This window comes from Rhamphochromis sp. 'chilingali', assembly GCF_963969265.1.
Source record: "Rhamphochromis sp. 'chilingali' genome assembly, chromosome: 2".
Classification (NCBI taxonomy): domain Eukaryota; kingdom Metazoa; phylum Chordata; class Actinopteri; order Cichliformes; family Cichlidae; genus Rhamphochromis; species Rhamphochromis sp. 'chilingali'.
Genome location: NC_137930.1, coordinates 13658633 through 13730721, shown reverse-complemented (window position 1 = coordinate 13730721; position 72089 = coordinate 13658633). Strand labels below are relative to the sequence as shown.

At 38.3% G+C, this 72089-nt stretch overlaps 3 protein-coding genes across 5 annotated transcripts; 2 read left to right on the top strand and 1 right to left on the bottom strand.

The window, feature by feature from the left end:
• Window positions 1-16308: 16308 nt before the first annotated feature.
• Window positions 16309-36619, top strand: LOC308392729 (ceramide transfer protein-like). Of its 2 annotated transcripts, XM_080875930.1 has the most exons (18): window positions 16309-16946; window positions 18482-18616; window positions 24943-25059; window positions 25196-25261; window positions 28009-28116; window positions 28301-28439; window positions 29186-29269; window positions 29762-29919; window positions 30007-30099; window positions 30185-30271; window positions 30344-30436; window positions 31483-31578; window positions 31763-31895; window positions 32439-32509; window positions 32648-32776; window positions 32885-33014; window positions 34122-34258; window positions 34371-36619. In XM_080875930.1, exons 1-17 carry the CDS (start codon window positions 16836-16838, stop codon window positions 34247-34249), a joined length of 1878 nt encoding a protein of 625 aa, XP_080732056.1. In that variant the 5' UTR covers window positions 16309-16835; the 3' UTR covers window positions 34250-34258; window positions 34371-36619. The 2 variants fall into 2 exon arrangements, with proteins under 2 accessions (XP_080732056.1, XP_080732057.1); XM_080875931.1 differs by lacking the exon at window positions 25196-25261.
• Window positions 36620-38356: 1737 nt separating this feature from the next.
• LOC308386970 (3-hydroxy-3-methylglutaryl-coenzyme A reductase-like) lies at window positions 38357-46810 on the bottom strand. The gene is made up of 20 exons (XM_080866822.1): window positions 46678-46810; window positions 46083-46289; window positions 45565-45676; window positions 45138-45225; window positions 44320-44404; window positions 44099-44204; window positions 43866-43972; window positions 43620-43739; window positions 43373-43506; window positions 43008-43297; window positions 42774-42907; window positions 42471-42665; window positions 42060-42218; window positions 40831-40988; window positions 40649-40754; window positions 40398-40568; window positions 40138-40278; window positions 39829-39987; window positions 39589-39737; window positions 38357-38585 (listed from the first exon to the last, which is right to left on the bottom strand). Exons 2-20 carry the CDS (start codon window positions 46245-46247, stop codon window positions 38549-38551), a joined length of 2616 nt encoding a protein of 871 aa, XP_080722948.1. The 5' UTR covers window positions 46248-46289; window positions 46678-46810; the 3' UTR covers window positions 38357-38548.
• A 4339-nt stretch (window positions 46811-51149) lies between these two features.
• Window positions 51150-56496, top strand: LOC308391580 (beta-1,3-galactosyl-O-glycosyl-glycoprotein beta-1,6-N-acetylglucosaminyltransferase 4-like). Of its 2 annotated transcripts, XM_080874233.1 has the most exons (3): window positions 51154-51952; window positions 52066-52122; window positions 53863-56496. In XM_080874233.1, the coding sequence occupies exon 3, from the start codon at window positions 53864-53866 to the stop codon at window positions 55154-55156; it is 1293 nt and encodes a 430-aa protein (XP_080730359.1). In that variant the 5' UTR covers window positions 51154-51952; window positions 52066-52122; window position 53863; the 3' UTR covers window positions 55157-56496. The 2 variants fall into 2 exon arrangements, with proteins under 2 accessions (XP_080730358.1, XP_080730359.1); XM_080874232.1 differs by lacking the exon at window positions 52066-52122 and having other exon boundaries at window positions 51150-51952.
• Window positions 56497-72089: the final 15593 nt, after the last annotated feature.

The window sequence follows — 72089 nt, the reverse complement described above, 5'->3', positions numbered from 1 at the left end:
CCAGCGTCCAGGCGGAAATGAGAGTAGTTCGGGAAACGTGACTGCCAGGTGGGTCCTATGACAAAGAAAAACACGGTGAGGGAAAAGCAGTAGTTGAGGGTTCTCACAAGGGGTTCGCAGCCTAGCACTGACATGGGTTAGCAGAAGATCTGGCAGAGGTCTGTTGTGAATGCTGGTCTTATATGCAGGTGATTTGATTGGAACCAGGTGTGGAAGCTGATTGGAGTCTCTGCCTGAAGGTAGAACCCAGCGGAGTGGAAAAACCCCGTGCTCACCCGGACCATGACAAATGTTGGAATCACAACACTTTCCAGTTTTAATAACTTGATTTTAACATTCTGCATTATGTCTTCCTGTACTTAATATGCACTTGCATATATGTGAAGATATTTTTGTTTAGGAAAAAGGCATTGATCTAGAATTTTGAACAGCTCAAAGTTTGCTTCAGCACATTTTACACCAAGTGTTATTAAAGTTGGGTTAACTGAATAAAATTGTGTTTGATTTATTCAATTTACTTTATTTATTTATTTATTTATTTTTTTTTCTTGTTTCTTCTTGCGCAGCAATAACTTTAAGTAATGGTTTTCTGTGTGACTCTCATATGGTTGTTTGCTCTTTTTTAAAAGATTCCTTCAGTTCATTGAGGTTTGTGGACATTTTCTTTAATGCACACCTCTCTTATGGTTTCACTGCAACATATATAATGAGTTGAGGTCTGTTTAACGCAATTAACCCATCTCAAAATCCCTGAAATGTCTCTGTCAATGCATTTCGGGCAGTTTGTCCAAAGTTTGTCCATTCTGCACTCCAGATTGAGTTAAATGCGTTAAAACAAATTTTTATTGCATAAATCTAACATGTTAACATTGACAGCCCTACTTAAAGTAGAGAGGTTGTCTGTCTCCTGAGTCAAAACTGAAGTGCTGTGGTTTATTCTGATTCAAACCTTTAGAATTCAAATTCTTTGCAAACCTGGGCTGTTTCCTCCTGGGAAACAAGCCATACATGAAACAAGCCATACTTGTTTAGTCTTTTTCCATTTGCATTGTCATGACATTTAATATGTAACAGACTGACAGAGTCTGAGATATCGCTCTTGGGTTCTTTGCAGTCTCTCTCAGCATTGCATGGTCTACCATTGGGGTCAGTTTGCTGGGACATCCATTCCTGGAAAGACTGTGGCATTGTGTTAACACACACCTGAATTGTGCTGCTTTTATTGAGGCGCTGACATTTATTGACGGCTAATTAATGAAGAAAATCAGATGATCCGCACCTGGCTGCTACTTACCATCCTAATTCCTACAGAATCAGTATGGGTGTACTTGGTCTTTCACAGGACTAGATAGAGTTTTGCAAAAGCTTCATATTTTTTTTATTTTTTTTTATTTTTTATTTTTTTTTATTTATTTATTTATTCTTTGCCTGTCCCGTTTGGCTCTTTTGCCATCAGAATTGTTGTCTAAAGGCAAAGAAAGATGCCCAACGGATTTACTTTACCAAATTGACCATCCCAGCCTTGCCGTAATGGTCCATTTGATTCACCTTTTATTGTTTCTTTTATTTTCACTTACTGAATACGGGACAGACTTGACTGGGGGAAAGAAGGGGAGAAAGAAAGAGGGAAAGAGAAACAGCTGAGAAGAGGGACGGGGAGAAGGGCAAAAGACAAAAACCAACAGAACGGGCAGAGAAGAAAAAAATGCATATATCAATCACCTGGGACACCTGCTGAGAAAGAAAAAAGAAAACATGCAGAAGAGAACAAGAGCAACAGAACAAACAACATCACAATGATATATGGGAATATGACAGCAAATACCAAATATTAAACATCATTGTGCAGCACATAAGATCAACAGAACACAGTGTGCTTTGAGGTAGAAGCCAAAAAGGGTGTAGTTTGTGGGTGTGATCACCCGTGTGTACACCTGTGAGCATGGACGCGCTTGTTTTTTGTTTTTTAAAAGGTTCCTTCTTGTAATAATCTGCTAGAGGGTGTGGGGGGGGCCACAGCCCCGTCCTCCAGGGCATGAAGCAGGTATGGAGGAGATCAAAACTCCAGACATCCAGAGGCCCCCAGAACACAAGAGACCAAGGAAGACCAACAGACCACTGTCCCAGAAAGAGCTGAGGAGAGTCCCAGATGAGGGCTCACTCAGCAGCTGCGGAGCAGAAGCCAGGGGGGGTTGCAGTGATGCGCCCGTGAGCTCCGCCGGCAGCCAGCCGCGCCTGAGTGACCGAGCCCCAGGCCGAGAGGCCGGGGGCACCCGACTCAATTTACTTTAAATAGAGTAAGTAATTTAATCCTATAGTTTCAGTAGAGCTCGTTTAGGGTTAGTCAATTTATCAGATGTACTTAAAATTTGTTGTTCAAATTAAATGTGTCATACATTTTAGATTTCACTAACCCAGTTGTGTGGAACCGGTTGACATAACTGGGTGGAGTAAATGCAACATCTTATTTTATAGAGTAAGTAGGGCTTGTTTTGGTTGAGTAGATTTTATTTAGTGTTGTCAATTTAAGTCAACATGTTAGTTAGATCAACATTATGATATTTAGTTAATACAACACCATTCTTGTGATTTGCATTTAATTAGCCAAAGCTTGACAGATGTACTTAAAATTTGCTGTTCAAATTAAGTGTATCATACATTTTATATTTCACTAACCCAGTTATGTGGAACCGGTTGACATAACTGGGTGGAGTAAATGCAACATTTTATTTCTTAGAGTGAAGATGGTCGCCTGCAGGTTCAAGCTCATTGCATCTCCAACCCACATCCACTGCCACTGTACTTAAGGGAAGTTAAAGACTTTCTTCTGCACCTACATTTGGATCACCTCGATCCATGATAGTCATTCAGGCAGTAATGCCTGGATTCGAAACAAGCCATCCATAAAATATTACAACATTCCAGCTCATGTGTTGGAATACAAAGCAAATGTGTTGTTTAAATCAGAGACTGCACTTGTGAACAATAAATATTTTATTTTGATTATATAAGTAAGTACAAAACAAACTTGTGGTAGGCCTAAACTTATTTTCAGAATAATTACATCTGAGACTTTGTTTCATTGTAAGATAACAGTGATGGCAATATAACTGTTTGTTGTTCAGCAGAACAGTGTCCAGTATGTTGGCTGTTATACTTTGTTCTGTTTGAAAATAAAAGTTGGGCTCATTTTAACATCCTTACAAAAAGTGTTGTTAATTGTTTTTAATCATATTCAGGTTACCACAAATAGTTTTTTCATTTAGTTGAACTTGAAATGTTTGTCAGTAAGTAAACAATTAGTATTGTACAGTCAGAAATATCAAGTTATTCTTAATACTGCAGACTTGCACTGTATAAGTTGTCCTAACAGTCATCTTAAGTAAGCTTTACTTAGTTTTTTTTGAGGCAACTAGTTTCCTTAATTTTTTTGAGTTCTGGGAACTAACAAGGCTGTACAGTGTACTCAAAATGAGTAAGTTGCCCTAACTTGGTCATCTTACGTAAACTTGATCCAATTTTCTTGAGTTCTGGGAACAAATGAGCTTGTACAGAGTACTCAAAATAAATAAGTTGTCCTAATTTAGTCATTTTTAGCTAAGCTTTACTCAATTTTTTTGAGGCAACGAGTTTCCTCAATTTTTTCGAGTTCTGGGAACTAATTAGATTGTTAAATTTAAAGAAAAGAATAAGGACAAACATTTTATTGTTTTTGATTTAATAATAGTGGATGTGGAGGTTAATATAACTTTATAAAACACAGAAAAAGTGGTTGATACAAAACTAAAAACAAAAACTGAAATGTTCTCTGCATTTAAAAATGGATTACAAAATAGACTAGTCTTGTGTTGTGGACGCACAGCACAAGCAGCATCACATTAAAGCTGACTTTTTATGCTCAATAGACTTTTAAAAGGCAATAAATTAGATTAAAAATAAAAAGCTAACTTTAAAAAAGTGTGACAAAATTAATCCACAATGGATCTTTAAACAACATACCACATTTAGGTTTTATTCTGAACCTTTTTCGTTATGTTACTATAATACAGCATAATTATTTGTGTATTTATATATTTAAGCTCTACAAAATATTAAGTATCTTAAACTTAGTGGCACAGAGTACAAAGTAAAAATTTTGCATCTAAAATATAGTGAAGTATAATCAAAATCCATGTTAATAGGCTTTATATGAAGCAATCAGTTTCAGATAGACATAAACACAGGCAGGATTCACACCAGCTATAGAAAGCTGGCACGTTTAAGCCAATATTAGCTATCTATGTCACAAAAATAAAACAGTCTATGGATAAGACAGGAAGTTGTAACGAAGTTACTAGGCTAAAATATCACCGTCTGCATTCAAATTTTCAATGCCATGATGTGCAATAAAAATAACATGAAGAAAATATCTTTATTATACCTTTTCTTTTCCAGGGAAATAACAGTTTAGGTTATTTTACATTATATTCCAAACTTGGTCCAGTCATGCACTGCTTTGCTAAGAATAATCACATACGATCTCATAAATATGAGATGGATGTCCATGTGGCCAGGGTCACTGGGTAAAGTTAGAAAGTTCTCACAAAGGCAATGAGTCATGGGTGTCCTCAAAAGCTGAAGGGTGTATTCATGCTAGAAATGGAATAGATACGTGATCTATGTGCACAAGTAGCAGCTGGGCTATTCAGACCAGAAGTGAAATTTCTACATGGTCTAGTAGTCAGTTCACAATAACCCAAGGAGTCTGTATTTCCAGTGGCCTTCCGCAGCTGAGGCAACATCCTCCCATACCAGTTTTCTCTCATTTGTCTTTGCAGTTTCCAAGAACCAGTTTCCAATCTTCTATTTAGCCATTTTACAGTTGACAGAAAAAATACACAAAGAATAAATTGGATGTATTATTTTGAAAACGACTCTGGTTAAAATGACAGGTATTTTGAATTGTTTTATGTCACAAAGAGCAGTATACATGGAAATGTTGACTGTTGACTCATTTAGTAACAATGTCAACCTTTCAAAGAGATGCACAAATATTGCTGTGGGAGGTTTGCAAAAAAAGAAAAAAAAACTGGGACATATGGTTGGAGAGCGCTTGTGCAAAAACATGAAGTAGATGGGAGAAAGATAAATGAGACAAATGTTGCAAGGGGGTTTTGTTGCATGTCATCATCTTTCCAAGTAGAGCTGCACTATGCTGAGGATCCCTCTTTATTAAAAAAAAAAAAAAAAGAATGAGGCCGGTGAACTGTGAAGGGACTCTGGAGATTCCTGCAAGACGGCTTTCCCTCCCACTCCTGCATGCCTCACACATCAATAAACCATTGTATGACTCACAGCTGGGAAGTCCTCGGGTGTTGAATCTGGCTGTGACTGTATATCTTTACTTCAGCACTTTCTTCAGCTGAAAGGTTAAATGCATGAACACATAGACTCCCTTAACAAACTGCTATTAGTTGTAAAAGCTAAGAATGTAGCCCTATTAGTTTCCATCTGGGTTGGGGAATACCATTAGGACTCCTCTTGCTGTATTTAGTGTGTAGATAATGTTCTCCAGAACCCACTGCAGCCATTACTGTCCCAGTATAATCATCCACGCCTTTAGCTTCATAATCACACAAATGAGCACACTATCAGGTGATTGGATGGTGTGTGTGTGTGGTGGGGGGGGGGGGGGGGGGGGGGGGGGGATTACAACCAAGAGGTCTTTTAAATGTAGGAAAGTCTAAAAAGTTTAAGTTACCAGCCATACAATTTCAGCAGTGCTCCAAATCATTATCCACCTAACCATTTCATATCTGACCTCACACAAAAGAAATCAACATTTTATCCATTTAGTCCTGGATTCAAGTCCGATTTTTGAAGAGAGAGTCTATTTAAATAGCAAACAAATGCTGCCCACAATATTTCATGACTAATGCTTCGACTGCCAACTGTTTAGAGAGGGTAATAGAAAAAAATCTATGCTACAGAAGCAGCAAGAAGGCAGAGGCCTTTTTGTGTGGAGCTTGCATGTTCTCTCTGTGTCTGTGTCCAAACCTTTGCCTGTTAGGTTAACTGGTCATTTTAAATTGGACATCTCTTTTTTTTTTTTTTAGCTCTGTGACTATAGACTGTTGACCTGTCCAGCATGTACCAGTTCCAGTTATTGCAGAGTCTACTATCACCCTGCAACTACTGGCATAGGCTGCTAGTAAGTAATCAGAAAATAAGTGGGGAAAATAGCTGGTTTGGATGAACTAAGAGTGACGTGGGAGGGAGCTATATGTAATGGAGACCGTATGAAACAGGTGTGTGGATGAGTAGTGTTGGTTAGAAGTCAGTGTCTTGCTCTATATAACTACAAAGTGAGCACTATTTGAAATTGCTGGTTCTATTAGCATTCCAGCAACTTTATCAGCATCCAAATGAGCTTGACAGAGCATTTTAACATCTTTTTTTCCCCCTGAGTCATCTCTTTTAATATATGAAAACTTTCTATAGTGATGTGAGTGATCTCCTCCAGGATGACAATACCTCCTTCAGCAGGACTTCTTTGAATTATTTGATGAGCACAAAAATGTTGTGAATCATACAATCTTGTGAAAAAGGTTTTACATGTGCAAAGTTGCATGTGATCAAATCATAAGACTTCAGGAATAATGTCTTTTGGATATATGAGACCAATGTATGAGATAGATGAGACCACAACCGCTTTGGGTGGTGATTTGAGCTTGTTTTACACACCGGACATCTTGCAGTCAGAATGAACAACAAAGTCCTCTGTATGCTAAAGTATTCTAAATTCTTCCACAAAAATGTGAGAGATGGATAAAGTTCTAAAATTATTGCTTGAAGTTACTTAAGATGGTCCTATTAGCTATTGAATCACTGGATGAACATAACCCTGAGAAAAACATTTTTTTGCACATCACTATGTGCCAAGGCGTTCACAGTCACTAAATCTAAAAACTGAATGAAGAACTACTAGGGTCTGGGAATCTGATTTTCCTTTGATTTGTCACCCAATTTAAGTGTTTTAAAATGGAGGAGATGAAGCGTTTTTACCAGGCTGGGTTCAAACATTCCTTGGATACTCACTGTATGATTGTTACTATTACTCTTCATCTATGGTGCAAACAATAACTGTATTTACAGATTCATGTCTATGCTGTTAACAATCTTGCACAGTGTTGTGAAGCTGTCGACTGGTTCCCTTTGGGCTATTTGCCTCAGTCTTTTATGTTATTTAAACCTGAAACTATCTCTCTTCTGCACTGAATAACAGCCTGCAGATCACAGTATTTTTAGACTACTTGGTAAACACAGCACAGAGTAAGAAACTATTAAATAATACTCAGATACTCCATATAAAATTGCAGTGTTGAGATAATATGGTTCTTTATTGCTCTTCTTTTTTCCCCTTTTTCTGACTGAACTAAAGATCTCTAAAGGCAGACTTCATATTCAGCAGCTCCACCTCAGATGCCTCTTTCTCATAAGCTATCAACAGCCTTTTGAAGGTTAAGAAGCATCTTCAGTATAGACTCATGTAAACGATTTAGCAGATATTCAGACTGAATATGGGTGGGGTGGAATTTTCAGGCAACTTTCTTTTTGTCAGTTAGTCAGCACAGATCTGTAAAATCAACAGCTCAGTCATAATATGAATATTATTATATTAACACTTCATATATGTATTAATATATATTAATACTAATAATACTCCCATCCTCTGTCACTGCGACAACAAGTGCTACAAACACTGTTTTTCTAAGACCTAGCCTTCTATTTGAATACAAAATGAGAGAAGGACACCTAGCTCATGTTTGCAACAGCAATCCATCTTATGTAAGAGGTACTCCTGCTGTGGTGCATTAAACCAGACTCATAAATAATTTCAAGCTCACTCATGCTTTACCTTTTTGAATTATTTAAAGATTCATCTGCTTTTTACTGTTTAACATGTAAGCCAATAAACTAATTATTTACAGGCACGGTCAATCCTGGATTAAAAATGAATGCCTTTCTTTTATTTAAATGTGGTTTGTTTTGAAACATTTGCTATTTAATAAATAGGCATTAAAGTCATCTTGTGGCTACAGCTGGCTATTGTCTCTAAGTGGGTTTGACTCTGCTTGACTCAGAGCCATTGAAATCTGTACTGTCTGTCATTTCAATAGGCATGTACAAGGCCCATTTACAAAGGCTGGAGATAGTAAAACTGAGGGGCCAGCAGTTTTTTGTGGTTGTTTGGACATGCAAATTGTTATGATCGGTACTCTGTATGGAAACATAGCTAGCATTAGCAAATAAAGTCCAGCAAGCAAGTAAGGATCAGATTGGCTGTGGTGTTTATGCTCATTTGGTACTAAGGGGCTGTCGCAGCAGGAACCAAGATCCATCAAATCAGGCAACTTTTTTTTTTAATTCTCCAATTTTGGTGAGCCCATTTGAGCCAGGCTCCTTTTGTTAGTTACGAGGAGTGGCACTGATGTGTTCTTCATCTGCTGTAGCCCATCTGCTTCAAAGTGAAAAGTGTTTTCTTCAGATATGCTCTTCTGCATACCTTGGTTGTAATAAATGGTCATTAAGTGTGCCTATGCCAAAAGGCACACTTATTACTATTGCTCGGATTTATTATTATTTGAGTTACCGTTGCTTTCCTATTAGTACATTCTCCTCTGACCTCTGGCCTCAACAAGGCACTGTCTCCCAGCTCACTCACTGCTCACTGGATAATTTCTTTCTGTCTTTTTGTAATACCAGTAGATCTACAGAAATAATTTGGTTGACCAAATATAAGTTTAACCAGCTGTTTTCCTAATACAAAACCTTTTTTCATCCCCCTTTTTAATTAAGCCTACACACAATTTTATAGAATATGATGCTCTACTGTAGACCCCATAGTCTCTGTGGGGGGTTTGTTTGTTTGTTTTGTTTTGTTCAGGGTTTTTTTGTTTGTTTGTTTGTTTTTTTTTGAAGCTATAAAGATTGTCTACATACCAGTTGTCAGAAAATTTCTTTGCTTTTATAACTGCTATAACTGTTAAACCTCTGCAGCACTCCATCTCAAGCATGCCATCTGACACTGGATAAAGCTGACATATATGGATTGTGAAAAATGTATAGCATATATGTCTGTATACAACTCTCCGTGAGCTGAAGATTCTTTTAATTGGGTACAATTAAAAAAATATTTAAAATAGTTCAAATCAGACAGCTGTCAAAGTTACATCCCTTTTATTGTGAGTATCATGTGTTTTGCCTGATAATAATGGTGCTGCTGGTAATTTGAGAAAGGATACCTTGGCTTTGAAATAAATATTAACTGACAATTTTAAGCCATTGCAAGTCTGTTATGCTTAAGTATGAAGTGTATCGTTTACAAATGGTTAGGCTATAACGTTTTTTTCTGTACAAATTTAGTACAGACCATTTTAGTGATTAGACTGCCTGGTCAGAAAGTTTTCAGTGAGAATTCTCCATTCTCACTGTCATAAAAAATGAAGGATGTTCTGAAAGGCCAGACATTTAATATAAATAAAATTTTACTTATCATCTCCAAAGGATATGATCACTCTTCTTGAGTGATCAATCTGCATCTTTTGCTATCCACAGTTTAGAACAGTTAAGACTTGAAGATAAATGGTGATCCTAGTCTTTATTAAGGGTGGCTGTAGCTCAGGAGGTAGAACAGATCACCTACTAATTGGAAGATTGATGGGTTGATCCAGGCTGCATGACAGATGTCAGTGGGCAAAACACTAACCCAACGTTGTTCTCCGTGCATCCATCAGAGTGTGAATACTTGAAAGAAAGCGCAATATAGGAACCCGTCCACTTACTATTATGTGTTGGATATTGAAGTTTTCATCAATGATTGTTATTTTTGTTTCTCTGCAGCACCGACAGAAACTATGGCCTGTTTTTCCAGACCTCCTGCACTCCCCCAGTTTGGCACTCTTATGGGCTTGTCTGTTTGATGTGCGCAGTATTTCTCTGCCGTGTAAGTGGGGAGCCATTTTCACTCATGCGGATGACAATTATAATTCGACTAGAAAGAGAAACTGCTGAGTTGGCAAAGCCTGCCTGCCTTGGGAAGGTCAAAGCATTCCTGTGTCACTGACAAATGAGCTATATTTCAGGCCACTGCTTGCTACCGTTCTGCTCTGTTGTCCTTAAAATAGGAATGGCATGAGGAGGGGACACACCCACATGTGCTGGCATAGTGTAAAAAATGTACTCTGTTTATGTTCCTCGTTCTCGGTATTCAGTGCTTTACTCAGACATGCTGCATCCGTAATAGACAACATGCAGATTGATACCTAAAAATATTTCTCTTTATGTTAAGTCATATCAAATCAAATAACCAATGAAATTTGATTAAACAAGTTTATCAAATGAAAATGTTTTTCTTTTGGACAACATTTGATTATTGATGGGTTTAGATTTTATTATTGTCATTTGTATTAGGAAACATTTAACCATATATGCTTAGAGGTGTATAATCAATTGTGTAGTGATAGGATGTGTGATCTTTAGCAGGCTACAAAGGCTTGGTGTGTATTCCACACTGGAATGCACACCTACATCCTAGGAGCATGAGAGAGGTCGTACCTTGTTTTATTGTTTTATGGTAGGATTAACGTAGCTACGTCTGTTCTAGTCTAAGTGCTTTTTGTTTAGATGAACTGCTGGACTTCTTCACCATGTTATCTAGGGTGAACCATCTAGGGTGAGGGGGAGGCTACCTTCTTCCTGACCAAGGATGTTTGCTTTTGTGCTTTCATGTTATATGACCCTTTGATCAGCAGTACCACACACACACACACACACACACACAGAGTATTCTTTGTTCACATGTATACGTATGCAAGATGCTATATGTTAATGACCCTATGCATATTCATGTAACCACAATAAAAGGAGTGCTATGGGGAACCTGGCTGAGAGTCTGACAGAGGTCAAGTGGTGGGACGACACTTAGCTCCAGGCAGGTCTCCCTCATGCATGAGTAAACCAGAGAACTTTGGTGCCTTGTCTCTTGCTTTTTGCTGCGTAGCAAATTGTCCTTAACGTTCCAGCGAATAGGTTCAAGCTACAAACCTATCATTTATCTTTGATAAAAGTCACACAATTGACATTAACAACCCCAAAAGGAATGTTACCGGTACATAGATGTTTTGTCATTTATTCAAGAAAATGATCAATATATGTATTATTCTTCTATGGGAGACGCAAGTACTCCCTTGACATCAATTCAGTTCAATTTTATTTATTTATACAGTACCAAATCACAACAGTCACCTCAAGGCGCTTTATATTTTAAGGTAGACCCTACAATAATACATACAGAGAAAAACCCAACAAACTGAACTATGTCACTTTCAGCATTATAGATGGTCTGTAACCACATGTTTCATTGTATCTTGATACTGTTTTTCTTACTGGTTTGAGTAAAATGCTTTATATTTATAAATGTTAGCATTACATTTATGTGGTCTATGTAACTGTTCAGTTCAGGACTAAAATGGTATGTGGGGCCTAAAATAAGATTTTGAGGAACAACCTCTGATCTTTTGTTGCTTTATTTCTTCCACAAGCAAAAAAATCAATCCAAACTCACTCTTTCTTTGCCTCTTTTCCGTATTTAAAGAAGAGATGCCAACTCTGTCCCCATGTAGGTTAAAACAAACCAAGTAAAAGATGGCCTTGATTTAAACATGTCATCTGTCATAACTGATCAAAATATTTTTGCAAACTTTTGTTCCTTTCATTAATATAAAAACATTCAATCAAATTCTTGGCTTGAATTTTTTTCCTTCTTTTGTAGCTAATTCATTTCTTTAAACTCTCTTAGCTTTAACAACACTTAGTTAAACTTAGTAAATTAGTCAGCAGCAAAACAGTAGGCAGCAAGTGGTAAATAACAGGAGGCAAATAGGCATCTCCATCTCACATGAGTAATCATGCTTCTCACGTGAAATAGCGCGACGGCTGGGATACTGCCATGCTTATTACAGCACCTGTGAAAGAGTGTCTCCACTGCGAGGTTTCACACAGTTCAGTGGCTCAGTGTATCCTCTCACAGGAGTCAAGCTTGATTCTGTAAATCAATTATGGAAAGGGCTTAGTAACTGTGGTTTGACAAAGTACGTTAATGAGTGACTGCAGGTGTGAAAGACTGAATGTGTGTGTCATGCCACCTCGGGCTTTTGGTTGGATTATCAAACAATGAGCCCGAGGGCACAGACCACTAATTATTATGAAAATACAGCATCTGGATCAAGCAATTTACTGCACTAAATCACTTTCGTCATTGCTTTCCTCTAATGCACGCTGTATTCTTTTTTTATTTCATATCTAATTTATAGATTAAACAAAAAAGGCTTATTTATAGTGCAATATGTGCAATAGTGCTGTATTTCCTTAGTATAGGGGAAATAGGCAGAGCTGATAAGGAGATGTTGAACATATACCCTACTTAACCAAACTACCACACTGCCTTCTACTGGTCTCACCTAGCAAAGACAGGTGCTTTCCTCCAATTGAAATTGGCTTCTTTAGTTCAGTATAAACTTCTTCAAAAAGTCCATTTACACACTTACTCATAAACAGCTCAACAATGAGGTTGTATTTTAATGCTTTAAACCCTTGATATACTAATTTTGTATTTTTAAAAAATCCTTTACAACTCCAGTTAAAGTTACAGTTAAAATCATAAAAAGTTCATTTGCAGGCCCCTTCAACATTATTACTAATAAACAGTTGTGTTTTACTGCTATTAAGCAATGCACAGCTGGATTTGAATGGTGCTATATAAACATCAAATTATAGTAATTATGATTATTTCACTTGTGACAGTATATTTACTGCTTTACTACATAATGGCATGTGTTTCAATTATTTTACCCACCATAATTTAAATATTTTTGATGGGACAGCATTTAACAGCCACCCTCCAACTAACTTTGACCAGACACACAATGCTGTGAGCCAGAGGGAATAAATAAGAGAATAGCAAAAGTAGAGCAACAGCTAAACTTATAAGCACAACCAATTGACCAAAGGAGGCCAACTTAGTGTGGAGCGTTTTCATATAGATCTTCAGCTCTCCCGTGAGGCCATTCTTGCAGATGTTAGGGCAGAACTCTGACTAGACACATAAACTAGAAACAGACTGTAGCAGAGGGTGGCCACTAACTGCTCCAGACTTCAGACTTGATAAATAACACCATTCAGATTTCACACAGCTTCTGGTAAAACTCTCACTGACTTCCAGGAAGTAAACAATGAATTTCAGTATCTTTACATAAGTCTTTGATGTCACCTGACATTTAAAAGTGATTTTCTAAGTACATGAAAAGTTCTGGTCTTAAAGAGCTTTGTGCTTTAAACAACCTAACATATGTAATTTAAAAAAGTATGCAAAGCCCTAAAACTGCAAAAGCTCAAACTTAATTTTCTGCATGTAGCAATCTGAAAAACCATGGAAGCCCTTTATGGACTTGAACATACCCCACCTTCCCTTCATATGCTTTATACAACATCTCATGCACCAGTTTGTTTGTTTTTTCCCCAACAATTAACTGCTTTTCATCTCACCAGTCTGGAGCAACTCATGGTTCAGTATCTTCTCCAAGTAAACATTGGCATACAGACTGAAGCAGCCAAGGTTTGAACTACCAACTTTCCAACTAGCACATGGCCTGCTCAACCTCCTGAGCCACAGTCACAGTCACCAAAGCTACAGTACAGTTTACTACAGTACAAATGTCATACCTTAAACATAATGACTCAGACATGTCAAAACCTGTTGCAGTTAACCATTATTGTGGTTAAACAAGCAACAACAACACTCTGAAAAAAGTGTAGGTTCAGAGTGCACAGGCAGTGAGAGTGAGCTGGGCGATTATACTAACAATGAAGAGAAACTATGTGAAGAGCAAGTATAAGAAGAGTAATTTCATATTAGACAGAAAAAAACTGAAAAAAGTGAATGATGAACAGTCATGTGAAAAAGAAAGCTTTCACTGGTGAAAAACTAATGCTTTTTTCTTATTTTCTCTGAAGAACCTTTCCAAGATATCAACTATACATAGTCCGAGCTGTTGGACCTGTGTGGGATAAATCCACTCACCCATACACAGAGATAAAGAGAGGGAATTTTATCTGTTATCTACACCATAGACCACCAGCAGAGGGCACGCAAGGCAGATCATAGTCTGATCCAAGCCTATAGTCCGGCCTTCTGAACGAATTATTGTGCAAGAAATGCAACTGATCAACAATCACATCCGTATACGGATGAGAAAGTTTCTTTGTGACAGTTAAACCACTGGTTGTAACAGGAAGAAAACTACAATCAGAGCTACCAAACAACCAACTGCTAAAAATCTCATGCCTTTTTAAATCTAATACTTTCTTTCACCTCGCTGAGAATAAATATTCCTGCCCCCAGAGAAGTGTGTGGCACCTGATGGAGCAGCTGTTTCCTTCCTTTTTACCCACTTGGAGCTGCTGACCCACGAGGAATATTCAGCTCGAAAGAGGATGTGATTTAATCACATTACTGCATGATCAGCCCTATCTGACTCGTGGTTCTAGTTCTTGACTCCTCACTTCTTAATGACTCACAGATTCTCCAAGTCTGAAATAATTAGTATGCCCCATTTAATCATCAGCTGAAATCCTCTCTAGTAAAACAACATGTTACAAACCCTTTCCCAGACCAGACCACCGAGTTGCCCAGCGACTGCCTGGATTTTCAGAGACTTAATATGAAAAGAAGGGATTGGCTTGTAGAAGCTCAGCCACAGCTGATTTCACTTGTAAAGTCCAATACTGCTTTTCTTACACATTTTTTTCCAATGAAAATACTCAGTTCTTTCTGTCTCACAAGGTTAAACTACAGATAAAAATTTAATTGTGCGAACAGAACATATGAAAATAAATGCTTTAAAATGGCTCTGTTAAAAAGATTGCGATAAAATAATTCAATATCAGAAATTTATTTCTATTGAGTAAAGACTGATAAGCAAATTCACTTTACTGTAATGACTGCAGCAGTGAAATAGCTGTTGAAAATATGTCTAAAAGTTTAATCTTCCTGCCACTCAGATTTTTTCCTCTAATGGAAGAAAATAGTTGGATTGTGCTCCCAACAGGAGTCTTGTGGTTTCGAAGTCTCATGGTTTCATGAAAATGCATCCAACTCAAAAAAAAACACCCATGACATGGTTCTTTTCTCCTCTCCTCTCCTCTTTCCTTCCCTTCCCTTCCCCTTCCTTTCCTTTCCTTTCCTTTCCTTTCCTTTCCTTTCTGTAACTGACAAAACTGCTGTTTGAATTTCACATGACAAGGCCTGATAGTCTGAGATAGATATATTGCCTAAGGATTATCATATGACTCAGGGTTGCCATAAGTACAGGTCTGTACAGGCTTATATTAAACAAGAACAGGAGACAGGGGGAAGGGATTTCTTATGAATGAATGTGTTATTCAATGTGGAATAAGCAACTAGAATTAGAGTGTTCAAATTCAAATTCAAATTTTATTTGTCACACACACAACCATACACAGTATGACATGAGGTGAAATGCTTGTAGCTGTGCAGTGCAATGCCCGACCATTAAATGACAGTGGTTTTACAGTATTTACAATTTACAGGTTATACAAAATTTACAGATTTAACTTAGAAATTTACAGTAAAAAAAATGTGAAAATAGCAGAAAGAGATTATAAATTATAGGAAGTGTGCATGAAGAAAAACCAGGTGTGTGTGGTGATGTGATGTGTGTGAGAGTCCAGTTATATAGTGATGTGATGTGTGTGGGAGAGTCCTACACCTGGCTCAGGGCCCGAATAGCCTGGGGGAAGAAGCTCCTCATTCTCTCTGTTATGACATTAAAGATTTTATCCAGACTATTTTGTTTTGTATGTTAAATTGTATTTTCTTCATTGGGCTGTATTAACTAATTATCTTGTTAAGGAAGACTAATCAATTGAGGAAAAGTATAATGTATTTGCATCTGATTTACAAGATAATAAAGGCTAACTATACAATATATTAAAAATATCTGTGATTAAAGCCTCAACCTTGTTAAACTTATTAAAAACTATTTTCTCCTCAGCACACCTTAAGCTATTTTCTTTTCTCGAACTCCGGAGTGTATTTTTTAGCCCTTCTAAATGTATTTACAGTAAGCTACTATAAAAGGTGGGCGGGGCCTGTTTCCAATTTAGGAGGGGATTTGATGACGTGCTTCAGCCAGCGCCCCTGCGCACCACACAATTGAGAACAGGCGCTCTAGCACGAATCAAGAGGAAGCCCCAGACGTCAGTTGAACATGGCGTTGAGCTGGATAGCTGTCAAAAACCTACCTAGGAAAAAAAGCGCTGTAAGGGTCACGGCGTTTTTCTGAAACTCTACTGCGGATTAGTCGTAAATACTGAAGCTATTTTGAACACGTTTATCTGCTTTTCATCCGAGTCTCTTATTTCTGGGACTCAGTGAACGCTGAAGAAAAGGGCGGTAGAGCGGTGTTGACAGCTAAGGTACCGGACTCAGCTAACGTTGATCTCTGTCAGAAAATGTGTTGAAACCTCCTTTGCTAACTAACGTTTACTAGCTGGGAGCTAGCTGTTGATTTTGTGTGTCCTAAGATATTAGTCAGTCGATAAGAGCGCAACATGGTTCTATAAACTGTTGCTCGTTTTTTCTTTCTTTTTTGGTTTTGTTTTGTTTATTTGTTTGTTTTTTCGGGTCCAAGAAACTGGGCTACTATATTGTCATTCCAAACCTAACGTCATATGCCAGGTTTGTGTCCCCGGTGTTAGTGAGATAGGTTACGAAAATGTCAGATAATCAGAGTTGGAACTCCTCCGGTTCTGAGGAAGATATAGAGCCTCGAGAAGAGCCTGGACATCCCATTGGCATCGCCGAGTTCAGCGGATACCTTAGTAAGGTAAGTCACGTTTGAAAGCCTTTTTTATGTATTTATTTTCCTCGCTCAGTCTCGCTGTCATGTCCCGTGGGTCTAAGTGGCACAGCTGTGTCCGTATACGTATCAGGAAAAAATCTGGGTAATGTGGTGACAAATCGTGGTATGTCTCCTTTAGGAAAAGGTTATCCAGTGAATCCGCCCAACAACATTTCCATCAACGTTATAGCTATATCAGACCAGTAATCCCTCTGAAGTAAAAGGAAAGCCCCCAGTGAAACCAGATGACCAGCTTGTGTAATGCACAGGTCTTGTAGCCCTCAAGCTACTAGATGTAACATTTATTTAAAGCCTGTACTGTAAAGCAATTCAACAAAACGTTTGCTTAGTATAACTAGACTAGTATTGTTGTTCAACTGTCCTGATTTTCTTTAGTAAAGGGACTGTTAAGTCTTCTGGTAGACAAAGTCTAATCTCTGTAACCTATTTTGCCATATGGTTTTGCTCATGTGTGTCACCCTTTTTTGGGCAAATTGAGCAAGGTTTTAATTTGTTAAGCTGCTGACAAGCTAATGTGGTAATCTCACTGTACACAGGCTGTCTCTGAACAGATCGCACGCTGACCTGCTAACCAAGCATATTGTGCGATTAAGCAGATCTGTAACCAGATGAGCTCACCTGTTAAATCGAACTAAGCTATACATACGTCATAGGTCTTGAGGTTTAATGAGTCTAAACCTTAGATTAAATTCTATGTGTCAGAATGTTTTTCATGGAAAATTTAAGTTTGTTTTGATTTATTCAGTCCCCTACTGTGAAAATGCTTGCTGTTTTAGTGCAGTCTAATACCACAGAAACTATCTTGTTCAGATGGTACCAAACAGCAGTACAACTGCCAGCATCAGTATCTAGCATTTTGGCTAGATCACTCCTCATGGAGCCAGAACAGCTCAGTCCCATCTTGGGGTATGATCCACAGATCAGTCCATCCCACACATGCACAATTGGACTTAGATGCTTGGTATTTGAATGTTATCCTTGAACAGTTTTTACAGTTTGTGCAGGTAGTCCGCAACAGTGTTAATGCACGTGGTAGCTGTAAAAGTAACATCCTTATTAATGGACCTGAGGTCTCCAAGGAGAGCATTATGCTTCTTCAGCTTGCAGGCCTTTTTCCTAAGTGCATTCGGTAGGTAGCAGTCTCTTCCCCAGGTAAACAGCTCACCTGGCTGTCCTCATGAAGTAAAAGAAAACACAATCTATTAGGGCAAGTCACCTTGTTCAATTGCTCTAGGGTCCAGTTCTGGGTGTTTTGTGGTTGAAAGTGGTCAGCTTGGGCACTTGGCTGAAAAGTAGCCATGAAGTTTTCAGCAGTTTGTGCTACAGTAGCTCTTCAGTAAGGCTGAAATTCAACCTCACATAGATCAGCCATAATGAGCCTTGGGCAACTGGGAACCGAGGTGTTAAAAATTTAATTTTATTACTAAATTGCACATGTGTTTGAACTTTCTTGTCCCCCAGTATAGAAAAGTATTGACGCTGCTAATTTTTATTTTCAGTGGACAAACTACATCCACGGCTGGCAGGACCGTTGGGTTGTGCTGAAAAACAACACACTGAGCTACTACAAGTCTCAGGATGAGACAGAGTATGGCTGCCGGGGTTCCCTCTGTCTTAGCAAAGCTGTTATTACTGTGAGTACTGCATTTGTAATTTACCAGAGGCGACTGATTACTGACCAGCTAAAGTTGTGAAACTTGTGCAAATGTGGTTCTTACAAAACATCTTGCAAGAATGGCTGCTCTTCTAACACTTCACTAAGAACTACATCATGTGACTCTCATTCTTGTGCAACTGTAATTAGGATAGACCAAAAAATACAACTCCAAGCTGTTAGAAGCAGAGATCACCATGCTCATCAGATCTTTCATATAATCCTGTCAGAGAAATTTATGTTCCCACTCTTTCACCTTTCATCTATTCTCACTGGGATCTCGAGGTCAGCTCTTTCTGACAGGCTCTTTCCAAACAGTAACAGGGGAAATGAATAAGTTATCGTTTCTAGGCAGCGCTTTGCTATTAGATCTGTTTGTTCAGCTTTAACCATTCCCAGCACATCTAAAAATTAACTTTTGCTCAGCACTCTCTAGGGAATTAGCTTCTCACTCCAGTGAAAACACCCCATATTTTTGGAAAAATAGCAGGTGATGTCCATTCACAGACAGTTATTGCAGTGTAGTGACAGGCGTGTTACTTACTTAGTGTATGTCATCTATTGAGTAACATGCTTCATTGCATTGAATCAGTTAGCCATATTTACAATCACACCATACTCACCGGTCAAATGTTTACAGTTTTCTGACTTCTTCCTTTTGTCATTTCTGTTATGGGCTCAAAATCAAAATTTTACATTGGAATAGAAACAAACTGAAGGTTAAAAATGTTCCACATAACAAAACATACATGAATGTCATGTCTGCATACTATGGCTGCAACTAAAGATTATTTTGGTAGTTGACTAATGTACCAATTTGAAAATAATCAAACGTATTTTTAAAATTACTCAATAGAACATCAGAACAAAAATGAAATAAATAACATTAAGTAATACAAATTACAGTGCTAGTAGTATTTAAAAAATAATAATGTGCAAATAGAAAAGTAAAAAAATGGCTTCTGTCAATAAGCTTAAATAAAGCTTCAAATTAAATAAAAAAGATTTTATTTTCCAGCCCAAAATAACAAGTTTCCAAAGTTTCCAGATGATTCAGTTCATGAATTCATGAATGCCGTGGACGTGCTCTGGAGTGAGGCTTGCTCTTATCTTTGAGATAATGTTCCCAGCTGCTGATAACAACCCTAAAGATGCTCTGTCATGACTTCAGCCATTTGAGAAGTGCATAAGCCTCTTTACAGGACAAACTTATCTATACACCTGTGCTTAATACTAGTAAAACAGAATTAGAATAGATCAGTACTAGTCACAAATCTTGTTGTAAATCATAGTTTCTCAGATGGTGTAGTGTTCAAATATGGTCCAACCCACAAGTTAACGACCTAATGTTAGCTGGAAGAGATTTACTATTCAGAATAAATGCTAATATTATTGTGAAGGGGAAAAAGGAGGGGAAAACTAGGAGACAGTGTAGCTGCTTCTGTTTAATGGTTCAGTGTCATCAGTTATGCAAACTGCATACATATTATATCTTTATTCCAGAGGGAAGTAACGGAAGTCTATGTTGCACTCCTAATAGATTTTATTCAGGGTAATGACAGTTAAGAGATTTTGCTTAATGCATCATTTCGTGTGTGTGCGTGTGCGTGTGCGCATGTGTTTGAGACTATTTCTCTCTTGGGGTCAGTTTCCATAGTATCAATATTAAGTTTTGGGTAAACCAAACAAGACTCCTCCAATAACTCATCAGCTCATTCGTAGTGTTGGCATTGATTCTTTGGTGGTGTATAAATTATAGTTTGTTATAAATGCTTTGACTATGAGAAATTCTCAAGCAGTGAAACTGATAAAGGCTTACAGTTAAATCTCTGATATTAAAGTATTGTGTGGAAAATGTGGAATTGATAAGGAAGTTCTTCTATTATCCTTTAATCACCTGCTAACTTTTATTAGCTCAAGATTTATTTCTGAGTCGGTCTGTTTTCTGTTTGTTGACTTGGTCCTGAACTGTTTTGTCATGTTGTTCCAAGTTGTGGTTATAATGTGATTGTAGGATAAGTGTATCTACAAAGGCTGACATGACCATTGCCATTTTTAGCTCCATGGTCAGTTAATAAGCACACTGGCCTACTTAGACTCTCTCACTGGAACTGGTGAGCAGTAGATGTTTTCGTCTGTATGAGGTAAATGCAAAAATGGATGGTGATATCCTGGGTCTTTCTGCAATGGTATTTATGTCACAATGAACCACTTGAAAGAGTTGGAGAAAAAGAAGAAGTTAAATAGACCAATGCCAGTGAAGCTTTGCAAGGTGCCTTTAGCCAGCAAGTGTGTCTCTTCCTGATAGTGTGTGACTTCCTTCACAGTGAAGAAACATGTGCCTTATTGTGTAAGTAACTAAGAAAATGTTCATGGCATCATTGACTCTTGCTGATTTAGCTTTCCTTTTCCCTTTGACCACTTGGTGAGTCAATGCTTCCTCTACTATGACTGTAAGTGAATCCTGTTTTGGTCCCAGACAGATGCAGAAAAATGTTCCTGGCACTTGGTCTTAGTTCAGTGTTGAAGGAATAAGAACATATTATATTGTTATATTGTGTTGTTATATGTCTGAAGTTCATTTAGGTGGAGAATTAATATATTGTTTAGATTACATTTAGCTCTTTCAAAGTTTAGTAGGGTGTTTCAGGGTTTACTGTGGTTTCACTCCCTCCTCCTTTTTTTTTCTTCTACTGAATTGTTGTGACTTCTTTTCTTGTACTCCTATTCATGCAGTTCGGGAGATTGTGACTGCAGACACGTACACAAGCTAAAAAGAGGTTAGATGGGAGAGGACAGAAGGGGACGCTTTTTGGTGCTTTGTAGGAAGTTTATATTTATAAGAGAATAGAGACAGGGTGGGGCTGTTTTGCCTCATCATTTTCATGACCAAACCATAAATATTTTAGCTGTAAATAAGTTCATAAAATGTAGTTATTTATCTACCGTGCTGGGTGGAAAACTACCAAACAAATAAGATTCATAGACACAGCCACTTGTATAATAGTCTCTGATACTAATTCACACACACACACACACACACACACACATAGATGGATGGATGGATATCTATAGCTAGAGATAGGTGCGTGAATTATAAAGTACAGTAGCAATTCACATAAAGGCAGGGATTGTGGGGGATGCTGCCAGAGGCCTTTGGCAGCAAACACAGGCAAGGAGAACGGCACAATACCCTGAATAAAAAGAATCAAAAGAATCGCTGAAATAATCACTCACTAACACTCCCTCTTAAAGGCATCACTAATGGTCACAATCTGCTATTTTTCCCAGATAGATTTCTAAATATCTAGGTTAAATAGTGAAAGTAACATTATGAGGCAAAGAGAACTGCATGTTTGATCCAACCTTTATTAGATATTGGCCTTTGAAGATGTAAAAAAAAAAGTATCGATTTGTCAGGGGACCTTCAGAGCTTTACTGCAGTCACATCTAAAATATCCATCCCTTTGTTTAATGCCTGTTTGTTCTGTCCATGGTCACAGGGGACTAATAAGGTAATGGACTCTGGACAACATGTATTCACTAGGCCTTCATATTCACTTTGATAGTTAATTCATCAAACTGCACAAATAAACTGACACAGAATAAACAATCCATGCACTTTTATTTAATTGTTTTTTTCGTCTGCTTGCCTTTCTCATGTGGCTGTGTTTGTTGTCAGCATGCCATGTCATCTTGTGAAAGAGCATGTCAGAAATGGATTTTTTTTTTTTGTTTCCCTTGGATCCAAGTAACTTCTCAGACTTGGTGCAGGTTCCTATTTGCCATGATTATCTGTTAGTAGGCCAACATCCAGCAACCAGATGTCACCAGAATCCAGATTTATACACTTCCAAGTTTTGTGCATGACTGCAACCAGCTCTCTCACGTGTGTTTCCATAGTTTTAGTATAGTATAGTTGTAGTAGATAAGCAATATTTGTAGTAGTGGGGGAGCTTTTAACAAGTGATTTTTCTCAAAAAGAGTGGTCATTGCTTATATGGAGGTTAATCTCCCTCATTTAGATATATGAAAAATGCAAAGACAACAGCTACTTGTGATTTCTGTAGGTTTGAATCCAGTCCTTTGTTTCTTTTAACTGATACAGGGTCAAGGATGCCACATGCTTACTTCCTTCCTTGCATTTGTTTCCTCTTCACATGTGTCTCTGTGACAGCTGTTGGTTTTATGTAAGTGCTGCTGGTAACTCCTAAATGAGCGTTTGATTAGGAGGGCATTCAGTATTCACTCAGATGCTGTGGTATTGACATTGAGCATCTGCTCTTGGCCCCAGTGCTGCCCAGATGCCAGGCAATATAGTCAAACCACACTCTTCCAATGAAATCTACTTAAATTCCCTGTAGTGGGCCATTTCTTACTCTGCCAATGGACTCAAGCATTCTGCAGTTAAGCTCAAGCCATCTCGAAGCGTATTAGATCACACAAGAGCAAAGTATGGCCAGTAGACTGTCTTAGACTGGGGTGCTATGTGATAAAATCAAATAAAAATGAAATCCACAGACCAAAAATCATGTTAATGGTGATTTCAACAAATCAATCCGTCTTTGGTTATTTTTAACGGAGAGGTTATTATATGGAAGAGTTGCACATTAAATCTTGTTTTACTGTGAAGAGGGACAATAAAGGAATTCTATCCAGTTCATCTGTCCCTTGGACTGTATGTTTCAGTATCGCACAACATGCCAGACTGCCAGTCTTAGATTGTCCCGGGACATTAATATTCTAGGAACGTGTTGATGCAGAGCTGTATTAGGGTTGAGTCTATCAAGACAAAAGAAGTTTGATTTTTTTTTTTCACTGGAAAATATTTGACTGCTCTTTGGAAACAAATGAAACTGTCTGCCTTGAGTTCACATTTATAACATAAGTGTATGCACACTAAGTTTCATTCATGACGTGTGCAGTGGTACATATTTGACAATCAGTCCGATATAAACTACTTTAGAAGTTGATGCACCATGTAATCGTTTTATTTAAGTAATCTCTTCATTGTGACGACATGTTTCAACTCATATGTCCCAGTGTGTTGCCCTTTGCTTACTTTACCTTAGTATGAACTATTTCAAAAAAATAAATAAATTGCTCATCCTTGTATTAGACAGTGAGCTCATAATTGCTCGTAAATGTATGTAGCTCTATGTAGCTTGGTTCACAGAATTAAAAAAAAATACTTTATAGTAGTGTTAATGTGTTATAGATTAAATGGAGGTTCATAGATTGGAATAATCAATTAAGTAAAATTACAATGTTTGATATTGATTCAGTAACCCAGGAAATCGATAATTGCATTAATTAAACACTAAAACTGTTAACTTCAGTCACTTTTTCTCCCTGGAAAAAAAATCATGGCAATGAAGTCTTTGCAGTGTTGGATCCCCTTATAGCCCTCCATTATAAAGGACTAAATTTGTTATATTTATTGCAAACACAATAAATACAGGTTACAGATGTGTTTATTTATTGTGGCGAGCATACGAAAGTAGAGATTTTTTTTTTCTTTCCTTCTATTAAACTGCATTTCTGTTCATTAAGAATTTTCATTTCTCTGTGCCCTCTAACCTCTATCTGTGACTCTTTGAACAAGCCAGGCTTTTACTCATACTACCCTTTGCAATTAGACGTTGAAAGCAGTTTAGCTTTGGGACTTAACTGCAGAAGTGTCTTTTCACAAGGTCTGATGCTACATACGTAAATGCCATCATTACCTCTTCCATTACTGTCACACAAAGTCTGGTTGCATGCAACACCAACACAGTGGATTTGCAGTTCTGACAGTATACTGGAGAGCTATTAGGAGTGTGCTCCATTGTGCAAAAATGCTTTACAAGTTATCTGCCACTGCTCCACCTGTAATACACCATTTTAAAATTGAGACTTCTGTGCCTGTCATGCACTCTTCTTTGTCTTCCATCACTTTGTTATATATAGATTGGTCTAAACTAAAGACAGGCTATTATTAAAGGAAAAGCAGGAACAGATTGCTGCCCACCATGTAATATACAAGGGACAGCAGTTTGCTTTTGGACTGTCTTTTTAATAGCTACTTTCATGGGTGACCACCCCTCACATATGCCTTGCTGTGCTCTCCTAAACAGGAAAGTCAGCTGGTTTTCCTGTTGGATTGAAAAGAACATGAAAGCAAATTCTGAATTTTATGGCTATATCACTACAGATATCAAGTCAGCTTGGTTCCCATAACTGGCCTCATTTACCACAATCTCACACACTGATTAACCTAGTTTTTGTCCTATATTCTTTTTCTGTGTGTATATTTTTTTTTTTCAGCCTCATGAATTTGATGAGTGCCGGCTGGATATGAGTGTAAACGACAGTGTGTGGTACCTCAGAGCTCAGGACCCCGAGCACAGACACCAGTGGATTGAATCGATTGAACTGCACAGGGTAAGTCAGCAGACCATGAACTGGTGTTATCAAAAGAGATCAAATTCTTGTCATATTTAGAGATGTCATCTCATTCAGAGATTTGTAAGTGTGTGTTTATTGTTTGCTTGTGTGTGTGCTTGTATGTATTTCTTAGAGTATCAGAGAAGGGAGGAGAGAGAAGGGAGGAGTCCAGGGAAGAATAATCATCCCTCCACCACTGGTGCGTTTGTTGGCAAGACCAAAGGAGTGTAGGAGCTCTTGTGCATTTGTCTGTAGCACAGTAGTGTTACAGCACGTGTTTCTGTTTGCACAAATTCATATTTATTTATTTTTATCCATAATTGTGTACTCTGTGTGGGCACTTTAATCCTAGACAGTTCTCTACTGGTGCGTAAGGGCTTTTTAACAAAGTAGGTATACATAGCTCAGTTATTCTAACACTGGAGTTAGCTGAGGCTTAGCATGATCCTTTTTCAAACACAGACACTGAACACATAGGTAACTTGCTGAGGAAGCTGTTTGAAGAGCACAACTAAGATTTGTTTAAATCATTTTTGTTGACATTACCCAGATATCTCAGATAACCCATGACTATGCAATCTGTATTTTTTTTTTTTTTTTTTTTTGCTTTGGCATCAGTGGCAGAGTGAATTTATACACTTTTAGAGTAGAAGTTTGTCATTTACATGTTTTAGTGCATGGAGAGCAACAGTGGTAGCCAGCATATTTATTCCATGGATAAAAGACAGTAGTGGCTTTGAGGACACTCTTATGTTTATGCATGTACATCCATATTACTCAATGTATGTCACATGTGTGAATATGTTTTGCATTTTTTGCCACAAAGATAATTCTTTGTGGCATGTGTGATTTAGCATTTATGCCTGTGTTTAAAAAAGGCAAGAAATCACACAAACTAATTTTTAAATAGAGATTTTGTGTGTGACTATTTAAAGGGGCCCTGCTACACTCATTTCAAATGCAATATTCCTTTACCACGCCTTCTGCCTCTCTGCTTACACACATGCTGCTCACACATGGTACTTGATTTTAGGAAATCCCCGCTCTTTACCCTCCTCCTCCCCGTCTTCGATCATCTAAGCACCAGTGACTCGGACAAAGAATAACAAAGAATGAATCTTCAGCATATACAAGCATACCCGGCCTTCCCACCCACAATGAGTCATTGCCTAAAACCCTTCTTCTTAGAAGGCCCCGCTTCCCTGTCTAAACTACATTACTCACAGCACTTAGCAACCAGCGTCTCCAGGGAGACACAACACACTACAAGCTCAGGGATCAGTCATCTTACACTTTGAAAAAGTGACACATCCTAAAATGAAGCAACTCTTGTTCCTAGGATACTGTCAGTGTTTAGATAAACTATGTTTGTTTTAAGTTCTGTATGTTCAGATATATGGCCTAACGTACTGTAATCTAATATATTGTGTCTGCCTTATACAATTATTTTATTATACTTATTCATTATTAGAAAATGATAAAGTCTGTTTCTGCTCAGGCAGAAGGCTTTCTATGAGGACCAGATGTTGCATCTTCTTTTTTCCAAAGAGCATGTTTATATGTATTCAGTGGGGCTGTAATCACCAGGCACACTAAATATTTGTACACCTATTATTTACCCTGCAGCATGCAACCTAATGACCTGTGCATGTGTGTGGGTCTTATTGACAAGGCATCCAACATCTGATACTTTATACTGTGTTAATTTGTATTTTCAGATTTTTATCCTGCCATGGATAGAAACCCTCTACTTGCTTGGATAGTTACTTTTTTGTCATCAAACAGGTTAAAATGTCTTTATATAAACATTTAGCAAGGGCCATTTGTACTGGTTAAGTCAGTGGGGCAGCAGAATGTTAGCTAAAGGGCAAGCAGCAGTGACAGAAATCCATCTGAACACAGGCAGAGCTACTTCTGGTCACTGACCGACAGTAACCCCAAGCTCTTGTGCCTGTCATGTGCGTTTACGTTTCATGCCCTCTGCTGGCTCAACTTGAAACTATCTTTTAAAGGGACAGGTACTGCAGCTCTTGTTTCTCGTCAGTGCAGCTGAACCTTTTCTCTGTGTTGTCATTACTGTCTATTTTGAGGGCCAGTCTATTATGTAAGAGGCAAATTGAACCAGCCTGGCTTACAGGAAGCCAGCTGATATTTCAGTTGTGCTGTCATGGTCACTAAAACCTTGTCACGTGCTGCTGTTGTCACGGTGTCTGAAAAATTGTTGTACCTGCTTGAATGTAATGTGAAAAGAATTTCAGTGTTTACTTACTGTATGTTGTTTTTCAAAGGATGACAACAATTTTTATTAAAAAATTGACAACAATTTTAATTTTAATTTTTATTAAAATTGTTGTCATAGAATAGTAGGACTAATGGTGACTACATCTGAATGCTTTATAAGGAAAAAGCTAAAAAGATACATATTTGTTTTTATAAAGAACTTGGTTAGTGTCTCTGATTTTGCTTAAAGGGGACCTATTAGTGTTGCAATATGCTCATATTAAACATGGCTTAAGTGTCAAACTGATCAGTGTATTTACACATAATTCCCAAGCTTTATGCTCATATCCTAAAAAGTTGATTCTGTTCATCTGGACGTAGTATTTTCAGTGGGAGAAACATGTTGTTGAAGAAGTCACTTGGATGACTTGAGACTAAACAGAAACAGATGAGTCATGAAACGTTTCTCCCACTGAAAACACCACATTAGTACAATATAGTTTATTTATTTATTTTTACAGATTTTTTTAGTCTTTTATAATTAACTGTTGTTTTCTGTATGTGTCTGATGTATTTGTTTGTTTGTTTTCGGTCTTTTTTTTTTTTTTGTCCTCCTGGAATATAGTTGCTTTGCTTTACAGCTCTCCTATTAAATAATTACAATCCATTTTCAAAGGTGTTGTAACAAACTAAATTGTTTACAGTTTGCTGTATTTATTTTTGCAGGCTGATTCTGGTTATGGCTCTGAGTCCAGTCTGCGGAGACATGGCTCCATGCTGTCTCTCACCTCAGCCACCAGTGGCTACTCTGCCACCTCCACATCTTCCTTCAAGGTGAGTTTTCCTGGTACTGTTTACTCGAGCTGAGGAAGTCAGTGGGTACAGTCTTGGATCTGTACACATGAGGGCTCTATTTGTGATGTTTGGTTAGTTGTAGATGCACAGGCTGATCATTTTTGTCTGGTTGCATGTTGATAATGTAAACTAAGGTTTATAGCTAAATCTGTTGTTTCTTCAGAAGGGTCACAGCCTGAGAGAGAAGCTGGCCGAGATGGAGACGTTCAGAGATATCTTGTGCAGGCAGGTGGACACACTCCAGAAATACTTTGATAGCTGTGCAGATGCTGTGTCAAAGGATGAACTGCAGAGGGATAAAAGTAAGAACCACAGCCACCCACACACCTACAAAACCATTGTTTTGGTGATCCAGTTTGGATATATATTTTGTCTTTTTAACATTTGAAAGAGAAAAAAAAATCCACTTGGTCAGAGCGTTTTAAACTTTTTAAATCAACTTTCTTTTTATGTAGCTGGATTTAAATAGTTGATCATTTCAGGCAAAAAAACCCCAAAACAAACATTTTCGTTTTCAGCTTCTCAAAAATGAGGATTTCAGTTTTTTTTTCCCTTGAATGTATTCCCTTCATTTTACCCAAACTTTAGCATTCATATTTTACCTAGAACTGATGATAAATATTTGCTTAGGAGAAACTTGGGCTGGGTCTGGTAAGGAATGTGTTTATGTGGTGTGACTCACCCACCCCTCATACTGTCTTGGCTGGCTGAACATTTGTTCACGGCAGCCTGCACTGGGCACTGTCGTTGACCGCAGTGAATAAAGCTCTGCTTTTGTTCTCCTCACCTCCCTCTCTGCGCCTCTTTGCCTCTCTCACCCTGTTTTCATTCTGAAGATGAAACCGGACCATTGTCATGTTGTGCAGCACAGCAGCGATCTGTCAGTCTGATTTTATCTGTGCTGCAGCTTAAGTTGCAAATGGGCCACTAGGTGCTTTCCTGTTCTGTAGCCCTCACAGGGTCCTGAAAGAAAAGACTTGCCTGTAGCAACACAAATCTGTTTGGTTTTCTTGTGTTTCCCTGAACCTTTCTTATGTTTTTTCCCCAGTTGTGGAAGATGATGAGGATGACTTTCCCAACACCCGCACAGATGGAGAGTTTCTGCACAACAATAATGGCAGCAAAGAAAAATGTGAGTATTGCGGGCACTCTTTCAGAGAGCCTGTGAACTTGTTTTTAAATGTATTTCTGTCTAGATCACTGAAAAAATACCTAATATCAGGTTGTGATATCACATGTCATTTAGAGTTATCAAAGTTATTTGTTAAAATATTAAAAAATAACTTGTACCAAAAGCTGTTAACTTGCATATAAGAAAGCTCTGAGAAAGGGTAATAGCAGCCAGAGACCAATAGCCAGCATGCTGCAGGTTGTGAGTTGTAAGTTTCTACTTTCAGATCTGTATGATGTCACTGAGAAAGGAAAGCTTTAGTATGGTCATCTCTGCTTTAATTGATCCCATGTATTGTGAAACCTCTAGTAAGAAGAGGCTTTAGGAAGTCTAAAGCTTGCAAAATAGTTACATTTACACTCAACTTTTTAAGGGGCAAAGCGATAAAGCCTTAAAAATTATGTTTATTTTTCATAGCATTTACTGTACTTCCTCTGCTCCTCTGATTTGCAGCGCTCCAGTCCTTGAATCCCAAAGGAATCAATGGCATAGATTTTAAGGGAGAGGCCATTACATTCAAGGCTACAACAGCTGGAATCTTAGCCACTCTGTCCCACTGCATCGACCTGATGGTGAAGAGAGAGGACAGCTGGCAAAAGAGACTGGATAAGGTTTGTAATCTCTGGCTCAACAGTGTCCAGATGAGTTTCATCTACAATTCTTGCTTCTTCAAATTTAGGCTTATTTTCTGTGTGTAGGAGATGGAAAAGAGAAGAAGAATAGAGGAAAGCTACAAATCAGCCCTCAATGAGTTGAAGAAAAAGTCTCACTTTGGAGGTCCAGATTATGAGGTAATGTGTAAATTTCATTCGCAGTACAATATTAATAATGGCTTATAGGAGAGCCTTTCAGTTAATGTTCTCATTCTACTGGCAGGAAGGTCCAAACAGCCTCATCAATGAGGATGAATTTTTTGATGCAGTGGAAGCTGCTCTTGACAGACAGGACAAAATAGAAGAACAGGTAATCTAAATATCAGAGTACAGTTTACCATCAACTATTTAGATACACTAATTATACTCTGTTTGTGTTTAGTCTCAAACTGAGAAGACAAGAATACAGAGATCTGACGCCGTTTCTCTTGGAGATGCCTATTCAAGCTCCGGCACACACAGATTCTCCAACAAGGTTGTTAAACCCTTCACTCAGATGTTATTACTTGTCATCATCTGTGGACTCATTGTTTGCCATGATAGATTGTCGAATCCTCAGTAAATATAGATGCCCACTTCTTGAACAGGCATTTGCATTTACTGAGGATTTACTAGCAGCATGAAATGCTAGCTCTGATTTTTATTTGTGTCCAATGTAAGACTTGGTAGTACGCAGAGAAAGCGCAAATGGGCTCTTAATGTTTTGTGAAAGAAATTCTGTGAATTTAAAAAAAACTTTAATGTTCCAGATTCTATCATCTTTAGCATTTAGAGGTTCGATTAATTTTTGTTCACATTTCTCGTTTGACTTTTCAATTTAATTTCCTTCATTTTGCTAAGGTGTGCCTGATTTGTAGATGTAGGCAATCCAGCATTACTACTAGAGAAATGACACAAAGGAAAAACAAGCCTGTGCTCTTTAGTGCAGCAGGCAAATCAACTAATCATCCTCTTAAGAACGGATGGAAACTGGTAAATGGGCTGTGTGGGTTTTCCTGTTACAAACATCGATCATCAATAAGGCAGTTTTGTGGTTTCAGGACACTTTTCTTCATTTCCACTAACAGGGTGCTGTTCTGGAACCTTTTTGAGAACCAGAGCACATTTAGTGAATGTTACATAGCATTTCTAGAGGTTGGGTCCCTTCCTATTGGAAGAAAATCATGGTGGGCAGAATCTGAGAGTGACCTTTAATAATAATTGGTGAACTTGTTGTGGTAGCCCCTCACATATTGTTAAAAAAAAGCTACTCCTTCCTGAACAATACCCAAGTCAGTCGATGTTTTTGCAGACTGAAGGAAGGCACTGTACAGCTGTAATCAGTTTCTATTCATATTAATGATAATGAATTATTTCCAATGTTGATAAATGTTCTAAAAGTAGGAAGTTAATATTTTGTCTTTTAAGACATGGTTTTAAGTTTTTGTCCACATTCGGTTTTTATTAGCCATATATTTACTCTCAATCTTTTCAAACTGATCAGTATCATCTTTTCTTTTCGCTCCTGGCTTTGTGTTGTAGGTGGAGGAGATGGTGCAGAGTCACATGACCTACTCCTTGCAGGATGTTGGTGGAGACGCCAACTGGCAGCTGGTCGTTGAAGAAGGTGAAATGAAGGTATGAGGAAGATCTGAATGTAAAATGGTGCTCGCATGCGCGTTAACTTATTTTGAAAAGGTTATTGTAAACTGAATTTGTTCTTAACGTAACATTTATCTAAACCAGTTTATTGGATGACATGTGTTTAAGCCTCGTTATATAAGAAAAAGTGATTACACATAAATGTGCCTTATGTATCCAGGTATACAGGAGAGAGGTAGAAGAAAATGGGATTGTACTGGATCCGCTGAAGGCCACTCATTCAGTAAAGGGGGTGACTGGTCATGAGGTGTGCCACTACTTTTGGGACACTGCTTACCGCAGTGACTGGGAGAGTAAGTCTGTGAACTTAAAATCAATTCAAGTCTAATTTCAGACAATTGTTGCTGTTGTAGTGGTGTGTTGTAAATATGAAAGTGAACTCTAAATGTTCACTTTCATATTTATTTATTTTTTTATATACTCTTTGATCTGTGATTACAAAGAGAGTGGATATGAGATATGTGTGCTTAAGTGGTCTGTGTTTTCTTATTTGGTGGGTGTATCAGAAGCATTACACTATCAGCAGTGACAAACACCGCCATATTACAAGGAAAAGAGGATCCCAGTTTACAAGAAGCAGCCAATCAAAAGAAAGCTGGTTGAAAGGGAAGGGGGAGAGAAAATGATTTGTTTGAGATTGAGGCTGAACTTGAGGGCTGCGCCAGATAAATATGAGATAAATAATCCTTATTTTAAACTGAATTGTGCAACACTAGTCCAGTAGACTGTGGAGGTGGAAACGAGTATAATAAACCCTCTTATAAATGTTATATTTAATGGGTTTGATGTAATACTGCTATTTTATTTTATTTTATTTTATTTTTTGCTTCCTTTAGCTACCATTGAAAACTTTAATGTTGTGGAGACGCTGTCGGAAAATGCAGTTATTGTATATCAAACACACAAGGTGAGAGCTACAAGCTGAGTATCAAACACTGTATGCAGTGAAGTACACTGTTTTAAGCTACTTAAATACCTCACCATTGATTAGAGCATGAATCATTCTTATCACATCTGAAACAACAAGAAAGAATTTGTGTTGCAGCGGGTGTGGCCTGCCTCTCAGAGGGATGTGTTATACCTTTCTGCCATGAGGAAAATTATGGCCAGCAATGAGAATGATCCAGACACCTGGCTGGTCTGTAATTTCTCTGTGGATCATGAAAATGCACTGGTGAGCAGTCAAGCCTCCTGAAATCTGACACAGAGCTTCTTCTTTTTAAAAAAATAAATGTGTAATGCTGACACATTTGTTCATTCTCTATCCTATCGCTTTCCACAGCCAACCAGCAGGTGTGTGCGTGCCAAAATCAACATTGCCATGATCTGCCAGACACTCGTCAGTCCACCAGACGGAGATAAAGAGATCAGCAGGGACAACATCCTTTGTAAAATCACCTATGTCGCCAATGGTGTGTGTCACTGTTTTAGCCACAGCTGATGTTAGCAGTCAGGGTGCTGTTTAGGTTGTTTAGTGGGTTACTGTTGTTGTTGTCTTTCTGTCTTTTTGGTTATTATTTTTTAACACAATTCAATCATTAGGGGGAGACTGGTTTGTGGTTGCGCATCGCTGCCGCGAGAGATTGTTCAGTCCTTTTCAGTGGTGTTATCTCCAGAAACTTTAACTTCATTAGATACAGTTTAATTATTTGATCCCCTGCTAAATCTTTAAGTTTGCTCACTTATAAAGGCATGAACAGTCTCATTTTTATGAATCTGGTGTCCATGAATTTTGCATTTTCATCCAAACATTTAAAATCACCATTTGAGTTAGAATTTGAGTTTAACCAAAATAAGTGATTGGTACCTTCATTTAAAACAGCCAATAAATGGAAATTTAAAAAGTAAAGAGATGAAAGAATCACTCTTCAAAGTGTCTTCCCTTTTTGGCAATACATGCTTAGAATGCTACAAAACACAACAATCATCAGATCTGAGTAGAGAAGGGCATGGTGTAAACAAGTTATCCATGACTTGTACAGTAAAATAATAAGTCCAGTAAGTGCACATAGTAAAAGTGAGGGAAATCGCTTTATGTTTGGTTTGTTTGAAAGAAAAAATATATAGTATTTGCATTAAAAATCCCATATAGGTCGGGCTCTATTTAAAATTGTTAGTTTGTTCATTTACTTTACAGCCTCTGGACATGGCTGAGCACTTGGCAATAGCAGAAAGGAAGAACTCCTTTTTTTAACAGGAACAGAGTTGTGGCTAAGGGAGGAGCAACAATCTGCCTTTTTCATTTTTTAACATCTCGTGCCAGATTTTTATGCCAACATCTTACTGCTGGGGCTCAGGTTTTTCCCTCTTTAGCATTAAGTAGACTTTCTGCCAGCGGGCCCAAACAAAGAGCCATGCAAACGTAGTGACTTTAAATTGAAAGCTACCTACATATGTTTACTAATTATGGTAGGTTATATCAATGTTTAATGTATGAAAATGGGGTTAACCATGATTCAGTGCTCTTTCTTTACTGTATGCTTGAAGCTGGAAATAATCTTTATGTCGTCTGTGTGCAGTGAATCCAGGAGGCTGGGCTCCTGCCTCTGTGCTCAGGGCCGTGGCTAAGAGGGAGTACCCCAAGTTCCTCAAACGCTTCACCTCTTACGTCCAGGAAAAAACTGCTGGCAAACCCATCTTATTCTGAAGCACACAGGCAAGACATCACACACAAGTGTTCCAATGTTTTGTGTGTGTGTTTTTTACCACTGAATACTTGTTGAATACAAATGCAACAAATCAACACAAAGCATCTCCATTTTTTTCAGTGTTGAAACGCAAGGCCAGAACTTCACCTGAAGCTTTAAGCACACACTGTAAGCAAATTGTCAGCTGCTCTGTTGTCCTCAACAGAATTTATTAAAGTTGCCCTCAAAAAGGGGTTAAAGGGCTCCCACCCTTCCTGATTTCTGAATTCAAATAAAAATATGTTGACCTCAAATAATATAATCTCTGAAATGGGACTTCATTTAGAAAATGATGGCCTGCAGTCATTCAGACTTAAACGATTGTAACCCAGAAAGGATTTCCAAATGTCTTGAGAGATACCCGGCCAGCTGTGAGGCAGTTAGTTCTTGTCCCTGCAGCAGCACTTAATGCTATCTTTAACGCTATCAGGTTGTCTCTGTTTAGAGAGAACAAATGATATAAATCTATGTTCTGTAAGGTTGTAAAAATAAACAGAAATGTTAGATAATTGAAATTAAATATTCAGCTCTGGTTTGATGTTTATTTTTTCAAATACCTAACTCGTACATTTACAGCTTTCCTTTAAGCTGCTCACATTTCCTAGTAAAACAACATGAATGATTTGAGCCAACTGTAATCTTTTCTAAAGGTTACAGAGGTCCAGAGGGCTGTCATTCACACATGACCCCTATGACATTAAAACTTGATCTGACTTGTGCTCTCTGATGAAGACGCCTCTTTTTGGTTCTGAAGGAGGGACAGGACATCATGTACGTTACCTGTATGGCTTTATAGTTACATCACTGTTAATATGTTGGAGTGTCTTTGAACATATTTCAAGTGTTTCATGAATTGTAATTAGTGACATTAGCATTTTTGCTGAAGATCTGCAAAGCTTTTTTTTATTTTTTTTTTTAACTTGAGCCCAAATGCCTTAGTTTTCCAGCAAACTGTAGATCCAGACTTGGATAAAGAGGGTGCTCTTAGTGCACCCTTTGAAATCACTAGTGAAGTGCCTCATGGCTATGCTCCCCTTGTTAATGTTTAATTAAAGCTTGAATGAACCATGTGATATGTTACAGAAGGCTGGCAGGATGTTTTCACAAGTATTCTGAAGATTTCTGAATCAAATTTGGATTAATTTTACTAGAAGCCATCAACTTTTCTGTCAGTATTTCTGGGATTTGTTACAAAATTAATCGGTTAAAATGTCTTTGTATCATGTATTTTCTGTCTGAAGATGTCGATTGTACATGTACAGGACTGTTAAGTCTATAGAGTTAAGTAAGACTCTGCTTAGCTTAAGTAAAGTTTTTCTTATTAGTGACGCACCAAAATATCGGTACCTCCTGATATTGGCCTTGTTGGCTGATATAGTGACGTCATTTGCCGATATTTTCCCGTTATAGAACGCGGTGTGATGAAGAGATCCATGACTTTAAAATGGGTCGGTTCTTTTTATAATTGTTTGTTTCCCTGGGCAGAAGGGGAATAAATAACCAAAAAGACAAACTGCTGGCACCAACCATTGCTGTTGGCCATATTGTTTTTGGTTCACAAGAAGTGCATCCCTGTTTTGTTTTGTTTTTTTCTAGGAACAGTTTTCATGCAATACACTGCTAAACATTTAACCCTCCTGCCATCCTTTAAAAAACTCACACCCATCACCCTAGGGACCATTCTCAGCCACGCCATAAAAAGACCATATATCCATATTTTATTCCACTTTAAATTAGCCAACCTTGTAAAACTACTTCTCCCTGAAATATTCATGTAAAGTTTTAATTATATTTTCGTTGTTTTAACCCTTCAAATCCCAGTGTTATTACATGAGCGCCCTGTGTTATAAGCCCCAAAAACCAAAAAACGAAACTAAATATTTCCACAAAAAACCAGTTGAAGTAATATGTGATTGTCATTATAAGTAGGCCTTTAGATGGACCAAAGATTGGCACCAACATACATTTTGACCTGCCATTATTTTTTTTGCAATTTAAAAATTAAAACTTCAAGGCCCTGAGTCTTCATTGACATCCAAGAAAAGAAGAAAAAATAAAATCATATGATGATAATTTGGGGTTGAAAAATAGCGTTTATAATGGAAGTCAATGGGCAGAAAATGGTCCCCAGGGTGATGGGTGTGGGGATTTCTGCTGCTCAGCCATTTTAGGCTGATTTAAGGAATTCACACTGGAATATTAACATTGACAGGTAAAAACTATCCTGTGGCAAGTTTGGTTATATTCCACTGAACACAGTGGAAATGGCAGCCATTTAACACATAGCAGTGGCACAAAAAGGTCCCAAGAAGGCAGGAAGGTTAAGTAAATGTAAATGTTAAAAGCCAAGTTCTTTTTGTCAAGCACACAGGATGGATAAAGATTTATTTTCCCTACAAGCTTCAAATTTAAGATATCAGTATTGTTGCCAGGGTACTTCTTTTTTTTTTTCTTTTTTTTAAGTTGCATTTTCACCTGTTGAGAGCATAGAGTTTTTTTTTTTTTTCTTTGTTTTTCTGGGGTGGTGTCATTGGCAGATTTGTAGCTGTTTCAGGCTTCACTCAAAAGCATTTAATTTTTTTCAAGCTCTTTGCTGAAAAATGTTGGCGATATAAAATGATGCTCAGCCACGCAGCTAAGAGTAACAACACCATGCTGAAGCTCATTCACCTAAAACAGGCATTTGTAATACAGGTTTGTCAAATCCGAATGTAATTTGATTTTTTTTTTTTTTTTTTGTAAATCTGTTTATACTTATGCTGTGGGATCAACTTATAAATGTACTGTGATAACATGGCTCTGCCCTGTTTTTAAAGTGGAATAAATAAGTTTATCCTCCAGTTTGTATTGTTTGGGGTCATTTGTTGCCATTTTTTGTATTTTGTATGTGTATAACATAATTCTGTTGGCTCCATAATGTAGTGGGTTACACATTTGCCTAACAAGTGAAAGAGTCCTGATTTGATTCTTGGAGGAGACACTAAATCCCTTCGGGGTTGTATGATGAAGGGCATCCACTGCATTTAAAAAACAAACTGCCCATTTGAACATAAAATTACTTTTCATTTCAAATGAATAAACTATGTGCATAGAATCACCAGTTATTAAAATAACTTAGCTTTACCCCCATATTAGGTTTTTAAAAAGCTTTTTCTTTTCTCCTCCTGGAAGTCTAATGCAGTCTTCTTTACTGTGTAAGAATAGATTTCATGTCAGGCTTCTTTAAGTGCCTCGTCTCTCTCTTAAGCCTGTATTTGACTCAGTTTGTTCATCTGCTAACTGGAAAAGGCCCCAAGTGTTGATTCCAGTTTTGTTAATGTTAAAGAAAGACAAACACGGTATTGTCAACAAAAACTTGTCATTTATTTTTTTAAATAAAACAGTTAAGTTTACTTTTATCATAATTGGTTATTCTAAAGTGTGCAGCGCAAGGCTCAATTTCTAAAACATACTGTATGTAAGGGCACTTCTGAGTGTCACTGCTTTCTGAAAATGAGCAGGACCTGCAGTCAGTGATAATTTATACCCAGTCCTTCAGTTCCACAGATGACAGTGTACCGTAAAGGTTTAATTATTATGGCTTCCAATTTTCCTCAAAAACTTGTAGAAGTAGTTGATCAGAATCTGAACCAAACACATCCTTCTGCTGGCAACAGCTTCATTCATTGAAGCGAGAATTCCAACACCCACGGGCAATCTACAGTATACACAGTATACAGTAGCACCTTCACTCAGGGAGGGATGAGCATATCTACGTAGTGGTGCCTACAACACTGGTAAAAACACATTTGCACATAAAGTTGACTTTCAGAACCTGAGCACAAGCTGCCCACTACACTCTCTCAAGCAAGCTTTTGATAAATGCAAAGATCCATTTGTCCCAAAAAATAAAAATAAAAACGATGATGATGACTGCATGAGGATCTCATTTCATTCAGCTCATGTAAAAGCCATTCGGACATCCCATCCATCCTTTGCGACCCATCAGAGGCACAGGACTCTTGTAACTTGTGCAGCACGATGGATTTTACTTGTCTAAACACCATCAGTCTCTTGCACTTCTCTCAAACAATATTACAAAGTTCAGATGCAGAAAAATGGCACAAATTAACAACCAAAACTTAAGGCCTCAGCTCACAAACCAGTGAGGTAATAAAACAAAGCAAGCACATGTTGGCTCTGTTCATTAACACTCTGATATCTGGATGTCCACAGGTTCGCTTTTAGAACCGCATCACGACGGCCCATCGATGTTAGTGTCACGCCGTATTCTCTGAACACAGGTTTGTTTTCGATCTAAGAGACAAAAAAAGAGAATTTCAAAGTGGACACAATAAAACACTAACAGATATCAACAAAGGAAAACTTAAACGGTGATACATTATAAGTATGGGCTATTTTGGATGCACTTTGGAAAAACCAGACTTCAAAACATTTTTTAGGAACAAAATGTAGAGACTCTGGATTTTACATTTGAAAACAAGAGACTTTAAAGATATGACAAAACCTCATGTGGCATGTCATGTGATCTGTGTATATCAGGTGATTGTGCACACACATTTAAGGTTTTGTAAGTGAGAGGGATGTTACATGTAGTTTTAGACATTTAAATGCACAAAAAGGTTTTTGAAAGAAAAAAAATTGCCTGATTTGTGATGTTAAATTTAAGTGTGTGTAGTAAACAATCACCTTTTTTCCAGGTTTGGATGCATTTGTTAAAAAAAAAAAAGTTTTACTTGTGGTCAAATTGCTTCGTATTTCTTTGTGGATTGGAGCACACATTTGTGAGGCCTTTGTAATCCTTTTGAGGCAAAAATATATCCTTCTAATAAGTAAACTGAATTTCTTTGATAACTTATCCTGGAGGGCTAATTGTAAAAACTACACAACGTATTCATTTAGCCGAATACACAATTGTGATCACTCAGTCTTCACTATGAAGCTCTGACAGTGACGAGTCCGTTGACTTTACACGGGCAGCCTGTCCACGTTTTTGATTGGTCAGATGCTGACAGCAACACACCTTTCACAATAACATTCACACAGCTGTATTGGGAAACTCTGGTTTGACTAATTGGATTGTGGTTAACCACCTTCGTGTGAATGCTTTGCTCTCTGTCAGTCAGGGTAAGTAAAGCCATATAATGAAAGGAGATGCTGGTTATGGTACGCTTGCTTCTTAGAACAGACATGTCAACTCATTTTCCTAAAAAACACACGACATGAAAATAAAACGGCACAAATTCTCAAATCTGACCAGGCATTGCTGTAAAAAACCCAAAAGAATGAGACATCTCACCTGTTGTGGGTCATGTGGCTCTTGACTAGGTGTCCAGCAGCGAGAGCAGCCATCAGGGAGAGCTCTCCTGCCAGAACAGTGGCACAGACTACACGGGCCAGCTGACGGGCATTGTCACCTGGCTGGTTGGGATTGCTAACACCAAGCATCTGCAGGTACAGAGGTTTGGTGTTAGAGGGGAAAAAATATCCTAAAAACGCATCAACAAATGGCAGCTATGTTACATGTAGTTGAGACTACCTGCAGACAGGCCTGCTGTGGCGACAGGTTGGTGCCTCCTCCCACAGTGCCGAGCTCTATAGAAGGCATAGTGCAACTGATGTACAGGTCCTCCCCACCTGGACCGACAGCCTCCATCTGAGTAATGCAGTTAGAGCTTCCCACTGTCTGAGCTGGGTCCTTAACCGCAACACAAACAAATACTTGTTCTTTAATAATATGTCTTTTTGTTGGATCATATACCATGCCACAGACATAATGTTTCACTATTTAAACCTTTTTTTAAATGTATTTATTTTATTTTTTTGTGTTAATTTAAGGTTCTATTACTTGTCCACAGGCAATGTAGATAGCAGCGACAATGTTGGCAGCATGAGCATTGAAGCCACCTATACTGCCAGCCATGGCTGACCCCACCAAGTTCTTGTTTATGTTCAGGTCCACCAGAGCAGCTGTGCTGCTCTTCAGCACCTGGGGAAACATTAAAGGGTGATTTTACAAACTGCAGAAAAACAGAAAAACTGGAGGGGAAGAAACTGTGGCCGCTGTCATTAGATTTCTGTCAGGATCCAGCTTTGAATTGTTTTTACCTCTCTCACAACTTTAGCAGGAATGGTGGCCTCGCATACAGCAGACTTGCCTCGGCCCAGAATCCAGTTGATTGCGGCAGGCTTCTTGTCTGTGCAAAAGTTGCCACTGAGCGAAAGCACCTCTACGTCTGGATGCTGCTGCTGGAGTACATGCAGAGCATGCTCAGTGCCCTGAAGAAAAAGACAGAAAGCACTCAGCACTGAAGTCAACATTTAAATAACAAGACCGAATTACAGAAGACTTCTCATACCTTCGAGAGCATGTTCATACCCATGGCATCGCCTGTTTGAGACTGGAAGCGAATGTATAGGTTTCTGCCAGCTATGCCCACCAACAATTTCTCCAGACGAGCAAACCTACAAAGAGTACTCACTAGTTATCATCTGTGTACCAAAAACACAGTCATCAATCAGTCATAGCTCTTCCACTGACCTGCTGGTCTCATCAAACGCCTCTTTAATCATGCTAAATCCGTCCGAGGTCTCAAGCCAGACTTTGACCTCTGCAGCCCGGCACGCTGAGGGCAGCCTGACCAGAGGACCCCTGGTCATGCTGTCAGCTAGAATCCGGCTGATGCAACCCCCACTCAGCTGGACAGGAAAGAAAACACTGTCAGCAGGGAGCACACACAGAAATAACAGCAGCCAGAGTTAGATACAATAATTTTCCATTGCAGTGAGGATGACCTTTTTTATGACCTTACATCCTCTAAAACTGGCTGCATATAGGAGGGCGATAAAAGTCCAAATCAGTTTCACTACCTGCCAATGAGCCATACCATTTTAGTTTTGGTTCATAAATTGTTTGGGGTTTTTTACCCAAACCACACTTTATGTTTTTAGATTTAGGTTAGTTTTTAAAATAACCATCTTTCTTGAGCATTGTAGTGACATCACACAGACCCAATAATTAAGGGCAAAGTGCACAACACCTCTCCAGGGTCTTGCCACAATGACTCACATGCACAGATTCGCTAAGTAAAAACAACATCAACTGAACTCCCAAGCCTAGCAATTAATTACTCACCTTATCAGCTGAGACCATTTATAGAGGATGGACGATAGCCACACTGATATCAAAAATCTAGTTTTATGCTGAGTGCTTTCACAATTGCTGCCTTGATGTTTTGAAATGACTCAGTCAGAAGAGAGCCACACCACAACCTATAAACTGCTTTAATCTCTTTTTTTTTTTGACTGCAATGGAAACCTGCAACTGAAGCTAATAACTCCTCAGGAAAGTCTTTACTGAGGTCACAGATCAACTAGACAATCAGATTCACTGCCACCTGCTGGTCATTAGACAGAACGCAGATTAAAGGCCCTCGCACTTTGGCTTATCAAGACTTGTGACTTATTCACAAGTGGCCAGACATCAGACATTATATTCCTGGCACGCCACAAATTTACACATGACTTTCTGGTCAGTGATGTTTCCTCCGCCCAAACACTGAAGTATTATTTACTACATATAGAGTTTTTTAAGTCCATGCTAACTGAACCACATAACCTTCTATATTATTAATCTTTCTTGACTGCCATTGCCAAATTCTATGACTTGTCAGTTTTTCCATGAATCTACAAACCCTGTAGATTTATTTATTTGCATCTACTGAAAAGATAGTTACTCTTCCCTCAGGGCTCCACACGAGACACACTTACAAAAAGTGCCCTGCATCCTCGGTTGGCGCTGGCTACCAGGCAGCCTTCTGTGGTGGCCAAAGGAACATAAAACTCCTTCTTGTCCAACAGAAGAGGGCCAGCCACTCCCACTGGCACTGGCATGTAGCCAATGACATTCTCACAGCAAGTACCCATCACCTAAAAGGCAAAGACAACACAAACTAAGCACAACTAAGAACAGAGTAAAGGAAAAAATGAACATAAAAACATTTGATTTAAAAAAAAAAAAAAAAAAAAAAAAAAAAAAAATAATATATATATATATATATATATATATATATATATATATATATATATATATATATATATATATGATTTAAAACTGACAACTGAAGATAAACATTTTTCCCAAGAATAAACAGGACTACACTTTAAAAGGACTGTCAGTACCTGTGAGTAGTTGTAGTCTTTGTAAGGTAGAGAAGCCAAGGCAGTGGGAACAGGAAGTTTGGATGATAACAGTTCTCTCCTGATGGCCACGCCCCTCTCTGGAGTCTCAAGGACACCTTCAAGTTTATAATTCATAATCTTGCGCAGGGTTACAAGATTCATCACCTCTGCATCACTCAGCAAATGGGCACCTCTCTGGAAAGAATCGTGGGCAAAACAGTGATATTTTTGAAGAATCTGAGGAACACAGAACATCATATATCTAGCTTTGTATTGTGCTTCCAGTATAACCTGACAACTTACCTGAGAATCTGAGAGGATGGCCATACATTCCTCCAGACTTCGGGGCTCCGACGTACAAACACTTGGAGGAGCACATTGTGTCTGAGCAAGAGAATCCCCAGAAGATGTACCACAAAATGCATTCTGAATCACATCTGCAGCAGAGGAATCACATGAAAAAACACAGCAGTTAGATCATCTTCATCACTGGGTACACGCGTTATCAAAGCTAGAAGCACCCGCTACGAGTCTCACCCTCTTCTCTAAATGATATGTCAGCTTCAGAGGAAAGTTTCACGTCTGAAGCAGCTGCTAAAGAGGTAGGGATGGTTGCCAAAACACTATTAGATGTCTTCTGGGGTTTCAGGGCTGGGAGGGACCTCATGCAGCAGTCCTCTGTCACCCAGGGCTTCGGACTGGGAGTGGAGCTTATAATGGTACTCTTGAGTGAAAGCGAGGACTCTGTCTCTGCTTGCTCAAAAAATACATACTTTACGGCCAGAATCAGAGCAAGACCGAGGGTTATCACCTGTTCCAGGTCGATACTGGAGAGAGAAAAAGTCATATATCAGTGGACGCAGGAATCAATAATACAAACATTGCAATATTCCATGGTTTACCTGGTGAGCTTAAGAGGCAATATGGTGCTAGGAGAGTCCAGTCTCTTTGCTACAGGCCCTTCCACTGTGCGGTTTTGACCTGAATGTTCAGCTGTCAGTCGAGTGTGAGCATGAACCAAAGCCAATCCCAGAGACTGAAAGACAACATCACACAGGCATCATCGTTCAGACCTAAAAATGCTTTATAATACACAATGTTGAAGACTAATCTAAATAAACATCCCCACCATAGATGATGGGAACTCACCATTATGATTTTAACCCTTTGAGTCACAGGATTGGGCTTGTTATCCTCTTCCTCAGCTAGCACACGGGAGAAGTGGCTCAGCTGCCAGATGGGGCGCCCCTCACGACTCTCCCTTGACAGCTACACACAAATATGCAGGACCACAAAAAATATTAATAAAAAAAATATATCACAGTTAAACTCTAGCAACTTGTTTCCTTATCTTATCTGTGTTTATTTCTCCAAATTGTTGCATGCACATCTCACCTCCAGCACCAGAGAGACACAGGCAGGGAAGAACGTCATGAAGACAAAGTAATTGGCCAGAACAGACATGCAGCCAAAACAACACATGATCTCCAACTGAGGCACACCTAGAAAAAAGGAAGAAACACAGCTGACTTCTGCTTTTCTACTCGATCAAGCATAACCACAATATTTCTAACACACAGAGCATCACTGATGATGCTTATAGGTGGAGAAACAGCAGTAATCCTTACCAGACATGGTTCCGATTCCTATAACCAGACACTCAACCACAGCATCCAGGGTGAATGTTGGGCCCAGGATGGCCATGCCGTGAGAAATGTTCTCCCTCACCTCCTCCTATTCCCAACACACAAGACCAATTCGTTAGTTAAGGATGCTTTACACTTATGTCCCCCATATGAATAAAGCCACATTTCATACATATGGTAAGACCAAATATGTGCGAAATTACCTGAGAGTTTGAGCTGAGGGCAAATTTAGCCAACGCACAGGCTCTAGACAGGTCAATAAGCAGGAGGAAAAAGGGCAGCGCTTCACTGCAGGGAGAGCAGACAAGTGTCAGCCAGGGAGTGACCTGGAATACTTTCCTTCAGTGTCATCTTACAATTACAGATCAGTGAACTTAATCTTACAGCTGAATTAAATCCTTGTCTCTAATGCAAAGGAGCTGCAGAGCTTCAAATGTATTGCCCTAAAATTGTGAAACAATGTGTACATCACCCTGCTGGTAAATGTTAACTATTTTGTCTACCTGATCTCACTAGCACATTAGCTGCCTCTTATCCTGCTACTACCAACTGTGTTAGCTACGCAACTAGTTTTAACATGGATTAGTGATTTTAAAAAAACCCTCTCACTAACAATCATTTGCAGAAAGAAGGCCTCCCCTATAGTCAACACAGAAAAAGTAATAACTTTTGACAACAAAGTAAGCTGGCAGCAAGTTAAAGCTCTGTAAGATCAGCCTCTTCTGAGGAGGAAGTACAGTGTAATGTAACATCAGTCTAACTGAAACTCTTTGCATAACCTCGAACAGGGACAACATGTATATCCTTATCCTTACTTATTTTCTTACTTAGATTTATTATTGCTCATTAATAACACAAAGGTGTTTCTTACTGGATTAACTATGTTAATCAACAGAATAATAATTTAATAGAATACTTAATTGCTAAAATAATCCACTGCCTATGTACACTCTCAATATGTCACAGACCACTTTAAGAACCACTCTCCTAGCGTATATGTGAGTCCATTGGAAACACTTACTTCAGACCTGTCAGCTCCTTCCCAAAGAAATGGATGACGACTGTACTGAAGACAAAGCTGGAAAATACTGTAAATAATCCAGCAATACCTGGAGACGGAGGAGAAATGGAATGTTGGTGTATTTTTATGATAAATTTGCTAGCCAGTCATTTGTTTTTCAGTCTAAATGAAAAGCAAAGAAACAAACCAACCCAAGTAGTTTGGGGTTAAAAATGTAATACATTAAAATCATGTTCTATATTAAATCCACTGACAACATTTTATGGCAATTCAAACAGCTGAAGCTGGAAAGTAGTAAAAGAAAAACTGTGGCCACTAATGAGTGGTGATTATACAGCCAAAACAAATCTGTATGATGTGAGAAGAAGTGTTTACTACTGTCCAAAACTGGGGGAAAAAAACCCAACAAACATCTCATGATACTGACCTAGAATATATTTGGATCCAAGCTGTCTGAGATTCTTGAACTGGAAATAAATATAAATAATGGCCATGCACCGAGTGACTGTCAGAATAACTGCATCACTGCTCTGGATTTTCTGCAAGAAAAAAAAACAGACATTAGTGTAGACCCTCAGGGGCGATCGTGGCTCAAGAGTTGGCAGTTGGTCTTGTAATTGGAAGGTTGCTGGTTCGAGCCCCGGCTCGGACGTTGTGTCGTTGGGCAAGACACTTCACTCGTTGCCTACTGGTGGTGGTCAGAGGGCCCGGTGGCCCCAGTGTCCAGCAGCCTCGCCTCTGTCAGTGCGCCCCAAGGCAGCTGTGGCTACAATGTAGCTTGCCATCACATGTGTGTGAATGTGTGTGAATGGGTGAATGACTGAATGTAGTGTAAAGTTCTTTGGGGTCCATAGGGAGTAAGTAAAAGCGCTATACAAATACAGGCCATTTACCATTTTACAAAACTCCGACAACATTTCTTAGAGAGTGCCACACCAGCCTCACCTCCTCCTCAACTTTGGGGCATTGGTTCCACTTGCACATCTGGTTGCTTGTTGCCAGGCTGTTCATAGACACGAAGCATACTGTCAAAGCCAGGGTCCCCACGATTACCTCCCATGGGTGCGAGGCCACCAGCAACCCATGAAGTCTAAATAGACGTGCCAACATGGTCTCAGGATATCTTCCTACTACACAAGATCCCAGAATCACCTGCGTTACAAGAACATTGTCCAGTCACTGGTAGTTAGCAAGTCTGACTTCTGTACGGCTTTAAAATCAAAATGCAGCTTGTGTGATGATGGCGAAATATAGTGAAAGACGATCGTCAAGTTTAATATACACACTCGGTCGCCGCAGTGCTGTCAAAAGGATTTAAACAATAGGATTCACAAAGGTATCATTACTCCTGGTTAGCATTACCTAGATGTTAACACACTGAGGCTATATTAGCGCAGCTTAGCTAATGCTAGTTACCGTAACATCGGTCAACATTAGCTACGCTGACTAATTTTACAGCCTGTCACCAAAATAACTTAATCCCCCTGGCTCATTACATTTTAAGTACTACTCTGCATTATACGGAAACCTGTAAACATACAAAGAGTTTCTTCGTGGTCAGAGAGTCCTTTCCATAGCGACAGTGCCCTTCCCACAAATCGCTTAGCCTGCTACATTGCCTGATCTGATGTAATGAAACTAATATGGCGATCCGGAAATACTGACGTCAATCCGCTTGTGAAGTCCTGACGTATGAACCCTGCTTCCGGCTCCAAGCTCCTGCTGAGTTAATAGAGGCTGTTGCCGTTATACCGTTTAGTAGTTTAGTAGTACAGTGTATCTTATTTTATTTAACACAAACAAGCCCTCAAGAATAATCAGTGGTCGTTGTCTGCATCTGTGGCTTTTATCAGCGCTGTTCATGTGGATCACGTCTCTGCTTTTTTTCATTCAAAGACGAAGGTAGTGGCCTACTTTTGCCCAGCGAGATTTTTTTTAAAAAAAGTATTTGTCCGCTTCCTGATTTCTTAGTAATCAAATAAATATTAGACAAAGATAATCTAAGTAACCAAAAATGCAGTTTTTAAATTATGATTTCATTTATTTATGGGAAAAGGGTTATTCAAACTTACCTGGCCCCATGTAAAAAAAAAAAAAAAAAGCTTCCTAAACCCAATAACTGGGTGATAACAATGACAATGGCAATGTGGAAGAATCTTAGCCCACTGGTCTGTATAATTGTTTAAATTCACCTACATTAAAGGGTTTGGAGCTTAAATAACCTGTTTAATGTCACACCAAAGATTTCCATTCGTTTTTGAGTCCAGACTTTCTTTAGGTCACTTTAAAACCTTCATTCTATTTATTTATTTATTTATTTATTACTGCGGTATTTTGGATCTTTGTCCTGCTGCATAACCCAAGTGTGCTTCAGCTTTAAGGTAGAAACTGATGGCTGGACATTCTCCTTTTGCAGTTTCTGGTAAAGAGCAGAATTCATGGTTCCATCAATTCACCCAGGTCCTTAAGCAGCAAATGATGCCCAGACCATCACACTACCACCACCATGTTTGACTGTTGATATGATGATCTTTTTCTGAAATGCTGTGTTAGTTTTACCCCAGATGTAACGGGACTCAAACCTTTCAAAAACTTCTCATCCTTTCAAAAACCACTTTTTCTCATCCGTCCACAGAATATTTTCCCAAAAGTCTTGGGGATCATCAAGACATTTTTTTGTAAATGCGAGACTAATCTTTGTGTTATTTTTAGTCAGCAGTGGTACTTTCCTTGGAACTTTCCCATGGATGCCATTTTTGATCAGTGTCTGTCTTATTGTTGAATCATGAACACTGACCATACGTGAGAGTAGCCTGCAGTTCTTTAAATGTTTTTCTGGGTTCTTCTGTCTTTCCAAGCATCCATTGAATGGACAGATAACATCTGATAACATCCAAAGAGAGGACATTTGGGTAGCATTTCTGCCTTAATAAATGAAATCATAATTTAAAAAAATATCATCCATTCATTCTTTTCCACTTATCTTTGTCAGGATCACCCATCCCAGCCACCATATCACCAGTCTGTTGCACATCTAACACATAGAGACAGACAACCATTCGCACTCACATTCATGAGTTACCAATTAGAATTACCAATTAACCTAACCCCACTACTGCATGGCTTTGGACATGTGTGGGAGCTGGAGTGCCCAGAGAGAACCCACTCTTACACAGAGAGAACATGCAAACTCCACACAGAAAGGCCCCAACCAGGTGGTGGGATTGAACTCAGAACCTTCTTGCTGTGAGGCAACAGTGCTAATAACCACACTGCTCCATTTAATTTTAAAAACTGCATTTTGTATTTACTTGGATTATGTCTGTATAATATTAAATTTGGTTTGAGTGCGAACATTTATGAAAAAACAAAGCTATGGAATCAGGAAGGAGGTAAATACTTTTTCACAGAGCTGTAGCTAGATGCCGAGTTGTCTAATACGAGTTTTTTTTTCTCATTCATTGCCTTCATTTGCCTACAAAGACTGCCTCAACATTTTTTGATCAAATTACTCCTTACGTAATTACTTACCTACTTACTGAATCTGTCATAATCGACTTTTAGTCCAAGGATATTTTGTGAATAAGGCCCTTGATCTAGCTGCTTGAATCAAGCTTCAAGACCTGAAATATTTGTGTTTATATTGTGCTCACATAGTGGTCACTCCTACATAAAGCTGTGCTTATGTATGAAAACCTGGAGCCAGGCTGGGAACTTGGCAGAGACAGAGTGTCCTTTCACAGTGTGCAGAAGGTGGCTCTTGGATAGGTTTACAGCAGTCTAACAGCATTTTTTTCTTTTTCTTTTTTTCTTTTTTTTGTTGGCCCAACCCTCCAGCTCCTGTTATGGCTCCTAATCTGACTTTTCTTCTTATATACAACACTAGCAGGAATATTTTCCATCCAAAGGTCTCATTATTAATTTGCATCCAGTATACAGGGAGTGCAGAATTATTAGGCAAGTTGTATTTTTGAGGAATAATTTTATTATTGAACAACAACCATGTTCTCAATGAACCCAAAAAACTCATTAATATCAAAGCTGAATCTTTTTGGAAGTAGTTTTTAGTTTGTTTTTAGTTTTAGCTATTTTAGGGGGATATCTGTGTGTGCAGGTGACTATTACTGTGCATAATTATTAGGCAACTTAACAAAAAACAAATATATACCCATTTCAATTATTTATTTTTACCAGTGACACCAATATAACATCTCCACATTCACAAATATACATTTCTGACATTCAAAAACAAAACCAAAACAAATCAGCGACCAATATAGCCACCTTTCTTTGCAAGGACACTCAAAAGCCTGCCATCCATGGATTCTGTCAGTGTTTTGATCTGTTCACCATCAACATTGCGTGCAGCAGCAACCACAGCCTCCCAGACACTGTTCAGAGAGGTGTACTGTTTTCCCTCCTTGTAAATCTCACATTTGATGATGGACCACAGGTTCTCAATGGAGTTCAGATCAGGTGAACCAGGAGGCCATGTCATTAGTTTTTCTTCTTTTATACCCCTTCTTGCCAGCCACGCTGTGGAGTACTTGGACGCGTGTGATGGAGCATTGTCCTGCATGAAAATCATGTTTTTCTTGAAGGATGCAGACTTCTTCCTGTACCACTGCTTGAAGAAGGTGTCTTCCAGAAACTGGCAGTAGGACTGGGAGTTGAGCTTGACTCCATCCTCAGCGGCTGCACGCTTGACTTTTCTCAGTTCATGGGCAGTTATTTTGCGCCTTGGTTTTTCCACACACTTCTTGCGACCCTTTTGACTATTTTGAATGAAACGCTTGATTGTTCGATGATCACGCTTCAGAAGCTTTGCAATTTTGAGACTGCTGCATCCCTCTGCAAGATATCTCACTATTTTTGACTTTTCTGAGCCTGTCAAGTCCTTCTTTTGACCCATTTTGCCAAAGGAAAGGACACCTGATATAGGGTGTTGATGTCATTAGACCACACCCCTTCTCATTACAGAGATGCACATCACCTAATATGCTTAATTGGTAGTAGGCTTTCGAGCCTATACAGCTTGGAGTAAGACAACATGCATGAAGAGGATGATGTGGACAAAATACTCATTTACCTAATAATTCTGCACTCCCTGTAATCTTACAACATATTCACAGCCACAACATTATAATCATATAAACCAGCTAGGCGTAATTCCCTTTCACCTTTATTGTATTTAAAGAACATTTCTGAGCAGAAAAGACTGTAAGATAGTTAAAAAAATGATTGTCCTTTCATCTTGTTGGATGTGGAAATTTTATATTTCCAACAAACAGTGTCAAACTCTTATGAGAACTTTTATGAGCTTTTCTTATATGAAAATATCGTGGTAGTGTTAAGCAACCACTGTTTGGTGATGACTGTAATAAATGGAAACAGTATTTGTTTTCCTCTCGCACATGCTCAGTGAAGCGAGGCTTATTCTCGGAAGACACACAGAGAGTGGGTGAGAGCGTGAGCAGATCCCGGTGGGGGTTTTAATTCTTCTTTTAATTTTTGAAAGTAATTTTTCTTTCATTTATAAATAGATTCATTGGTTTAAAAACAGCATTTGCATTGCATTTCATTTTCAATATTTGTTTCTAAAGTATAATAAAGCATGTGACTGGGTTTAATGGCTCTCTGTTAGTTGTGTCACATGTAAAACTAAAAAAAAACAAAAACGCAAGTGGTTTCCGGTGTCACTTTCAGTTTCTTTGTGTTTTTGTTTTTTTAGGTTAGCTTCATAAAACCAACTTGAAGAGAGAAGAAACAAAAGACACACCTCAGACCAATATGCCTGCACACCTGCACGCTATGCTTTTTTTTTTTTTTTTCAACAAATGCCTGGACTTTTGTTTTGCATGGTGTATTTAAGTATGACTTTCATGGCATTACTGATAATAATAACCAATCTGCATGACTTTGAGTTGACATTTATGACCCAGCAAAATCACCAATCTACATTCCAACCTGGCTCATATTAGTCACTCGTGTAGGTAGCATATAGAATTTTCACGTGTGTTTTAATAGGTTGATTATAGTTTAAATGCGTTTAAGCCAGTATCTTAGAATTCTTTTGAAGAATTAGTTTGCTTTTCTGTCATAAAGAGATAATCAGGATTGTGTTATTTCAGAACAAAGCCAAGTCACTGAACGACCGTCGTAGATTGATTTTTTTTTTTTTATTCTTTCTCCACCCCCCACCCCCCAAAAACATAGAAATGACCTCACTGTTGAGTTTTCTCACACACCACCTCCAAGTTTTAAGTCTTGAGAGCTCCCACGATTGGTACAGCTCTCTTCCTTCTCACCCTTCCCTTAGTGAGTTCAGATGACTCCAGACACGGGGTTTTAATTCAAACTATTTTAACCAGGTTTGTTCAGGAAGCAGTCGTTTCAGTAAAGCGCATTTGCAGGGGAAACCATTTTTTATTTGCTCCTTCCCCCCTCTTAAAAAAAGTTTTGTTTTTTTGCTTTTTTACCTACTACAGAGACAAACCAATGATTACACACAAAACACGTCTTTCTGCTTTTTCTTGCTTTTCAGTTCGTTTCTTTCTTTCGGTTTTTTTTTTTTTTTTACTTGAGCTGTAATTAGTTTCCTGAACCCCTCCCTCTTTTCCGGGTTATTTCTCTGTCCTGTGGTCCTCAGCTCAGCGCGGTTATGACAGCTTGTCGCGCTTCTTCTGAACACGGTTTCCGCTGATTAACAACGTATAATCAGACATTCAAGTTTGCGTTGTCCACAGATGTCGCGACAGCAGTGTGGGAAAAGTGGAAGGGCAGGGAAGACGAATGCCCACTCTTTTTTCTGACAGGTAAGTTTTCATTCTTCCTTTTTTTCATTCTTCACTTTTGTGAGTCGAAGTTTTACTGTCGAAGCAGCGAAGACGGAACATTTGCATTGAACCCACGTTTTGACAACTTTCAGGTTTAAAAACTGCTTGCCAGGTCTTTTGGGGAGACCGGCACCAGCGTGAAGAGCAAGGTGAGGGCTTTTCACAGTATGGAAGGTATCCATCACATCTAAATTAGCTCTCCCGTTTGCTATATCATAGATGGCAACTACCTCCCAATTTCACTTCTGTCTCTTTCTGTCTGCTTAAAGAGATGAGATCATATAAGCTATATATTCTGTGGTGTTCCGTTGTTTTTATTGAAGGTATTTGCAATGATAGTCTTCAAACAACAATAAACAGATCGCACGTTTAGAAGTTTGGAATAAGCTGTTTTGATCTTATTTATTTATTTATTTATTTATTATCGTCCACTCTGAATTGGATAACTCATTTTAACTTCTTTTCTAGTGTATATTCACGTCACCTTTGTGTTTTGGTCACTCTTTTTAAGGGCACACTTATAAATTTCAGACGAATATCTCCTGTTTTGAATCGGGAGATGTTGGGTTTTTTTTGTTTTGTTTTTTAAAACTAGGCCTATGAATTTTTAAAGCAAATGACAATGAGGCAACTATATCCATGTGAAATCTGTAAAACTAAATTTCCAAACGTAAAGGTATTTTTAATAGCAATTAGATGTCTCTCTGTGTGTTGTATACTTCTCATTATATAAAGAAAAAAAATCATATATGTCAGATCTGAATAAGACCCTGTTTTCTGTTTTATTTCGCGAATAATAACGTCCGCATATACAATAAAGAAATGCAAAATGTTACCTTTGTACTGTAGAAACTGTAAGTATTAAGATAAGATAAGATAAGACTTTATTAATCCCACAACGGGGAAATTTTTGCGTCACCTCAGCTCAGGTACAGATATATGAAGGAAATACAAAAACACAAATAAGTACAATCAATGAAAAAAAGTAAGATAATACACTATATTACAAGCGAACTTAGGAGTTGGTGAAATCTGATTCTGTGTTTCCTCAGAAATTCTTAAGTAAATAATTCTTGATAGAATATTTATTTTATTTTTTTAAAACCAGAGAATTTATTGAACCTTCCCACCATTAAAAAAAATCAATTGAATGTAAATTTACATATATATGTATGCATTTGTATAATTTTTGCCACATCTATTTATTGCTTAAAAATAAATTAAAATCAGTTTTGTTAGGGAAAAAGTGATGAAGTCTCACAAACTCATGTATCAAATCTTGTGCAATTGGCGTTACGAAGTGACACTTTCTTTCTTTTGGACACTTGTCACATTTCTATGAAGGTAACACAAGATAAGATAAGAAAAGATTTTTATTGTCACTGTTACCAGAACAATGAAACACAGTTGTCATCTCTCCATTGGCAGAATGGAGAGCACAGAGAATGTACACAAAAAGGATATGCACAAGTTGTATATACACACACACACACACACACACATACATACATACATACATACATACATACATACATACATACTACGTACGTACGTACGTACGTACGTGTGTGTGTTTATGTATGTTATACTGTAATAAATACAGTTTATAAATATAGTGCGAGTGTCCTTGAGTGTTAGCAGCACAGTTAACCTTCAATCAGGGTGTAGGTAGGGTACGTTTGACAGACTGTGGGTAGAAGCTTCTATTGAATCTGTTTGTCTTTGCAAGGCTTCACTGGATGTGCTAAAGTTATTGCAAAATAAACAAATATGGAGTAACCCTATTCTAAAAGAAACTGAACATTTTTTTAAGGTGGTTAGGTATTTCTGAAGAATAACATTATCAGTTGGGTTTATGTTCCTTCATGTTGTGTTTTCTCTCACTACAGAATGACCATGCGATGTTTATCGCTGCGACTAAGACGAAAGCAGTTCCTTCCTTCCCTCCTGTCATTGCTGACTATATCCATCCTGCTATTGGTCTGTGTCAAGCACAGCTACATCACTGAACCTTCACATATTGGTACGGACATGCAGATAATTCCCAAGTACAATATTGATTGCTCTGCTATTTATGACATGGACCCAGTGGAGGTGGGGAAATCTCTGCTGATCAAAAAGAAAGACGTTGTGGAGATTAAAGATGAAAGTCTAGCTTATCTTACCTCTAACTGTACTTTATTCAGAAAGTACAGGGGTTATGATAATGTGTGTGCCACAGAAGAGGAGCAAGACTTTCCTATTGCTTATTCTTTGGTTGTGCATAAATCTGCCTGGATGGTAGAGAGACTCATCAATGCATTGTACTCACCCAGTAATATCTACTGTATCCACTATGATCAAAAGTCCTCTGCTCAGTTCATATCAGCTATGGAGGGTTTGGCCCAGTGCCTGCCCAATGTCTTCATTACCAGCAAGAAAGAATCAGTATATTATGCAAGCATTAGCCGATTAAAGGCTGATCTCAACTGTCTGTCTGACCTTTTGGGTTCAGAAGTCAAGTGGAAGTATGTCATCAACCTCTGTGGCCAAGACTTCCCTCTCAAGTCCAACGTGGAGCTAGTGTCAGAACTAAAGCAACTGAATGGCAGAAACATGCTAGAGACGAGCCGACCCACACCAGCTAAGAAACAACGGTTCACCTTTCACTATGAGCTGAAAGATGCCAGCTTTGAATATCAAAAACTGCCAGTGAAAACAGAGTATGTAAAGAACCCACCACCACACAATATTGAGGTGTTCTCTGGAAATGCCTACTTTGTGCTTTCCCGGAAGTTCATTGAGCATATGAATGCCTCAGGTGTAGTGAAAGATTTTTTGTCCTGGTCAGAGGACACCTACTCCCCAGATGAACACTTCTGGGCAACACTTGTGCGACTGCCAGGTGTCCCTGGAGAGGTGGCTAGATCCAAGCCTGATATCACAGACCTGATGAGCAAAACCAGGCTGGTGAAGTGGCAGTACCTGGAGGAGCAGCTGTACCCACCGTGCACAGGGACACACGTTCGCAGCGTTTGTATATTTGGTGCTGCGGAAATGCGTTGGTTGCTGAACTATGGCCACTGGTTTGCCAATAAGTTTGACCCCAAAGTGGACCCTGTACTCATTCAGTGCCTTGAGGAGAAGCTGAAGGAAAAGCAGAAGTTATTTCAATCAGTATCACTGACTTGTCGTAAAGGTTAAACGATGGCTAAAATGGATCAGGAACAAATATTATGTTCTTTCAGTGATTTTTCAAATTTGACTGCTATTTCTTATACATCATTATCTTTGAAGTTACAAATCAACATAATTGATTAATTATAATGAGCTATAAGTAATAGCGAAGGGGACTAATCACTGTTTTCTGGTCTTTTAGAAACAAAAGTTTAAGTGGGAAAGACAAAATGCAGCGTTGAGATATGAAAATGGTGTTTACAGCTCTAATATGTTGCAACGTCGTTTGTTTAAGGAAAGCTGCCGAGCTCCGTTCTTTTCTCAGGGTGTTTCTGTCTCACTTGAGTCACTTGTTTATCTACAAAGATAATGTTGGTTTTATGGTAAATGGTAAATGGACTGATTCTTATATAGCGCTTTTCTACTCTCCCGGAGTACTCAAAGTGCTCTATAAATTTTATGTATTTTTTTATGTATTCAGTTTTTAAGAGATTTATTTCTTAGATTTCTGTCTTCACAGAAAAGTCCAGTTTACAAAAAACACACCCACGAGGAACATGTCTTAGCAGAAACAGTCGTCTGCTTCTCATTGTGAATGGGGAAAACAGGGATAATATTTGTTTTTGTTAATTGGTTGAATGAAACTGTAATGAGAGGTAATTATACAATAATGACTGGTTACATTTTAAAAGCTAACATGCTCTTGCCTGTTTCTGACGGATTCCCTTTTCCTCTGATACATGTGTTAAAGTTTTACTACAGATTCAGTTTTCGGATCATTCTGATGGTGCTCTTGCAAACTATAATAACAAAATATTATTTCCTCAACACACAGCATGCTATCTGGACAGCCCCTTTTCCCATGAAATGCAATGGAACACACTGGATTGGTTTTTACACAGAATACTGTGTAAAACTGAGGAGAGGTCATCTATTCTATGTCATCTATTCCTCACAAATTAATCGAGAGCTAATTTGTTTGCAACAATCCAACTGGTTGATGGATACAAGCTGCTTTAGTAAGGGTTGATTCCAACTATATATGTAATGCAGGTTTGCATCAAACTATAACGTAAATTGGAAAAATAAACAGCCTCTCAGTGTTAGACTGTATATAAAAGATTAACAGAACTTGTTAGGTTATAAAAGTAAAGGTCATGGAGGAAACAAATGCAGTATGTGCCTGTTGATGGGGAAATAAGCCCGATGTTCATCTGATATGGCATTATCAAGTGACCTGCTTTAAACATGTCCTTAAATAGTTCCTTGTGATTTTCTAGTCTTTGATGCTTGAATTGAGTTGAACACAACAAGGTGTTCATTTTACAAATTATGGTCCTCAAATAAAGTGAAAAATGACAACATGATTCAGAATGGGCGTACTCTGTTATTTATAGCTAGTACTACTGAGCATGGATCGTTGCTTGGTTTCTCATTCAGATCCACCCCAAAAGTTATGCCTGGTTGGGGAAAAAAAACAAAACAAAAAACAGCAAAAACAAAAACCACAATAGTCAAAAGACTCTAAATAAAGGGTGGCCTCTTTTAATTACAGTTTATACTTTTCTTTTTTCTTTACTGCTTTCACACAGATGTTTTGAGTTTTACGATAGACAGGAAATGAACACTGCAAAAAAAAGTTCTGCTACAATTGGGATTGTGTACTGAAATACCTTAAATGGTTATTCATTTTAAAGCATTACTGCAACATGAATCGATATGCACACAAGAAAGTAAAAAAAAAAGAGGCTATCTCAAGAGGATCTCTATTGTTATCTGAGCTCTATTTACATGTTTACAAATGTCAGCAGTGGATAAACATAGGAACATATTGCAGCTACCACAACTCTGAGCAAAACAATAACTTGAAAAAAATGTGGTTCACATAAATCAACCATGGTTGTTTACAATTATAATTAGCACTGAGCTACGAGGCTCCTATTGTCGAGATTTCATCCTTGAGAACATAAACAGGAGAAGAGCAGATTGTCATGGTTCTCGCAGGACTGCTCTCTTTTGCATCCACTGTCTCTCTTTCTTGTTCTTTCGATTCTTAGGTGGAGTTGGGCAGGCGCTGGTGCATTGCGCTGACCCACTTTCAGCCAGCCTGCTTACCATTATCACATCACTTATGGGAGTAAAAGGGTCAGCAGAAACCTTACTCCTTGCCAGCTCATCTTCACCCTTGTGGTGGTAATCAGGTTCTCAACTTATGAGTGCCTTCGTTACCTGACCTTGTTCTCCTGTTTGTGCTCCGAGTTGATTCAGTGCCTTGGCTGGACTTGAGTTACCTGCAAATTGAGATGGGCAAACTAGGGCTTTCTGAAACAATGGAAAGTCTGAAGCAATTGTGCTGGATTTGTGTTGATGTTTTGAAACAATCTGACATCTAATCTATGTTTGCTCATCTTTAACGACATCATTTATTTACAGAACATTGAGCATGTCACAGATGGAGTCATGAAAGCTTATTCAATTACAGTAAATCATAGACTTTATGGGATGTTCCAGTTTTGCATATGAATAAAATGACCCGTATGAGAACACTACACATGTAAGGACAAGTAGAAGCTTGTTTTTTTTCTGCAAATCTATCACTGACACAATCAGCAACAACACCAAAACAACCCTCATGTTACTGTGGAAACTGACTTGTTTCGGCATTAACCCATGATATCTTACAGGTTTCTGACAGCAGGTAACTGGGAGAAAATCCTTATATACTGCTGAGGAATGCCAGTTACAAAAAAATTGTGCAGACTGGCAACAGCAGTTAATACGATGCAAACCAACCAGAAACACACAGATGAAAGGAGTCCGTAAAAGACTAATGGACAAGCTTTTTGTTATTGTTTGTTCTAATGTGTTTAGCCTACATGCTAATCTAATCACTCTAGATAAAGGTCTAACAGTCACTTACTCTTTTCTTTTTTTGTGGTCAGACTGTGTTATGAACATATTTCAAATGACAATTTATAGATGCTGATTGGCTGTCAGTGCTGCTGTGTAAGCTGTAAACCAGTAAACCAGTACTTGTAACCTGTTTGAGCATTATGCAGAAACGATACTTACCAAACAGAAAGTTCGTGCATAATATGACTCATCTTAAGGTATGCAGAGTGTCTATTGAAAGAATGTCTCTGACAAAATGTACAGTTTTCACAATCTTCCCTTTGTATAAGCTGTAATAATATTTCACTCCCACTGACATCTGAGGATTTGATCCCCATAGTGCTTTGCTGAGATAATGTACTTAACCTGGCACATCTCATGTAACTACTTCAGCCCTCTACTACTAATTCCTAGTGCATAGCCTAGTAGTGCATAAAAACTCAGAAACAGTATTTCCCAGAAATGTCACAATTTTCTCCATATTTCTGGTTAAAGGTTTGTATGACTTGCACACTGCTCATTTTAACTTTCCCAGTAACTATATTACATGGGCTCAGACTCCGAATGCTGACAAGTGAAGTGCCCATTTTAGTTTCCTGTAAGAAAAGTGTTAATGTTTCTGGTCTGCAGTTCCTTTGAAATCATTTCCTTTTAACCCACAATTACTTTTCAGTACTTTTTCTTTTTTTCTTAGTTTTTCTTAATTTCTTTTTAAACAAAGCAGTCATTGTTCTCTACACATACTTTTTTCTTTAGAGTATTAGTTCTTTTCCCTCTTTGCTTTTTAAATATGAGTTATGTGTTAGAAAGTGTAGTTTCTTTGACTCATCCCTTATTCCCAGAAGAACTTAACTCAATTCAAGCTGCTAAGGCTTTTGCACACAGAGGCAGTGGTAGTGTTCAGGAAAAGGTCACAGTAAAACCCTCAAATAGCACATGAAATTGTAGCCCCTCACTTACCACATGTCTGAGAGGTGTCTGATTTCTACCAGGGCTGCGTTGCTCTGTTTTGAGCATAAAAGTTATACTAATGTTTATTTTGCACATCATGAAGACCACACATGGTATGACAGATGAGGTCAGCTTAATTCAGATTCTAAAATATAAAAGAGGTTTTGTTTGTGCAGTGGTGATGCATCTTGGTCTTATTAGGTACACTGTTAAGTCAGCCAAAGAAACCCCTTGGCCCCTGTTCAAGGGGGTGAAGTCTTCTAATGGAAATAACTTTTAAGCCTCAGTGAATCATTTCTTAACAAGCCTCACAGTTCAGCCTCGAAGAAGAAGAAGTTTTACTTCTCAGATTCGCTGAGGTATTTTGATGAAATAGCATTACAAAATGCAAAAACAATGAAGTTAAAAACGTTAAAAGAGATTCCAATGATTTGAAAATAGTACACAGAACACTCTTTCTGTTTTAAAACAGAAATGTATTTATTTATTTTCGGAAAACAAGAGGTTTCTATGAAGAGTGTCTGGCCTCTCCCTTAGAGATAGGATGAAGAGTTCAATCATTTATGAATGGCTCTGACCCAAGACAATTTGGAGAGATTATATTTCTTAAGGCTGGAATGAGAACGCCTTGGTGTTCCCTCAGATACACTAAAGCAGGTGATTGGGGAAAGGGAAGTCTGTGTTTTTCTGTGGTGGAAGCTGCCCTGGAAGAGCATAAATGGACAGATGGATTCGTTCACTATGTTAGGACATGTGGGAACAAGGGCAAATCTTTCATGTCCTATTTCTCTGGAAAAGGCCCTTTGCTTGCTCAGCTACTTGCTATTGGAGCCACAGGCTACAATGCCAAATAATACTTGCCTGTAATGTGCTTCACAGCATTGTCACAAGACATAATGTTCCCCTCTGTGATAATGTTTATGATGCACCTGAGCCTTATGAGGACCCAGAAAATCCTCCTGCAATCCCTCTGACTAGGGAGATGCAGCTGTTCAAAATTACTCTTAAGTGTTTTGTTCAACTAATCAAGTTGGTCCTATAAATTCAGCATTGGCACTGCTGGTGGGTGTCAGGAACCATTATGATGTATTTGTAGGACTGAGTCACAATGGGCTGGGGTGTTAGGAGGACAGCAGAGTTAGTTAAATTCAGATGGAAGAAGGCCAAGTCAAGAAGGGACCATGCTGAAGCCAAAAACACTCAAACTGGTGACAAATCTTACCAGAGCACAGACTACAGAGATATGGTCCTTAATATTATTGGAGGTGCAAACTGACAAACTTTGCATGGGATTCAAAGTACTGTAAGGGATGCTGAGCCCACAAATGTAGAGAAAACTGATCCAGTTCTTTCTAATGAAGAGGACACACTTGTTCTTGTTGTGGACAGTGGATCAGCTCTAGTAGAACCAGCATCTACTGCATCAGAAGGTATCAAATAAGGCTTAAAGAAGTCTTTGTCAAAGACAGATAATGATGATGATTATGTTACATGGTGTCAGGCTGGCGTCTGGTTCCTGGTCCCCGCTTCGATCTCCACACCTGCTCATCATCACTCACCTGCTGCTCATCATTCATGATTGCTCCTGCCATTATTTAAGGCCACACTGGAGTGCTGGTTTTTGCTGGGTTGTTGTACCCACCTTGGTTAGTGTAGCGCCAACTCGCTTTGTGAATCATATCGTATCTCATTATGTTTCCTGGTTTTCCTAATGAACGTTTCTATTCTCTGTACTGACCCTTAGACACTGAGTGAGTGTGACTGAGTCACAGACTGTGTGAAGAGGAGTGTCCTGGACCTGCCCCTGGATTTGTGTTAGAGTCCTGCCTGACATCTGTGACAACATAGTCTTTGAAATTGTGTAACTTATTTTTTAAAGAACACCTTCATATGCCATATTGTTTATATTTATTAGTTGTTTAGTCAGTGGACTGAATGTTACACAGAAAGTTACCACCAGAGCTCTTCTTTGTAACACTTGAAATAAACACACTTAAAAGTACTGTGTGATTACTGTTCTAACTGTTCTCTGTAATATTTGAAAAAATGTTTCAGTATTTTAGACTTCTTTTTTTTCTTTTTTCCTTCTTTTTTTTTTTTTTCTTTTTTTTTTTTGAATAATGAGGACAAAAGTAAGCCGGATTATGTGAGCCATTGAAAACCAAGGAAAAACCGAAAGCAGATGATTTTTATCTGCATTACACCTTTTAAACAACAGGGCCCTGAGGATTAGGATAGGCCAACAGTCCTTTTAGGCATTCTAGGTCACTGACTGGAGCACCAGTACAGAAGAGTTGAACAAGGCTTTGCTGTATAGTGTTCCAGGAAATGAAGTTATTCATGCCAGTCAGTTCAGTTAGTCGGTCAACCATTAAAGTTGGTTTGAGAGCAAGTGAACTTGATTTATGGAATGTCTGATCCCAGGAGAAGGGTAGATCTTAGATTTGAACCTTGTTAGAGATTTTCTACATTATACATTATAACCAAATCTCTATAATACAATATAATCAAGTAAGCCTTATATTCTAACCAAGTAAGCCTTATATTCTAACCAAGTATGCCTTATATTTTGTGTGTTCATATATTTTCACATAACCAAGCCTATTGTTGAAGAATCACCTAACCAAGTCTATTGTTAAAGGAAAACTGATGCATTCCTTACCTCAGTGTCTGAGATGTTTGACAGCATGATATAATGATGCATTCTTTTCCTTTAGTGTCTGTGATGTCAGATAAAGCATGATATACTTCTGTATTCTTATCCCAGTGTGTGAAAGATCAGATAAGCTGATTTAATGTTTAACCTCTTCCCTGACAGTTAAAAGAGGAAGTACTATGTAACCCATTTTTGCCTTATAAATAAAGCAAGCGAGCCTGTGCTCGGTGTGTTTTGTCTTCTCAGAGACATTCACCCGTGCGCACGTTTTCTAATTACACTCTGAGTCGGTCTGCAGTTGTCTCATTTCTCTTACTTGTGTTTGAACAAATGTCTACCCCTGACAAACCTTTAGATTTGAACCTTAATTGCACACGCACACACCACTTGAAGAACCAAACAGAACAACATAATCTGCAAAAAGCAAAGGTAAAATCCTGTAGCCACTAAAGTGGAGACCCTCCACCTGGTTACATCTGGCTACATCTAGATATTCTGTTCACAAAACCTATGAACAGAGTCAGTGACCAAGGGCAGCCCTGGTGGAGTCTAGCATTAACTGGAAAACAAGTCTAACCTCCACAGTATACCCACATGAACCCGGTAAAACTACTTCTCCAAGTCCACAAAACATATGTAGACTTTTTTACAGGTTGGGCAAACCCCCCTACACCCTTGAACATCTTTGAGAGGATAAAGCCGTGGCCCATTGTTCCATGGCCAGGTCAAAAACTGCATTGTTCCTCTTAAAGTGAAGGTTTAACTAACAGATGGACTCACATCACTAGTACCGAAGTGTAGATTGTCCCGGGCTGAGAAGTGTGATACACCTATGGTTGCAGTACACCTTCTCCACACCCAAGGCACCGCCCAGATGTCCAGGCAACATTGCAGAGACAGGTCAGTCAGGACAACCCTACAACATCCAGTCAGTGCAGTCGGTGCTATCAGTACCAGACTCATCATAGAAGGTGTGATTATAGGATTGAGGAGATAATCAAATCTGAATTTGACATTGGCTGCATCCCACCATCACTGTAAACAAGAAAGTCCTGGGTTCACATCCAGGCTACAATTTTTTATTGTGGACACATGCACACATGCTCTCCCTGTGCATTAACTGGTGACCCTAATGTGGTCATGGATGGATGAATGGATGGACTGATGCTTGAATGGATTCCTTTTGGGGTTTTCTTTTTGTTTAGTTTTCTTTTCTTATTTAAATAGGGTTGTAATGTTCTCAACTTAATAATAATAAAACTAATAAAACAAGTAAACATATAACATACATAATTTCCTAATCAAGTATTCTGATGAACCTTTTGTTAAATATGTTTCTGCTTTGAGGTTTTGACTCCAGTTTACACAAGGCTGCATTAAAAGTTCACGAGGTGAGCAAAACTCTTTCGTTAAGTGAAACTCTCGAATCTATTAGTGGAAAATATTTGCTCATGCGATCTACAAAAGCAGTTACTCAAGGTGTGGTTGTGTAAAAGCATTTGTAGAGCAGCCTTGTGAAGCAAAGTAGATGTCAGAGTACATTACAAGCCTATTTTAGACAGAAGGTTTCTAGTAGAGTTCATTAAGGGGCTATTTAAGAGGTCAGTAAGTTGACTTTAATTGCAATTAAAAGGTTATTTGTCACAGAAAAAAAAGTACTATTTTCAAAACGTAGGTAAATTAATTTTTGTTTTGAAAGTTTGATTGTTTTGCAGCAAAAATCTTTATATCATTGTGGAGGAGGACAAAAATACCACATTAAAGTGAAAAGTATCATAATAAGAGGCAAACTCACTGAGAATTATCTCTACTCTGCACTTCTCAGTAGTGCGGAACATTTAAGCTTATTGTTTTTGTCATAACGGCTGCAAATGTACTTTTTTGGTTCACTCACATGAGATGCAGAAGGCTGTTTTCACTGACTAAATCTTTGTAAACCCCCCCAGTACAACACCTGCCCAGTATCAAACAGCAATGAGGCTTTTGCAAATGAACATTGACTGGCATCACTTATTCCTCAGCTTATCATCGTAATCGCCAGCTCAGTGTTTATATTACTGGATTTTACTAGAGTAGCTTTACACGATTAACAGTTAAAATAATCCTTGTTTATTTCACGTACTGGTCTTTGGTGCAGCCTGCCATGTCATACTTTGTCTGAAACAAGCTGTTTTAGTTTCCTTCCCTTGCCCAAGAAAATGTATTACTATTATTATTTATTTATTATCCACTCTTCATCACAAGGATGACTAAACATATAAGCATTACTTCATTATTATGTCCTCATTAAGGACAGAGTTGTTGACTCTTCACTGAGGTGTCCTTTGTCATCTGCTTCTTGCTTTAATGCCTACAGGACCTGACCAGGCATACAGCCAGAGAAGACATCTGCCTACACGCTAGGTTGGTCACAGGCATCGCTCTAAGAGCTGCACTTCCCTAAAGGAAGCATGAGAATCACCTTACACAGGGAACAGGTGGGGGATTAGAGGAGATTTGATCCACTGAGTATTTAAGGTATTTCTCGTTGTTCATTTTATGGTTTTGAACCCCCTATGAATTTATTTGAAATCATTTTCACACTGTTTTTACTTATACACATCTGTAAGTATTAACTTTAGCCTTAGACGTTGCTGGTCTAAAAGCACAAAATGATAATAAACTTTTTAAAAAAAAGGCTCACCAGTGTTGAAAGGGTACCTATTCTGCACATTTCCAGCTCCACTTATTTATTCTTGAACTTAAGTTTTGAACGATTGTGAAACAGTTTTTGTCTCTTACTGGGCCTTGGTGAGCAAAGTAGAAGCTTTATGCAGCAGGAAGGTGGGGCTTCTGGGCTAACAGCCATAACTGTGTGCCAGGCATTACTATATTAAGAATACTTCCTCTTTCTGACATCATAATGAGCTAAAGAAAACGGTCTAAAAAAGAACATTGGGAGGAGCCTGAAGTTTCTGGTTAACATAGATAACTTATTGGTAAAGTTTGGTATTGACAGAACAGCACAAGAGACATTACCGTATTGAAGCCCACTCTCACACTACCGACTTCATTTCATGAGTTCTTTGAATCTATTTTAACTTTTAAAACAAATTCTACAGTAGACCAGTGCTCATATTAAATCATGTTTTGACTCAAAATTACACTCACAGTGAGTTTCAGTTTGGTTTCACTGGTCCCTTAATGTGACATGCCTTTGTATTTGAATCATTTATTCCAGCAAAGAGCAGACTTTTTTTCAGTTGTAGTTTGTTAGATTAAACTTTGAGGCCTTAAATAGTGCCTTACATATTCATTATAGCACTTTAAAACTATTTATCTTGGCTTTAGTTGTGAGATTTTGCTGTTTGTGTTGATAGGCTTTAGTTATCTCACCTCCTAAAAAAGAAACGTGTAGAGTGGCTTTAATGTGTCTTTATAGACCCACCACCCACATGTTTGATAAGCTAGTTCAGGAGTAGCAAAAGAATAAACTGTGCATATTTGGAAACTCATTTCAACACATCTGGCTCAGACTAGTCCCACTAGGATCAGTTATCTAAACAGTGGTCAGTGCACTAATTGACATTATAAGAGCAATTTATAATGTCTTATGTTTTAGAATGTGGTAGATTGCGTAGAATGTAGTTAATTAATTATTTTAGTCAAACAAAATGCCAATGATCTTGTTACTCACACCAGGAGATTCCTTTTTCTGTTAAGCTTTCTATTTCTGTTATTCAAGACATCAGTCTCTAGAGCTCAAGAGTTTCAATTCTTGCTTAAAGGGAAAGGAAAAAAACTGAGTTTTGAATTTGTTTTTCCTCCCTTTTAACAAACTTTGAAACTTGGTTTTGTAATGTTAGCTGCTCACTATTAAAAGATATGGTATTCCTGTGAGACATGTGTAGAGAACAAACCGAACAGTCACGTAGTTCTAAATATTCCAATAATTTCTTTTCACTTTTTTTCCTTTCTGATCACATCTGTCTACTTTGTCATGTTGCTGACATCTAGAGATGCATGCTTGTTCTTATTGTAATTGCAAGGACATTAAATAATCCAATGGTGTTTCATAGGTTTGGGATTCACTGTTAGAAGTTTGGATTGTGGCGCGTGAATGATATGAAATAGAATATGAGCGCTGTTTCTCCAATTCATCAGTTTAGTTTATATGCTCTACGTTTGATTCCTGCATTAAAAAGTAAATTCCAAAATGTAAAAACAAAATAAAGAAAAAAAGTTTTTCCGAAGAGTCCTTGAAGATTTTCAGGGTCAGAAATGTTGGACTCCAAAAGCATTTTAGATTCTAGAGAATCAGTGAATCTGGTATTTTTATTTTATTATATTTGAGTCACATTTGGGCTTTGAGAAAAGATTTTACAGTAAAATGTTCAAAAATTGAAAGGCTGTAGCAATTGGTGTCAGAATAGGATGTAGCAAAGTGAAAGTGTGTTAGAGCAGAAGCAACATTTGAATAAATGGTGTCTCACAGTGATCACATGTCAACTTTAAGGTGAAGGGGACTAAACCTCCACAGGGAAGCACTCCTGACATACTTTTGTATGTTTCTGATTTTCTGAAATTTCTGAAATACCGGTTATTCTTGCATCACTTGTTAGCTGTTGTGTAGCAACAATGATTGGTATCTTAAAATTAATGTACCAGGTTCCCATGAAGAAACAATTAGTAGCTACAGTTGTATGGACCAACAGGATGAGCTAAGAGAAAGCAGAACCAGGTAGCAGACTTTATGAGCTCGCCAGAATCAAAAATAGGAAAGGAAACAAACACCAGCTCCTCCCATTTCCCCCTTTTCACACATTTCGCCTTGTGCTTGCACTAAACAAATAGTTCTCACCATCATGAACATGAAGCAATTTTGAGTAAAATGAAACAAAAATATATAAAATCAAATCTATATTTATTCAAATACTTAATATTTAAATAAAAATGAGCTTGATATAGAGAGAAACCAATTAAGACTATTTCATTTGACTGCTTCAATTACTTAAAGTCAGCACTTTGGGCAAGTACAGTGGGGCAAAAAAGTATTTAGTCAGCCACCGATTGTGCAAGTTCCCCCACTTAAAATGATGACAGAGGTCAGTAATTTGCACCAGAGGTACACTTCAACTGTGAGAGACAGAATGTGGAAAAAAAAATCCATGAATTCACATGGTAGGATTTGTAAAGAATTTATTCGTAAATTAGGGTGGAAAATAAGTATTTGGTCACCTCAAACAAGGAAAATCTCTGGCTCTCACAGACCTGTAACGTCTTCTGTAAGAAGCTTTTCTGTCCCCCACTCGTTACCTGTATGAATGGCACCTGTTTGAACTCATCATCTGTATAAAAGACACCTGTCCACAGCCTCAAACAGTCAGACTCCAAACTCCGCCATGGCCAAGACCAAAGAGCTTTGGAAGGACACCAGGAAAAGTATTGTAGACCTGCACCAGACTGGGAAGAGTGAATCTACAATAGGCAAGCAGCTTGGTGTGAAAAAATCAACTGTGGGAGCAATCATCAGAAAATGGAAGACATACAAGACCACTGATAATCTCCCTCGATCTGGGGCTCCACGCAAGATCTCATCCCATGGGGTCAAAATGATCATGAGAACGGTGAGCAAAGATCCCAGAACCACACGGGGGGACCTGGTGAATGACCTGCAGAGAGCTGGGACCAAAGTAACAAAGGTCACCATCAGTAACACACTACAACGGCAGGGAATCAAATCCCGCAGTGCCAGACGTGTTCCGCTGCTGAAGCCAGTGCATGTCCAGGCCCGTCTGAAGTTTGCCAGAGAGCACATGGATGATACAGCAGAGGATTGGGAGAATGTCATGTGGTCAGATGAAACCAAAGTAGAACTTTTTGGTATAAACTCAACTCGTCGTGTTTGGAGGAAGAAGAATACTGAGTTGCATCCCAAGAACACCATACCTACTGTGAAGCATGGGGGTGGAAACATCATGCTATGGGGCTGTTTTTCTGCCAAGGGGACAGGACGACTGATCCGTGTTAAGGACAGAATGAATGGGGCCATGTATCGTGAGATTTTGAGCCAAAACCTCCTTCCATATGTGAGAACTTTGAAGATGAAACGAGGCTGGGTCTTCCAACATGACAATGATCCAAAACACACCGCCCGGGCAACAAAGGAGTGGCTCCGTAAGAAGCATTTGAAAGTCCTGGAGTGGCCTAGCCAGTCTCCAGACCTCAACCTCATAGAAAATCTGTGGCGGGAGTTGAAAGTCCGTGTTGCTCGGCGACAGCCCCAAAACATCACTGCTCTCGAGAAGATCTGCATGGAGGAATGGGCCAAAATACCAGCTACTGTGTGTGCAAACCTGGTAAAGACCTATAGTAAACGTTTGACCTCTGTTATTGCCAACAAAGGTTATGTTACAAAGTATTGAGTTGTATTTTTGTTATTGACCAAATACTTATTTTCCACCCTGATTTACGAATAAATTCTTTACAAATCCTACCATGTGGATTCATGGATTTTTTTTTCACATTCTGTCTCTCACAGTTGAAGTGTACCTCTGGTGCAAATTACTGACCTCTGTCATCATTTTAGGTGGGGGAACTTGCACAATCGGTGGCTGACTAAATACTTTTTTGCCCCACTGTATGCTTTGATCTTTCTTTTATGTGTTATATCACTTCATTTACACGTAGAGGCCTGATTAATTATTGCTTCTTAAATTTCCTAATATGTTCAAGACATTGGAGTTAAGACTTGTTATGTATATCCTAATTTGCTCTGGTAAACAAGATTAAAGATCTTTTGGAATATTTTATTTTATGTTTTATTATTCACATAATATACAGCATTACAGTTACAACTATGTAATACAGAAATACCATAATAAGGAAACATTTCGAATGAACACGTTCCAGGTTGCATAATGTTCATACAGAACACAGAAAACCTTATAAATGTTCACAGTAAACCGTTTCAGTAATCACTCTTTCGACACTAAAGTACTGCGTGTTAATGTTTATCGTCCCCATTGTTTAGCCACTCCAGTCTCTTAAGCAAAGATACTGATTAAATGACCAGCATTACCTTAAAACATGACATTGCTATTTACCTGAGGCCGTGCTTTTTGTCTTAGAGTGCTTGTATTACCTTTACACACAATGTAAATTCAAATGTGAATGTACCCTTGTAAAAGTTTTCAAGTCAAAGACTTTAACTTTAGAGCAGCTTTTAGTTTCTTCATGGCACAGATTCAACAAGGTACTGGTAATGCTCCTGAGAAATTTGGGTCCATGTTGACATGACAGAGTCACACAGTTGCTGCAGATTTGCTGGCTGCACATATTTGTGATCCTGTTCCACCACATCCCAGAGATGCTCATTTGCATTGAGATCTGATGACTGTGGAGGTCATTTGAGTGCAATGAATTCAATGTCATGTTAAAGAAATGGGTTTGTGATGATTTTAGCTTCTGATTGATACACTAAAGATGGGAGATGGGTGGTTGTAAAGGGATGGACATGGCCAACAGCAATACTCAGGTAGGCTGTGGCATTTATCTACTGTTCATATTGATTTTAAAGAGTTGATACTGTGCCATGAAAACATCCCCTACATCATTACACCACCGACACCAGCATGAACCAGCATCTACTGATACAAGGTGGGATGGATCCATGTTTTTATATTGTTTACTTTAAATTCAGACACAAATCAAGACTAATCAGACCACTTCACTTTTTAAAAATTTTGTTTTTATTTCTGTTGTTCAATTTTTCATCTTTTTTCACTCACTATGTGTGTATACACCTCTTTGTATTTGATTATTAGTCATTATTAATTTATGGTTCTCTTCCACAATGTGTTTTTATCCTGTCTTCCTCCTTTCACCCCAACTGGTCATGGCATATGGTCACCCCTCACTGAGCCTGATTCTGCTGGAGGTGTAAACTTCAGCTGGTCACCTTGACCACGTCTGTAAACATAAATGCACTGAGGTGCGGCCATGTAACTGATTAAATTATTAACAACCAGCTGAACAATTATACCCAATAAATTTTCCAGAGAGTGTTTACATTTTGTTACAGCAATGTCTGCTCATATAAACCATGACTACATAATGAAGGGAGGTAAAACAGCTTGTTTGATGATTAACTAAGGGCCTGAACCAAGGCAGTATCTAATGAAGTGGCCAGTGAGTGTATTTGCCTATGTAAGAGTTTTCTCTTTGCTTTCCGTCTCTAAGGTGAGATATGAAAAACTAAACTGAACTGACTGTATTTTGGAAAAATGTAAAGTTTAGAAAGTATAATCAACTTTTTTAAAACATTGCATTTATAAAAAAAAAAAAGATTTGTATCTTTTGAGAAATTGAAAATTTTACAGGGAGTAACAGTGTGGTGGCAGTCAGTGTGTATATGCAGTGATTTCATTAGGCTGTGCAATGAAACCTCCTTTCAGTAAACCTAGAATAAATCATGGTATATAGTAAATAATATTGTATAGCACTAACATGTAACATGTAACATGACATATAACATTTATCACTAAAAAACAGAGTTGTTTGTTAGTGCTATTTTTGACTAGAGAGCTTGGAGATCTTACATCCCATGAAGTGCACATTGTGTTGGATCTCACATCTATTGGCCTAAGCTGCAAATTTACCTGAGATTTGGGTCTGTGTTCTGCTATGAAGCAAATATGTATCTTTCCCTGAATGTTGAACTCTTATATTCAGTGATGGTAATGTGTCACTTAATAATTTTCTTTGTGAAATTATTACAACTGATTGAGTATATGATAGAAATTAAATAGCATTTTACATTTTACTCCTTGCCTAAATTTATGTGAAAATATGGCAGAGTTTGTGACATAGAGCTGGAGGCTAAATAAATTATCTTTTAAATTAAATTTAGAAGATCTGCTGAATTTAGCTGTTTATGATATGCACAAAGAGCAGAAAAGACTGAAAAGAAAAATGAGGCAATGTTCTGCTTGTACAAAAATTTAACTACAAAGAAAGAACACCAAGGTCTCTGCTCATCACAGAGTTTGTTTGTTTTGTTTTTTTTAAAAAGCTTCTTCTTTTTTTTTAATCTCTTTTTTTCTTTTCTAAAAATTTCCTGACCTTGATGACAAAATACGTGCATTCTTACCACTTTATTTGGCTCTGCTGGATACAAGAAGTGCTTCCGTTATATTTGACTTGCAAAGTCATTATACAGGCAGTGCCTGTGCTTCTCTGTGTTTTTCTATTCAAATCTGCATCTTCTTCAGTTATCCTGCTCTAACACAAAAACTATGAGGTCAGCCGTGATCTGCGTCTTTGCAGTGGAAGTCTGGATCCACTTGGTGGTGCTGTGGTTGTGTGATAGAGGAAGAGGCTCTGCACATACTGTAGGCCTTGCTCTCCGTTTTTTCTTATTTCAGACAAAAACGGGCCCGTTTCCAAGTTTAAAATCTCAAAACGTTAAATGTGAACAAAATGATAACAATGATGAGAAGTGAAAACCGACATGTTATTGCTGAAGAGTAAAAGACTGACCTGATTGGCTACCTCCTGGACTTTTTTTTTGGTGGTGGGGGGGGACAACCATAACAATAATAATATTTATATTTATAACAAGGTGCAATAATAACAATGTGCAATACACATACACTTATTCTTAATTTTATTTGTTGTGTTGTGATGTGCCGTGTCGTGTTGTGTTGTACGTAGTGCTGACGTGGGACAGTTTTCCAATTTCATTGAACTATTGTACTGTACTGTATATGTATGACTGTACAATGACAATAAAGAGTTATTTTATCTTATCTTATAGAGTTATCTTACTACACCTATGAATGTAGTATGTTTCAAACACATATTCCTAACTTCCTTTTTAACAGGGTGGCCAGACCTTTATATTCGTATTATATTTTTAAAGAGATTTTTCTCAGTTATAAGTATCCCATGGTATTATTTCGTTATGTATCAGGAAGTGAGTGACTCTATCCATCTATCATCTTCACATATGACATATATGCTGTGAAATTGTGTTTGTGAACTTCTGTGCCAAATTTAAGTAATTATGTTTTTAAAAATTCTTTTCAGGACTCCATCCTTTGCTCTAATTTGTTCTTTAAATGTAGCTATGGTTTATGGCAGAGACCAAAACTCAAATATTAACAGTTATTGTTCAAGATAAACCCGATTAAAGTCAAGTTCTAGTTCTAGTTTGGCTTGTACAGCCCTGACACCCTAGCTGTGCATGGCTTCCTCCTCTTCTACTCATGTTATAGTGAGCATGTATCACTTTATGGCACCCATCTATCCTGCAAACCTTGAAAAGGCTGCTGAGGCTCTGAATAAATCTGGGGAAGACACTCTGACAGTCCCTGATCTGCCTGTCCATGTTCCCTGAAATCTCTCTCAGCTATCGTAACTTTGGTTTTCCACGTCATGACATATTCCTCTTGTGAAGGCAGGGGCCCTATGTTTGAATGT

Excerpts from the sequence above, each read along its gene's own strand:
- LOC308391580 (XM_080874232.1), top strand. The coding sequence starts at position 51,930 with ATGCCCACTCTTTTTTCTGACAG. Across the intron at positions 51,953-53,862 it reads CCCACTCTTTTTTCTGACAG|AATGACCATGCGATGTTTAT; the intron begins GTAAGTTTTCAT and ends CTCTCACTACAG.
- LOC308392729 (XM_080875930.1), top strand. The coding sequence starts at position 16,836 with ATGTCAGATAATCAGAGTTGGAACTCCTCCGGTTCTGAGGAAGATATA. Across the intron at positions 30,100-30,184 it reads TTGGAGGTCCAGATTATGAG|GAAGGTCCAAACAGCCTCAT; the intron begins GTAATGTGTAAA and ends TTCTACTGGCAG. Across the intron at positions 31,579-31,762 it reads TTGAAGAAGGTGAAATGAAG|GTATACAGGAGAGAGGTAGA; the intron begins GTATGAGGAAGA and ends TTATGTATCCAG.
- LOC308386970 (XM_080866822.1), bottom strand. The coding sequence starts at position 46,247 with ATGTTGGCACGTCTATTTAGACTTCATGGGTTGCTGGTGGCCTCGCAC. Across the intron at positions 43,298-43,372 it reads TTGCCTCTTAAGCTCACCAG|TATCGACCTGGAACAGGTGA; the intron begins GTAAACCATGGA and ends TTCTCTCTCCAG. Across the intron at positions 42,666-42,773 it reads CCATCCTCTCAGATTCTCAG|AGAGGTGCCCATTTGCTGAG; the intron begins GTAAGTTGTCAG and ends GATTCTTTCCAG.